Source organism: Oncorhynchus gorbuscha, linkage group LG06, assembly GCF_021184085.1.
Source record: "Oncorhynchus gorbuscha isolate QuinsamMale2020 ecotype Even-year linkage group LG06, OgorEven_v1.0, whole genome shotgun sequence".
NCBI lineage: Eukaryota > Metazoa > Chordata > Actinopteri > Salmoniformes > Salmonidae > Oncorhynchus > Oncorhynchus gorbuscha.
Window position 1 is genome coordinate 2,421,224 of NC_060178.1, and position 60,948 is coordinate 2,482,171.

General features: G+C 45.6%; 2 protein-coding genes across 2 annotated transcripts; one reads left to right on the forward strand and one right to left on the reverse strand.

Moving 5' to 3' along the window:
• Positions 1-8,551: 8,551 nt before the first annotated feature.
• stoml1 (stomatin (EPB72)-like 1) lies at positions 8,552-25,493 on the reverse strand. Its single transcript, XM_046352130.1, has 7 exons — positions 24,641-25,493; positions 24,384-24,490; positions 21,798-21,947; positions 19,161-19,364; positions 14,792-15,023; positions 10,060-10,281; positions 8,552-9,112 (listed from the first exon to the last, which is right to left on the reverse strand). The coding sequence occupies exons 1-7, from the start codon at positions 24,804-24,806 to the stop codon at positions 8,910-8,912; spliced, it is 1,284 nt and encodes a 427-aa protein (XP_046208086.1). The 5' UTR covers positions 24,807-25,493; the 3' UTR covers positions 8,552-8,909.
• Positions 25,494-31,081: 5,588 nt separating this feature from the next.
• Positions 31,082-60,393, forward strand: LOC124037433 (E3 ubiquitin-protein ligase arih1-like). The gene is made up of 14 exons (XM_046352131.1): positions 31,082-31,610; positions 37,166-37,233; positions 39,462-39,606; positions 40,736-40,828; positions 40,909-40,964; positions 43,504-43,570; positions 45,311-45,417; positions 46,232-46,274; positions 47,977-48,048; positions 49,114-49,244; positions 50,415-50,472; positions 57,426-57,686; positions 58,272-58,384; positions 59,538-60,393. Exons 1-14 carry the CDS (start codon positions 31,326-31,328, stop codon positions 59,620-59,622), a joined length of 1,584 nt encoding a protein of 527 aa, XP_046208087.1. The 5' UTR covers positions 31,082-31,325; the 3' UTR covers positions 59,623-60,393.
• Positions 60,394-60,948: the final 555 nt, after the last annotated feature.

Here is a 60,948-nt window from a genome sequence, read left to right on the forward strand (position 1 = left end):
CGGAGAGGAAGAAGGCACTATGGTACCGGCGTCAAGAGACACAGACAAATAATCCTCGAGAGCCTTACGTTCGGGAGCCGACAGAGAGTATAGTCTACCCCGAGGAGGAGTGGTCCCCGGAAGGAGATCAATACTACAATCATACGACCGGTGAGGAGGAAGGGAGTTGGCTCGGGACCGACTGAAGACCGTGCGCAGATCATGATATTCCTCCGGCACTCCTGTCAAATCGCCAGGTTCCTCCTGAGAAGTGGGGACAGAAGAAATGGGAGGGATGGCAGACATTAAACACTTCACATGACAAGAAACGTTCCAGGATAGGATAGAATTACTAGACCAATTAATAGAAGGATTATGACATACTAGCCAGGGATGACCCAAAACAACAGGTGTAAAAGGTGAACGAAAAATCAAAAAAGAAATAGTCTCACTGTGGTTACCAGATACTGTGAGGGTTAAAGGTAGTGTCTCAAATCTGATACAGGGAAGATGACTACCATCTAAGGCGAACATGGGCGTAGGCTTGTCTAACTGTCTGAAAGGAATGTCATGTTTCCGAACCCATGCTTCATCCATGAAACAACCCTCAGCCCCAGAGTCTATCAAGGCACTGCATGTAGCACCCGAACCGGTCCAGCGTAGATGGACCGACATAGTAGTACAGGATCTAGATGGAGAGACCTGAGTAGTAGCGCTCACCAGTAGCCCTCCGCTTACTGATGAGCTCTGGCTTTTACTGGACATGAATTGACAAAATGTCCATCAAATCCGCAATAGAGGCACAGGCGGTTGGTGATCCTCCGTTCCCTCTCCTTAGTCGAGATGCGAATACCTCCCAGCTGCATGGGCTCAGTCTCTGAGCCAGAGGAGGGAGATGGTTGCGATGCGGAGCAGGGAAACACCGTTGACGCGAGCTCTCTTCCACGAGCTTGGTGACGAAGATCTACCCGTCGTTCTATGCGGATGGCGAGAGCAATCAAAGAGTCCACACTGGAAGGAACCTCCCGGGAGAGAATCTCATCTTTAACCACTGCGTGGAGTCCCTCCAGAAAACGAGCGAGCAGCGCCGGCTCGTTCCAGTCACTAGAGGCAGCAAGAGTGCGAAACTCTATAGAGTAATCCGTTATGGATCGATCACCTTGGCATAGGGAAGCCAGGGCCCTAGAAGCCTCCCTACCAAAAACTGAACGGTCAAAAACCCGAATCATCTCCTCTTTAAAGTTCTGGTAATTGTTTGAACAATCAGCCCTTGCCTCCCAGATAGCTGTGCCCCACTCTCGAGCCTGGCCAGTAAGGAGTGAAATGACGTAAGCAACCCGAGCTCTCTCTCTAGAGTATGTGTTGGGTTGGAGAGAGAACACAATATCACACTGGGTGAGAAAGGAGCGGCACTCCTTGGGCTGCCCGGAGTAGCAAGGTGGGTTATTAACCCTAGGTTCCGGAGGCTCGGCAGACCAGGAAGTAACAGGTGGCACGAGACGAAGACTCTGGAACTGTCCAGAGAGGTCGGAAACCTGAGCGGCCAGGTTCTCCATGGCATGACGAGCAGCAGACAATTCCTGCTCGTGTCTGCCGAGCATGGCTCCTTGGATCTCAACGGCAGTGTTACGAGCGTCTGTAGTCGCTGGGTCCATTCTTTGGTCGGATCCTTCTGTTATGCAGGTGAAAGAGGACCCAAAAGCGACTTGGCGAAAACAGAGTCTTTAATCCAGTTAAAGGAAATAGCAATACTCCTAGACAAATCGGAGCGGTAAATAAAGCATAAAAAACAATTCCACTCGTAATCACGAGAACTGACTGGAGACTCGATAATAAACTGCAGGTTGCCTCGGGAAGGCACTTGACCGTAGCAGACTCAGACACCTGCTCACCACGCAGCATCTGAGGGAAACACGACACGACAGGGCGATACAAAGACACAGCACGGTGAACAATATACAAGGATCCGACAGGGCAGAAACGGAAAACAAGGGGAGAAATAGGGACTCTAATCAGGGGAAAAGATAGGGAACAGGTGTGGGAAGACTAAATGATTGATTAGGGGAATAGGAACAGCTGGGAGCAGGAACGGAACGAAAGAGAGAAGAGAGAGAGGGAGGGAGAGAGAACTATATATATATATATATATATATATATGCCATATATATATATATATATATATATATATGCCATTTAGCAGACGCTTTTATCCAAAGCGACTTACAGTCATGTGTGCATACATTCTACGTATGGGTGGTCCCGGGGATCGAACCCACTACCCTGGCGTTACAAGCGCCATGCTCTACCAACTGAGCTACAGAAGGACCACCAGAGAAAAAGGGGAACGAACCTAAAAAGACCAGCAGGGGGAAAACGAACAGAAGGAAAAGCAAAATGACAAGACAATATAAGACAAAACATGACAATTTTAATCCACTGTATTGAAGAAGTGAGAAAGAGGGAAAAGTGTGTGTTGTTCCTTTCACCTCTATAGTGGCATCCAGTTTAAACCAGGCCCAGCTCCAGCTCTAGATCCAGCTAGAAAGACACTTAACAATGCCAATACTTGTTCCACCACACTTTCTCCCTCACCAGTTGTTTTTCGGTTACAGCTCATGAAGAGGCTTCATCACCTTCTCACCCAGGTCTCAGTGCTACCGTTACCTCTCAGTTACTGTTCAGGGGACACGCACGCTGCTGTAACTGACAAACTGCCGTTCCACTCTCCTGCTCTTTCCAGAGCGCACGCTGATGCTGTAACTAGGAAGTTGGTTGTCTCTTCTCTCTTCAGTCGCATGCTGCGTTCTGTTGTTATGTGAATGATTGGCTGAGCCTTGGATATAGGCAGTATTGTGCTGCGTTCTGTTGTTATGTGAATGATTGGCTGAGCCTTGGATATAGGCAGTATTGTGCTGCGTTCTGTTGTTATGTGAATGATTGGCTGAGCCTTGGATATAGGCAGTAATGTGCTGCGTTCTGTTGTTATGTGAATGATTGGCTGAGCCTTGGATACAGCCAGTATTGTGCTTGAGTTCTGTTGTTATGTGAATGATTGGCTGAGCCTTGGATACAGCCAGTATTGTGCTTGAGTTCTGTTGTTATGTGAATGATTGGCTGAGCCTTGGATACAGCCAGTATTGTGCTGCGTTCTGTTGTTGTGCTGCGTTCTGTTGAGAATGCCATCCCATCTGGATGTTGAGGAGTAGGTGGAGGAGAATGCCATCCCATCTGGATGTTGATGAGTAGGTGGAGGAGAATGCCAACCCATCTGGATGTTGAGGAGTAGGTGAAGGAGAATGCCAACCCATCTGGATGTTGAGGAGTAGGTGGAGGAGAATGCCAACCCATCTGGATGTTGAGGAGTAGGTGGAGGAGAATGCCATCCCATCTGGATGTTGATGAGTAGGTGGAGGAGAATGCCAACCCATCTGGATGTTGAGGAGTAGGTGGAGGAGAATGCCAACCCATCTGGATGTTGAGGAGTAGGTGGAGGAGAATGCCAACCCATCTGGATGTTGAGGAGTAGGTGGAGGAGAATGCCAACCCATCTGGATGTTGAGGAGTAGGTGCAGGAGAATTCCAATCCATCTGGATATTGACGAGTAGGTGGAGGAGAATGCCAACCCATCTGGATGAGGAAGAGTATGTAGAGGAGAATGCCAACCCATCTGGATGTTGAGGAGTAGGTGGTGGAGAATGCCAACCCATCTGGATGAGGAGTAGTAGGTGGAGGAGAATGCCGACCCATCTGGATGTTGAGGAGTAGGTGGAGGAGAATGCCAACCCATCTGGATGTTGAGGAGTAGGTGGAGAATGCCAACCCATCTTGATGTTGATGAGAAGGTGGAGGAGAATGCCAACCCATCTGGATGATGAGTAGGTGGAGGAGAATGCCAACCCATCTGGATGTTGAGGAGTAGGTGCAGGAGAATTCCAACCCATCTGGATATTGACGAGTAGGTGGAGGAGAATGCCAACCCATCTGGATGAGGAAGAGTATGTGGAGGAGAATGCCATCCCATCTGGATGTTGAGGAGTAGGTGGTGGAGAATGCCAACCCATCTGGATGAGGAGTAGTAGGTGGAGGAGAATGCCGACCCATCTGAATGTTCATGAGTAGGTGGAGGAGAATGCCAACCCATCTGGATGTTGAGGAGTAGGTGGAGGAGAATGCCAACCCATCTGAATGTTCATGAGTAGGTGGAGGAGAATGCCAACCCATCTGGATGTTGAGGAGTAGGTGGAGGAGAATGCCGACCCATCTGGATGAGGAGCAGTAGGTGGAGGAGAATGCCAACCCATCTTGATGTTGATGAGAAGGTGGAGGAGAATGCCAACCCATCTGGATGATGAGTAGGTGGAGGAGAATGCCAATCCATCTGGATGATGAGTTGGTGGAGGAGAATGCCCACCCATCTGGATGATGAGTTGGTGGAGGAGAATGCCAACCCATCTGGATGAGGAGTAGGTGGAGGAGAATGCCATCCCATCTGGATGTTGAGGAGTCGGTGGAGGAGAATGCCAACCCATCTGGATGTTGAGGAATAGGTGGAGGAGAATGCCAACCCATCTGGATGTTGAGGAGTAGGTGGAGGAGAATGCCAACCCATCTGGATGTTGAGGAGTAGGTGGAGGAGAATGGCAATCCATCTGGATGTTGATGAGTAGGTGGTGGAGAATGCCAACCCATCTGGATGAGGAGTAGTAGGTGGAGGAGAATGCCAACGCATCTCGATGTTGAGCAGTCGGTGGATGGAGAATGCCAACCCCTCTGGATGTTGAGGAGTAGGTGCAGGAGAATTCCAACCCATCTGGATATTGACGAGTAGGTGGAGGAGAATGCCAACCCATCTGGATGTTGAGGAGTAGGTGCAGGAGAATTCCAACCCATCTGGATATTGACGAGTAGGTGGAGGAGAATGCCAACCCATCTGGATGTTGACGAGTAGGTGGAGGAGAATGCTGACCCATCTGGATGTTGATGAGAAGGTGGAGGAGAATGCCAACCCATCTGGATGTTGATGAGTAGGTGGTGGAGAATGCCAACCCATCTGGATGAGGAGTAGGTGGAGGAGAATGCCAACCCATCTGGATGTTCATGAGTAGGTGGAGGAGAATGCCAACCCATCTGGGTGAGGAGGAGTAGGTGGTGGAGAATGCCAACACATCTGGATGTTGACGAGGAGATGGAGGAGAATGGCAACCCATCTGGATGTTGACGAGGAGATGGAGGAGAATGGCAACCAATCTGGATGTTGATGAGTAGGTGGAGGAGAATGCCAACCCATCTGGATGTTGACAAGTAGGTGGAGGAGAATGCCAACCTATCTGGATGATGACGAGTAGGTGGAGGAGAATGCCAACCCATTTGAATGTTGACAAGTAGGTGGAGGAGAATACCGACCCATCTGAATGTTGACAAGTAGGTGGAGGAGAATGCCAACCCATCTGAATGTTGAAAAGTAGGTGGAGAATGCCAACCCATCTTGATGTTGATGAGAAGGTGGAGAATGCCAACCCATCTGGATGATGAGTAGGTGGAGGAGAATGCCATCCCATCTGGATGTTGAGGAGTCGGTGGAGGAGAATGCCAACCCATCTGGATGATGAGGAGTAGGTGGAGGAGAATGCCAACCCATCTGGATGTTGAGGAGTAGGTGGAGGAGAATGCCAACCCATCTGGATGTTGATGAGAAGGTGGAGGAGAATGCCAACCCATCTGGATGTTGATGAGAAGGTGGAGGAGAATGCCAACCCATCTGGATGTTGATGAGAAGGTGGAGGAGAATGCCAACCCATCTGGATGTTGATGAGAAGGTGGAGGAGAATGCCAACCCATCTGGATGAGGAGGAGAATGCCAACCCATCTGGATGTTGATGAGAAGGTGGAGGAGAATGCCAACCCATCTGGATGTTGATGAGAAGGTGGAGGAGAATGCCAACCCATCTGGATGTTGATGAGAAGGTGGAGGAGAATGCCAACCCATCTGGATGAGGAGGAGAATGCCAACCCATCTGGATGAGGAGGAGAATGCCAACCCATCTGGATGAGGAGTAGTGAACTGTATGTAATAACCACAACATCACAGAGATGAGTCTATGTGAACTGAATGTGTTCATTTGTATTTATTATGGATCCCCATTAGTTCCTGCCAAGGCAGCAGCTACTCTTCCTGGGGTTTATTATGGATCTCCATTAGTTCCTGCCAAGGCAGCAGCTACTCTTCCTGGGGTTTATTATGGATCCCCATTAGTTCCTGCCAAGGCAGCAGCTACTCTTCCTGGGGTTTATTATGGATCTCCATTAGTTCCTGCCAAGGCAGCAGCTACTCTTCCTGGGGTTTATTATGGATCCCCATTAGTTCCTGCCAAGTCAGCAGCTACTCTTCCTGGGGTTTATTATGGATCCCCATTAGTTCCTGCCAAGGCAGCAGCTACTCTTTCTGGGGTTTATTATGGATCCCCATTAGTTCCTGCCAAGGCAGCAGCTACTCTTTCTGGGGTTTATTATGGATCCCCATTAGTTCCTGCCAAGGCAGCAGCTACTCTTCCTGGGGTTTATTATGGATCCCCAATAGTTCCTGCCAAGGCAGCAGCTACTCTTTCTGGGGTTTATTATGGATCCCCATTAGTTCCTGCCAAGGCAGCAGCTACTCTTTCTGGGGTTTATTATGGATCCCCATTAGTTCCTGCCAAGGCAGCAGCTACTCTTCCTGGGGTTTATTATGGATCCCCATTAGTTCCTGCCAAGGCAGCAGCTACTCTTCCTGGGGTTTATTATGGATCTCCATTAGTTCCTGCCTAGGCAGCAGCTACACTTCCTGGGGTTTATTATGGATCCCCATTAGTTCCTGCTAAGGCAGCAGCTACCCTTTCTGGGGTTTATTATAGATCCCCATTAGTTCCTGCCAAGTCAGCAGCTACTCTTCCTGGGATTTATTATGGATCCCCATTAGTTCCTGCCAAGGCAGCAGCTACTCTTTCTGGGGTTTATTATGGATCCCCATTAGTTCCTGCCAAGGCAGCAGCTACTCTTTCTGGGGTTTATTATGGATCCCCATTAGTTCCTGCCAAGGCAGCAGCTACTCTTCCTGGGGTTTATTATGGATCCCCATTAGTTCCTGCCAAGGCAGCAGCTACTCTTTCTGGGGTTTATTATGGATCCCCATTAGTTCCTGCCAAGGCAGCAGCTACTCTTTCTGGGGTTTATTATGGATCCCCATTAGTTCCTGCCAAGGCAGCAGCTACTCTTCCTGGGGTTTATTATGGATCCCCATTAGTTCCTGCCAAGGCAGCAGCTACTCTTCCTGGGGTTTATTATGGATCCCCATTAGTTCCTGCCAAGGCAGCAGCTACACTTCCTGGGGTTTATTATGGATCCCCATTAGTTCCTGCTAAGGCAGCAGCTACCCTTCCTGGGGTTTATTATGGATCCCCATTAGTTCCTGCCAAGACAGCAGCTACCCTTCCTGGGGTTTATTATGGATCCCCATTAGTTCCTGCCGAGGCAGCAGCTACTCTTCCTGGGGTTTCCAGCAAGTTTGCCAAGGCAGCACAATTTTCTGGGGTTTATTATATTTAGTTCCAGAATACACAACTTTCTGGGGTTTAAGTGGATCCCCATTAGTTCCTGCCAAGACAGCAGCTACTCTTTCTAGGGTTTATTATGGATCCCCATTAGTTCCTGCCGAGGCAGCAGCTACTCTTCCTGGGGTCCAGCAAAATTAAGGCAGTTACACAATTTTAAAAACATTGCAATATATTTATTACAGAATACACAACACATTAAGTGTGTACCCTCAGACCACTACCACATATCTACAGTGATAAATCCATGTGTTTTATCAGTTTTTATCATGTGTGTCTACTGCATGTGTCTGTGCCTGATGTGGAATAGAGTTGTTAGTCATGGCTCTGTGTGTTACTGTGTGAATGTGCATGTGTCCATGTTGTTGTCTCTTCACAGTACTGTTCCATAGTGTTTTTCCAGTTTTTAAGTCATTCTCTATGCATCAGTTACCCGATGTGGAATAGAGTTCCATGTAGTCATGGCTCTATGTAGTACTGTGGAATAGAGTTCCATGTAGTCATGGCTCTATGTAGTACTGTGGAATAGAGTTCCATGTAGTCATGGCTCTATGTAGTACTGTGGAATAGAGTTCCATGTAGTCATGACTCTATGTAGTACTGTGGAATAGAGTTCCATGTAGTCATGGCTCTATGTAGTACTGTGGAATATAGTTCCATCTAGTCATGGCTCTATGTAGTACTGTGGAATAGAGTTCCATGTAGTCATGGCTCTATGTAGTACTGTGGAATAGAGTTCCATCTAGTCATGGCTCTATGTAGTACTGTGGAATAGAGTTCCATCTAGTCATGGCTCTATGTAGTACTGTGGAATAGAGTTCCATGTAGTCATGGCTCTATGTAGTACTGTGGAATAGAGTTCCATGTAGTCATGGCTCTATGTAGTACTGTGGAATAGAGTTCCATGTAGTCATGGCTCTATGTAGTACTGTGGAATAGAGTTCCATGTAGTCATGGCTCTATGTAGTACTGTACGCCTCCCGTAGTCTGTTCTGGACTTGGGGACTGTGAAGAGACCTCTGGTGGCATGTCTTGTTGGGGTATGCATTTTTATCCGAGCTGTGTGCCAGTACTTTAAACAGACAGCTCGGTACCTTCAGCTTGTCAACACTTCATACAAAAACACGTAATGAGGAAGTCAAATCTCTCTTCCACTTTGAGCCATGAGAGATTGACATGCTTGTCAACATCAAAGAGATGGGTCTATATGAACTGTTATTAGTGACCATGTATTTCTAGGACCTGGTACTTATATAAGGACAGGTCTGAAGCCAGTGGTTAAGGTCAGAACCATGTATTTCTAGGACCTGGTACTTATATAAGGACAGGTCTGAAGTCAGTGCTTAAGGCCGGAGTAGCTTGATAACTTCCTCCAGCTTCATGGCAGTCTTCAGGTCTCCCTGGACCTTGAGTCGCCCAGTGGCGTAGGCTGCGAAGGGTCGTAGGGTTCCCTCGAACACAGCCAGCAGGTCCTGGTCCGTCAGACTGAGGGTGACGTCTGGTACCTGGCCCTCTGGAGGGGACCCTGGTCCGGCTGAGCCACTACCTACACACCGAGGAGGAGGGGAACTCACTGTAAGCCCTAAACTAGAAAGGATGTTCAATCCTATTGAAAGTTATGAATGTGTCTGGGGAAACTGGCCCTAAAAAGGTTTATCTTATCAAACACAGGCCGGAGGGATAGAGACTGTTTAAAAAAAAAAAAAATTATATATATTTTTTAACCTTTATTTAACCAGGCAAGTCAGTTAAGAACAAATTCTTATTTTCAATGACGGCCTAGGAACAGTGGGTTAACTGCCTTGTTCAGGGGCAGAACGACAGATTTGTACCTTGTCAGCTCGGGGGTTTGAACTTGCAACCTTCCGGTTACTAGTCCAACGCTCTAACCACTAGGCTACCCTGCCGCCCCTACACTCTAACCACTAGGCTACCCTGCCACCCTGCCACCCTACACTCTAACCACTAGGCCACCCTGCCGCCCCTACACTCTAACCACTAGGCCACCCTGCCGCCCCTACACTCTAACCACTAGGCTACCCTGCCGCCCCTCCACTCTAACCACTAGGCTACCCTGCCGCCCCTACACTCTAACCACTAGGCTACCCTGCCGCCCCTACACTCTAACCACTAGGCTACCCTGCCGCCCCTCCACTCTAACCACTAGGCCACCCTGCCGCCCCTACACTCTAACCACTAGGCCACCCTGCCACCTCTACACTCTAACCACTAGGCTACCTGCCACCTCTACACTCTAACCACTAGGCCACCCTGCCGCCTCTACACTCTAACCACTAGGCTACCCTGCCGCCCAAACTACAGAGGATAAGTCAATTGCTTCACATGACAAAGGAGGTCCAAAGACCATTGTTTGCAAAACAATGTCACGCCAGTTTCCCAGACCTAGAACAAACCATCCTCGGAGAATGCTTTTTGTCCAGGAAACCCGGCCCAAATAAGACTCTATAGAATGACAGTTTGTCGTCATCTCACCTTGGCTGAGGTCTACGTAATAGCTTGTCTGTTGTCCGTCAGGCGATTGGAGGAGGAACAGGAAGCAGGCTCCCACCTGACTGACCAGAGACTCTGAGAGGAGAAGGCCCTCGTACAGTTCCAGCACTGACATGGGCCTGGTTACAGCTTCATCCCTGGCTCCCGTACGACTTATAGCCAGGGGAGCACTGCTCACCTCGTCTGAGAAGCTGATGCTGTCCTCTGAGGACACAGAGATATAGATAAGCTGATGCTGTCCTCTGAGGACACAGAGATATAGATAAGCTGATGCTGTCCTCTGAGGACACAGAGATATAGATAAGCTGATGCTGTATAGTAAAAAGTGAAGAAAAAAAAATGTCAAACTTGAATGAGTAGGTGTGCCCAAACGTTTGACTGGTACTGACTGTCTGTCTGTCTGCCTGTCTGCATAGTGGGGAGAACAAGTATTTCATACACTGCCGATTTTGCAGGTTTTCCTACTTACAAAGCATGTAGAGGTCTGTAATTTTTATCATAGTTACACTTCAACTGTGAGAGACGGAATCTAAAACAAAAATCCAGAAAATCACATTGTATGATTTTTAAGTCATTCATTTGCATTTACGGGAGTAGGGGAGCTCCATTGTTACTATGTGACTGTATCTGTCCTAACCAGGGGAGCTCCATTGTTACTATGTGACTGTACCTGTCCTAACCAGGGAAGCTCCATTGTTACTATGTGACTACCTGTCCTAACCAGGGGAGGTATATTGTGACTGTACCTGTCCTAACCAAGGGAGGTCCATTGTTACTATGTGACTGTACCTGTCCTAACCAGGGGAGGTATATTGTGACTGTACCTGTCCTAACCAGGGGAGGTCCATTGTTACTACGTGACTGTTCCTGTCCTAACCAGGGGAGGTCCATTGTTACTATGTGACTGTACCTGTCCTAACCAGGGGAGCTCCATTGTTACTATGTGACTGTACCTGTCCTAACCAGGGGAGGTCCATTGTTACTATGTGACTGTACCTGTCCTAACCAGGGGAGCTCCAGTGTTACTATGTGACTGTACCTGTCCTAACCAGGGGAGCTCCATTGTTACTATGTGACTGTACCTGTCCTAACCAGGGGAGCTCCATTGTTATTATGTGACTGAACCTGTCCTAACCAGGGGAGGTCCATTGTTACTATGTGACTGTACCTGTCCTAACCAGGGGAGCTCCATTGTTACTGTACCTGTCCTAACCAGGGGAGCTCCATTGTTACTATGTGACTGAACCTGTCCTAACCAGGGGAGGTCCATTGTTACTATGTGACTGTACCTGTCCTAACCAGGGGAGCTCCATTGTTACTATGTGACTGTACCTGTCCTAACCAGGGGAGGTCCACTCCTAACCAGGGGAGCTCTATTGTTACTATGTGACTGTACCTGTCCTAACCAGGGGAGCTCTATTGTTACTATGTGACTGTACCTGTCCTAACCAGGGGAGCTCCATTGTTACTGTACCTGTCCTAACCAGGGGAGCTCCATTGTTACTGTACCTGTCCTAACCAGGGGAGCTCCATTGTTACTATGTGACTGAACCTGTCCTAACCAGGGAGGTCCATTGTTACTATGTGACTGTACCTGTCCTAACCAGGGGAGCTCCATTGTTACTATGTGACTGTACCTGTCCTAACCAGGGGAGGTCCACTCCTAACCAGGGGAGCTCTATTGTTACTATGTGACTGTACCTGTCCTAACCAGGGGAGCTCTATTGTTACTATGTGACTGTACCTGTCCTAACCAGGGGAGCTCCATTGTTACTGTACCTGTCCTAACCAGGGGAGCTCCATTGTTACTGTACCTGTCCTAACCAGGGGAGCTCCATTGTTACTATGTGACTGAACCTGTCCTAACCAGGGGAGGTCCATTGTTACTATGTGACTGTACCTGTCCTAACCAGGGGAGCTCCATTGTTACTATGTGACTGTACCTGTCCTAACCAGGGAGGTCCACTCCTAACCAGGGGAGCTCTATTGTTACTATGTGACTGTACCTGTCCTAACCAGGGGAGGTCCACTCCTAACCAGGGGAGCTCTATTGTTACTATGTGACTGTACCTGTCCTAACCAGGGGAGCTCCATTGTTACTATGTGACTGTACCTGTCCTAACCAGGGAAGCTCCATTGTTACTATGTGACTACCTGTCCTAACCAGGGGAGGTATATTGTGACTGTACCTGTCCTAACCAAGGGAGGTCCATTGTTACTATGTGACTGTACCTGTCCTAACCAGGGGAGGTATATTGTGACTGTACCTGTCCTAACCAGGGGAGCTCCATTGTTACTATGTGACTGTACCTGTCCTAACCAGGGGAGGTCCACTCCTAACCAGGGGAGCTCTATTGTTACTATGTGACTGTACCTGTCCTAACCAGGGGAGGTCCACTCCTAACCAGGGAGCTCTATTGTTACTATGTGACTGTACCTGTCCTAACCAGGGGAGCTCCATTGTTACTATGTGACTGTACCTGTCCTAACCAGGGAAGCTCCATTGTTACTATGTGACTACCTGTCCTAACCAGGGGAGGTATATTGTGACTGTACCTGTCCTAACCAAGGGAGGTCCATTGTTACTATGTGACTGTACCTGTCCTAACCAGGGGAGGTATATTGTGACTGTACCTGTCCTAACCAGGGGAGGTCCATTGTTACTACGTGACTGTTCCTGTCCTAACCAGGGGAGGTCCATTGTTACTATGTGACTGTACCTGTCCTAACCAGGGGAGCTCCATTGTTACTATGTGACTGTACCTGTCCTAACCAGGGGAGGTCCATTGTTACTATGTGACTGTACCTGTCCTAACCAGGGGAGCTCCATTGTTACTGTACCTGTCCTAACCAGGGGAGCTCCATTGTTACTATGTGACTGAACCTGTCCTAACCAGGGGAGGTCCATTGTTACTATGTGACTGTACCTGTCCTAACCAGGGGAGCTCCATTGTTACTATGTGACTGTACCTGTCCTAACCAGGGGAGGTCCACTCCTAACCAGGGGAGCTCTATTGTTACTATGTGACTGTACCTGTCCTAACCAGGGGAGGTCCACTCCTAACCAGGGGAGCTCTATTGTTACTATGTGACTGTACCTGTCCTAACCAGGGGAGCTCCATTGTTACTATGTGACTGTACCTGTCCTAACCAGGGAAGCTCCATTGTTACTATGTGACTACCTGTCCTAACCAGGGGAGGTATATTGTGACTGTACCTGTCCTAACCAAGGGAGGTCCATTGTTACTATGTGACTGTACCTGTCCTAACCAGGGGAGGTATATTGTGACTGTACCTGTCCTAACCAGGGGAGGTCCATTGTTACTACGTGACTGTTCCTGTCCTAACCAGGGGAGGTCCATTGTTACTATGTGACTGTACCTGTCCTAACCAGGGGAGCTCCATTGTTACTATGTGACTGTACCTGTCCTAACCAGGGGAGCTCCAGTGTTACTATGTGACTGTACCTGTCCTAACCAGGGGAGCTCCATTGTTACTATGTGACTGTACCTGTCCTAACCAGGGGAGCTCCATTGTTATTATGTGACTGAACCTGTCCTAACCAGGGGAGGTCCATTGTTACTATGTGACTGTACCTGTCCTAACCAGGGGAGCTCCATTGTTACTGTACCTGTCCTAACCAGGGGAGCTCCATTGTTACTATGTGACTTAACCTGTCCTAACCAGGGGAGGTCCATTGTTACTATGTGACTGTACCTGTCCTAACCAGGGGAGCTCCATTGTTACTATGTGACTGTACCTGTCCTAACCAGGGGAGGTCCACTCCTAACCAGGGGAGCTCTATTGTTACTATGTGACTGTACCTGTCCTAACCAGGGGAGCTCTATTGTTACTATGTGACTGTACCTGTCCTAACCAGGGGAGCTCCATTGTTACTGTACCTGTCCTAACCAGGGGAGCTCCATTGTTACTGTACCTGTCCTAACCAGGGGAGCTCCATTGTTACTATGTGACTGAACCTGTCCTAACCAGGGAGGTCCATTGTTACTATGTGACTGTACCTGTCCTAACCAGGGAGCTCCATTGTTACTATGTGACTGTACCTGTCCTAACCAGGGGAGGTCCACTCTAACCAGGGAGCTCTATTGTTACTATGTGACTGTACCTGTCCTAACCAGGGAGGTCCACTCCTAACCAGGGAGCTCTATTGTTACTATGTGACTGTACCTGTCCTAACCAGGGGAGCTCCATTGTTCTATGTGACACCTGTCCTAACCAGGGGAGCTCTATTGTTACTATGTGACTGTACCTGTCCTAACCAGGGGAGCTCCATTGTTACTATGTGACTGTACCTGTCCTAACCAGGGGAGCTCTATTGTTACTATGTGACTGTACCTGTCCTAACCAGGGAGCTCCATTGTTACTACCTGTCCTAACCAGGGGAGGTCCATTGACTGTACCTGTCCTAACCAGGGGAGCTCTATTGTTACTATGTGACTGTACCTGTCCTAACCAGGGGAGCTCCATTGTTACTATGTGACTGTACCTGTCCTAACCAGGGGAGCTCCATTGTTACTATGTGACTGAACCTGTCCTAACCAGGGGAGGTCCATTGTTACTATGTGACTGTACCTGTCCTAACCAGGGGAGCTCTATTGTTACTATGTGACTGTACCTGTCCTAACCAGGGGAGGTCCATTGTTACTATGTGACTGTACCTGTCCTAACCAGGGGAGCTCCATTGTTACTGTACCTGTCCTAACCAGGGGAGCTCCATTGTTAGCGCCAGCCATATTGCCCAGGAAGTGCATAGCCAGTTGTTGTATGGGTCCGGCCAGGCCCTCGAGACCAGGAATAGAGGGGGGTAGGATAACCGAGCCAGGCCCAGATGAATGGTCCTCTGGGGGCTTCAGGACAGCACCTACAGTCAGCTCCACCCTGTCTACCTCCAGACCCCAGGGCTTGGTCATCTCATTGATGTCCATCTGGGAAAGAAAGGTAAAGAAACCATGGTGATTTCACATCCTCTCTCTCCTTCTATAAAACACTTTGTAGGAGAGGACCTAAACGGAGGAACTGCAATGGGTTTTCAGAAGGAGGCGAGGAGAGAGGAAGTGAGGGAAGATGGAGAGAGGGAACATCCACACAACGGTACAAGAGATGTTATTTTTTTATTTTACCTTTATTTAACCAGGCAAGTCAGTTAAGAACATATTCTTATTTTCAATGACGGCCTAGGAACAGTGGGTTAACTGCCTGTTCAGGGGCAGAACGACAGATGCCTCCCTGGCATTGTACCTTGTCAGCTCGGGGGTTTGAACTCGCAACCTTCCGGTTGCTAGTTACTAGTCCAACGCTCTAACCACTAGGCTACGCTGCCGCCCCATGAGTACTAACTTACCAAGATACAGTGACCCTAACAGATTAGATGATAACTGTGACCTGATGCATATTAGGGCCGGGCGATAAGACTGTATTTTCACTTTGGGTTTTCACCTTACCTTATATAACGGTATTTCAATGTTTGGTTTTGTTAAATATGATATTGCTACATCAAAGATTATGGATATACTGACAAGATACATGTCTCTCAACCCTGACAATGGGAATCGTTGTCCACAAAGCGGCACAGAGGACTGTCTAGCTCCCGCCTCTCCTTTCTTTGGATTGGTGGATACATCTCAATATTATAAAAAATATATATATATATTTGATGAGGGTTGTTGAGGTCAACCGTCTGTTTTCAATGGAGAGAGACGCTATGATTACTAACCTCATACTATTTCTCTGGCTACGTGAAGTAGCTAAGAGAATACATTTAATGTAGCCAAAGATTATAGGGTCCCCTAGAAAACGCTGACCATCACTTTGGTTCCTACCCTGTCACAATAACTCCACCCTGGCATTTTCATTTGTTGTCATGTCAAACACTGTATTCAAAGTGCCCACTATTATATTCTAACTATAGAATATATAACTACTGGAATAAATCATTATATTTCCAAGATTCCAACAGTTCATCCAAGAGTTTTGATCTAAATCGAATGTGCCATATTAGGTTAAAAATAAAACCTAGATTTATTTGCCCATATCTTGCAGGCCTGTGTTAAAATTTGATTTGATTTGCAGTGTGGAAATGATCTTAAATGAGGAAATACAGAAATGGATGATAATGCTGAAATCTTTTTGGGGTTGAAGTTTAATTGAACAAGATGGGTAAATGGTAAGTTAATCTAGCAACCAGCTATTTAAACCTGTAGTGTGGATGGATGTAGATCCGCAGACCCACGAGCCACTGCAGACCCACGAGCCACTGCAGACCCACGAGCCACTGCAGCCCCACGAGCCACTGCAGCCCCACGAGCCACTGCAGCCCCACGAGCCACTGCAGCCCCACGAGCCACTGCAGCCCCACGAGCCACTGCAGCCCCACGAGCCACTGCAGCCCCACGAGCCACTGCAGCCCCACGAGCCACTGCAGCCCCACGAGCCACTGCAGCCCCACGAGCCACTGCAGCCCCACGAGCCACTGCAGCCCCACGAGCCACTGCAGCCCCACGAGCCACTGCAGCCCCACGAGCCACTGCAGCCCCACGAGCCACTGCAGCCCCACGAGCCACTGCAGCCCCACGAGCCACTGCAGCCCCACGAGCCACTCAGGTTTTTATGGTCTCACCCCCAATCAAAGTTGCCCATCCCTGCTATAAACCAATCAGAATGGAGAAAGACCCATTGAAATCACTTAGAATGTTGTGTTGTCATCCTAAGGTGACAACACTACTAACATAAAACTGTCATAAATTTGAAAAATAATGTGAAATTATATTTTTGCCATATCGCCCAGCACTAATGCATATTAAGTGTTATATTTAAATACACGGAACAAAAATATAAATGCAACATGTAAAGTGTTGGTCCCATATTTCATGAGCTGAAATAACAGATCCCTGAAATATTCTGTAAACACAAAAAGCTTCTTTCTCTAACATTTTGGCCCCAATGTGTTTACATCTCTGTTAGTGGGCATTTTCTCCTTTGCCAAGATAATCCATCCACCTGACAGGTGTGGCATATCAAGAAGCTGATTAAACAGCATGATCATTACACAGGTGCACCTTGTGCTGGGGACAATTAAAGGCATATCAAGAAGCTGATTAAACAGCATGGTCATTACACAGGTGCACCTTGTGCTGGGGACAATAAAAGGCATATCAAGAAGCTGATTAAACAGCATGGTCATTACACAGGTGCACCTTGTGCTGGGGACAATAAAAGGCATATCAAGAAGCTGATTAAACAGCATGGTCATTACACAGGTGCACCTTGTGCTGGGGACAATGGTCATTACACAGGTGCACCTTGTGCTGGGGACATATCAAGAAGCTGATTAAACAGCATGGTCATTACACAGGTGCACCTTGTGCTGGGGACAATAAAAGGCATATCAAGAAGCTGATTAAACAGCATGGTCATTACACAGGTGCACCTTGTGCTGGGGACAATAAAAGGCCACTCTAAATTGTGCCGTTGTGTCACACAAAACAATGCCACAGTTGTCTCAAGTTTTGAGGGAGCCGGCATTTGGCAGTACATCCAACCGGCCTCACAACCACAAACCACGTGTATGGCGTCATGTGGGCGAGCGGTTTGCTGGTGTCAGCGTTGTGAACAGAGTGCCCCATAGTGGTGGTGGGGTTATGGTATGGGCAGGCGGAAGCTGCCGACAACGAACACAACTGCATTTTAATCGATGGCAAATTGAACGCACAGAGAAACCGTGACGAGATCCTGGAGGCCCGTTGTCGGGCCATTCATCTGCCGCCATCACATCCTGTTTCAGCACGATAATGCACGGCCACATGTCGCAAGGATCTGTACACAATTCCTGGAAGCTGAAAATGTCCCAGTTCTTCCATGGCATGCATTCTCACCAGACATTTCACCCATTGAGCATGTTTGGGATGCTCTGGATTGACGTGTACAACAGTATGTTCCAGTTCCCGCCAATATCCAGCCACTTCACACAGCCATTGAAGAGGAGTGGGACAACATTCCACAGCCATTGAAGAGGAGTGGAACAACATTCCACAGCCATTGAAGAGGAGTGGGACAACATTCCACAGCCATTGAAGAGGAGTGGAACAACATTCCACAGCCATTGAAGAGGAGTGGGACAACATTCCACAGCCATTGAAGAGGAGTGGGACAACATTCCACAGCCATTGAAGAGGAGTGGAACAACATTCCACAGCCATTGAAGAGGAGTGGGACAACATTCCACAGCCATTGAAGAGGAGTGGAACAACATTCCACAGCCATTGAAGAGGAGTGGGACAACATTCCACAGCCATTGAAGAGGAGTGGAACAACATTCCACAGGCCACAATCAACATCCTGATAAACTCTATGTGAAGGAGATGTGTGGTGCTGCATGAGGCAAATGGTGATCATACCAGATACTGACTGGTTTTCTGATCCACACCAGATACTGACTGGTTTTCTGATCCACACCAGATACTGACTGGTTTTCTGATCCACACCAGATACTGACTGGTTTTCTGATCCACACCAGATACTGACTGGTTTTCTGATCAACACCAGATACTGACTGGTTTTCTGATCAACACCAGATACTGACTGGTTTTCTGATCCACACCAGATACTGACTGGTTTTCTGATCCCCACCAGATACTGACTGGTTTTCTGATCCACACCAGATACTGACTGGTTTTCTGATCCACACCAGATACTGACTGGTTTTCTGATCCACACCAGATACTGACTGGTGTTCTGATTCACACCAGATACTGACTGGTTTTCTGATCCACACCAGATACTGACTGGTTTTCTGATCCACACCAGATACTGACTGGTTTTCTGATCCACACCAGATACTGACTGGTTCTCTGATCCACTCCCCTACCTTTTAGTCTTAAAGGTGTCTGTGACCAACAGATGCATATCTGTATTCCCAGTCATGTGAAATCAATAGATTTGGGCCTAATTAAAGTATTTAAATTGACTGATTTCCTTATCTGAACTGTAACTCAGTAAAATCTCTGAAATTGTTGCATGTTGAGTTGATATTTTTGTTCAGTGTGTGATGTGTACTGCTGCCTCACCCCAAGGTATTCTCCCAGTTTGATTCTCTCAGTCTGAATCTCCCTGACGCTCTTCCTGCCCAGGCTGGTTGTCATGGCGTTGTGGGCAGTGAGGCGTGTGGAGGCGTTAAGATCCTGAACCGACAGCACTGACATCACCGGGCTCCAGATACGGAACTGGATATCTGCCCCGACAGACACCACACCTCCGTCCCTGGTAGTAACCTGTTATAACGGTTATAGAGGGTTATAACTGTTATAGAGAGGGTTATATAACTGGATATCTGCCCTGACAGACACCACACCTCCGTCCCTGGTAGTAACCTGTTATAACGCAGCAGAGAGGGTTATAACGGTTATAGAGAGGGTTATATAACTGGATATCTGCCCCGACAGACACCACACCTCCGTCCCTGGTAGTAACCTGTTATAACGCAGCAGAGAGGGTTAGAACTGTTATAGAGGGTTATAACTGTTATAGAGAGGGTTATAACGGTTATAGAGGGTTATAACTGTTATAGAGAGGGTTAGAACTGTTATAGAGAGGGTTAGAACTGTTATAGAGAGGGTTAGAACTGTTATAGAGAGGGTTAGAACTGTTATAGAGAGGGTTAGAACTGTTATAGAGAGGGTTAAAACTGTTATAGAGAGGGTTAGAACTGTTATAGAGAGGGTTAGAACTGTTATAGAGAGGATTATAACTGTTATAGAGAGGGTTATAACTGTTATAGAGAGGGTTATAACTGTTATAGAGAGGGTTATAACTGTTATAGAGAGGGTTAGAACTGTTATAGAGAGGGTTAGAACTGTTATAGAGAGGGTTAAAACTGTTATAGAGAGGGTTAGAACTGTTATAGAGAGGGTTAGAACTGTTATAGAGAGGGTTAGAACTGTTATAGAGAGGGTTAGAACTGTTATAGAGAGGATTATAACTGTTATAGAGAGGGTTATAACTGTTATAGAGAGGGTTATAACTGTTATAGAGAGGGTTAAAACTGTTATAGAGAGGGTTAAAACTGTTATAGAGAGGGTTATATAACTGAATATCTGCCCCGACAGACACCACACCTCCGTCCCTGGTAGTAACCTGTTATATCACAGCAGAGAGAGGGTTATAACGGTTATAGAGAGGGTTATAACTGTTATAGAGAGGGTTATAACTGTTATAGAGAGGGTTATATCTGTTATAGAGAGGGTTATAACTGTTATAGAGAGGGTTATATAACTGTTATAGAGAGGGTTATATAACTGTTATAGAGAGGGTTATAACTGTTATAGAGAGGGTTATAACTGTTATAGAGAGGGTTATAACGGTTATAGAGAGGGTTATAACGGTTATAGAGAGGGTTATAACTGTTATAGAGAGGGTTATAACTGTTATAAAGAGGGTTATAACTGTTATAGAGAGGGTTATAACTGTTATAGAGAGGGTTATAACTGTTATAGAGAGGGTTATAACGGTTATAGAGGGTTATAACTGTTATAGAGAGGGTTAGAACTGTTATAGAGAGGGTTATAACGGTTATAGAGAGGGTTAGAACTGTTATAGAGAGGGTTATAACTGTTATAGAGAGGGTTAAAACTGTTATCGAGAGGGTTAGAACTGTTATAGAGAGGGTTAGAACTGTTATAGAGAGGATTATAACTGTTATAGAGAGGGTTATAACTGTTATAGAGAGGGTTAAAACTGTTATAGAGAGGGTTAAAACTGTTATAGAGAGGGTTATATAACTGAATATCTGCCCCGACAGACACCACACCTCCGTCCCTGGTAGTAACCTGTTATATCACAGCAGAGAGAGGGTTATAACGGTTATAGAGAGGGTTATAACTGTTATAGAGAGGGTTATAACTGTTATAGAGAGGGTTATAACTGTTATAGAGAGGGTTATATCTGTTATAGAGAGGGTTATAACTGTTATAGAGAGGGTTATATAACTGTTATAGAGAGGGTTATAACTGTTATAGAGAGGGTTATAACTGTTATAGAGAGGGTTATAACTGTTATAGAGAGGGTTAAAACTGTTATAGAGAGGGTTATATAACTGAATATCTGCCCCGACAGACACCACACCTCCGTCCCTGGTAGTAACCTGTTATATCACAGCAGAGAGAGGGTTATAACGGTTATAGAGAGGGTTATAACTGTTATAGAGAGGGTTATAACTGTTATCGAGAGGGTTATAACTGTTATAGAGAGGGTTATATCTGTTATAGAGAGGGTTATATCTGTTATAGAGAGGGTTATAACTGTTATAGAGAGGGTTATATAACTGTTATAGAGAGGGTTATAACTGTTATAGAGAGGGTTATAACTGTTATAGAGAGGGTTATAACGGTTATAGAGAGGGTTATAACTGTTATAGAGAGGGTTATAACTGTTATAAAGAGGGTTATAACTGTTATAGAGAGGGTTATAACGGTTATAGAGAGGGTTATATAACTAGATATCTGCTCCTACAGACACCACACCGCCGTCCCTGGCAGGGACCTGTGGCGGTGACCTGTAGATGTGTTTGTGTGGTGTAGTGGTTATTTAGGACACTATAATTTACATTTGAGTCCTTTAGCAGACAGTCAGAACTAAAAACAGCAGTTTGATTTGTACCCTGCACATCGTTAATGTTTGAGCTAGCTTGCGTGCGTGCGTGCGTGTACCTGGCATGGAGGGATGTTGAAGGCCCGGGTTCGTAGGTCAACTCTCTGCCATTGGTCAATAAGAGGCAGAAGCAACACCACTCCTGGCCCTTTAGGAGGACGTACTCTGCCCAGACGAAACACTACGATGCGCTGGTAGTTAGGGACAACCTGTAGGACAGATATTCCTGTTAATAAATCAACAGAGATAGCGTGTTACCTTCAGTACGAACCAGCCTGATATGAGGGAAGGTTAGTGTGTTACCTTCAGTACGAACCAGACTGATATGGGGGAAGGTTAGTGTGTTACCTTCAGTACGAACCAGCCTGATATGAGGGAAGGTTAGTGTGTTACCTTCAGTACGAACCATCCTGATATGGGGAAGGTTAGTGTGTTACCTTCAGTACGAACCAGCCTGATATGAGGGAAGGTTAGTGTGTTACCTTCAGTACGAACCAGCCTGATATGGGGAAGGTTAGTGTGTTACCTTCAGTACGAACCAGCCTGATATGAGGGAAGGTTAGTGTGTTACCTTCAGTACGAACCAGCCTGATATGGGGAAGGTTAGTGTGTTACCTTCAGTACGAACCAGCCTGATATGAGGGAAGGTTAGTGTGTTACCTTCAGTACGAACCAGCCTGATATGAGGGAAGGTTAGTGTGTTACCTTCAGTACGAACCAGCCTGATATGGGGAAGGTTAGTGTGTTACCTTCAGTACGAACCAGCCTGATATGAGGGAAGGTTAGTGTGTTACCTTCAGTACGAACCAGCCTGATATGAGGGAAGGTTAGTGTGTTACCTTCAGTGAACCAGCCTGATATGGGGAAGGTTAGTGTGTTACCTTCAGTACGAACCAGCCTGATATGGGGAAGGTTAGTGTGTTACCTTCAGTACGAACCAGCCTGATATGAGGGAAGGTTAGTGTGTTACCTTCAGTACGAACCAGCCTGATATGGGGAAGGTTAGTGTGTTACCTTCAACGAACCAGCCTGATATGAGGAAGGTTAGTGTGTTACCTTCAGTACGAACCAGCCTGATATGAGGGAAGGTTAGTGTGTTACCTTCAGTACGAACCAGCCTGATATGGGGAAGGTTAGTGTGTTACCTTCAGTACGAACCAGCCTGATATGAGGGAAGGTTAGTGTGTTACCTTCAGTACGAACCAGCCTGATATGAGGGAAGGTTAGTGTGTTACCTTCAGTACGAACCAGCCTGATATGGGAAGGTTAGTGTGTTACCTTCAGTACAACCAGCCTGATATGAGGGAAGGTTAGTGTGTTACCTTCAGGCGAACCAGCCTGATATGAGGGAAGGTTAGTGTGTTACCTTCAGTACGAACCAGCCTGATATGGGGGAAGGTTAGTGTGTTACCGTGTTACCTTCAGTACGAACCAGCCTGATATGGGGGAAGGTTAGTGTGTTACCTTCAGTACGAACCAGCCTGATATGGGGGAAGGTTAGTGTGTTACCTTCAGTACGAACCAGCCTGATATGGGGGAAGGTTAGTGTGTTACCGTGTTACCTTCAGTACGAACCAGCCTGATATGAGGGAAGGTTAGTGTGTTACCTTCAGTACGAACCAGCCTGATATGAGGGAAGGTTAGTGTGTTACCTTCAGTACGAACCAGCCTGATATGAGGGAAGGTTAGTGTGTTACCTTCAGTACGAACCAGCCTGATATGAGGGAAGGTTAGTGTGTTACCTTCAGTACGAACCAGCCTGATATGAGGGAAGGTTAGTGTGTTACCTTCAGTACGAACCAGCCTGATATGAGGGAAGGTTAGTGTGTTACCTTCAGTACGAACCAGCCTGATATGAGGGAAGGTTAGTGTGTTACCTTCAGTACGAACCAGCCTGATATGGGGAAGGTTAGTGTGTTACCTTCAGTACGAACCAGCCTGATATGAGGGAAGGTTAGTGTGTTACCTTCAGTACGAACCAGCCTGATATGGGGAAGGTTAGTGTGTTACCTTCAGTACGAACCAGCCTGATATGAGGGAAGGTTAGTGTGTTACCTTCAGTACGAACCAGCCTGATATGAGGGAAGGTTAGTGTGTTACCTTCAGTACGAACCAGCCTGATATGGGGAAGGTTAGTGTGTTACCTTCAGTACGAACCAGCCTGATATGAGGGAAGGTTAGTGTGTTACCTTCAGTACGAACCAGCCTGATATGAGGGAAGGTTAGTGTGTTACCTTCAGTACGAACCAGCCTGATATGGGGAAGGTTAGTGTGTTACCTTCAGTACGAACCAGCCTGATATGAGGGAAGGTTAGTGTGTTACCTTCAGTACGAACCAGCCTGATATGAGGGAAGGTTAGTGTGTTACCTTCAGTACGAACCAGCCTGATATGGGGGAAGGTTAGTGTGTTACCGTGTTACCTTCAGTACGAACCAGCCTGATATGGGGGAAGGTTAGTGTGTTACCTTCAGTACGAACCAGCCTGATATGGGGGAAGGTTAGTGTGTTACCTTCAGTACGAACCAGCCTGATATGGGGAAGGTTAGTGTGTTACCTTCAGTACGAACCAGCCTGATATGAGGGAAGGTTAGTGTGTTACCTTCAGTACGAACCAGCCTGATATGAGGGAAGGTTAGTGTGTTACCTTCAGTACGAACCAGCCTGATATGGGGAAGGTTATGAAGGTGCAGACATAGACCATGAAGCAGACAATAACATTGCAGATCCAGGACAGCCATCCCTGAGTGGAGTCTGGAGAATAGAGAAGAGATGTTAGGTTTGATCTAGGAGCTAATCAAATACATTTGAGAGAATAAGAACCAGTCTACCTAATCATAATTATAAATACAGTAGAGGACGGATGGAGCTAACGAGTCGTGCATTCATTTAGCCAATACTTACCACTGTAGTCGTTGTCTCTAACATTGGGGATGTAGTCAAACGAATGTCCTTTATGATGGTGGAATGGAGATTGGACGAAGCTTTCTGTCGCCACGAACAACCCCGGTTTGGCAGTGAGCAAATCTCGTTGCGGTAGAGACTGATATCCAGACGCTTTATTATACATTGTCCTGTAAACTTTAACGCTCAATAACGACCTCACTAAAATAAGTTAAATATGTGTGTATTTTATGGACAAAATCATGGCATTAAATAGATGTTTTAACGGTCAAATTGTTGATTTTTTTTTCTTTTATGTATTTTGTTGGCAAGTAAGTGCGTTACTTCCGGGTTTAGCTGTTGCTCGGCTGCAGGGCAAAGTGCAGCTTGAGGAGAGAGTTAGGAATACACCGCCATCTAGCGGACGGCTGCTCTGTGTTCCGGTCTACCGTGTACACTCCTCTCTGTGATCCACCAAACATGCCACTGCACTTACATAACTTAAGTTTACTTTTAGTAACTTCATTTTTTTTAGGACAAAATCAATAAATCCTTCACTGATACCCACGGCCCCGCACCCTCCTTTCGTTTGTCCTGTACTTATTTTTCTATTTTTTTTTCTATCCTATTGGCCCGTTCAAGAAGATATGTGCATATTTCCGTTAGGGAACGCCTACTCTGTGTGCAATAACTCAATTCACATTTACACTCCTTTTAAACAACTTGAGCAAAGATTAAAGTCTACAAAATGTAGTCCACTCTGTTCGTATCAGATTCTAGTTTTGGGAACAGAAAACTGTATTGTGATAAAAAAAAACATGTTTCATCGATGAGAAAATGTGCAGAATTTCAGCCCCAAAATCGATCTCCTTCCATTTTGTCCCACTGCCGGACACTGGGCTTCCTCTCACTGCCAGAATGATGGTGATTGGAAACGCCAAGCGGATGCTTCACAGTTATACATCCGGTGAAATATCTGTCTCATCGTTCTATCTGTGGCTGAACGTTTTCACCGCCTCTCACGCCATATTCGCGCTGCCCAACGGCCCCTCGCCATTTGTCACCGCTTTCCTTCCATTGAAAATGAACGGGAAGCGGTGTTTCACCGTGTCGGTACACGCTTCACCTCTTCCTCTCTGCGGAAACTAGCGAGCGAACCAGCGTCCCTCAGTCTTACTATATGTAGAACGTGTATCTGATGCAGATATCGGTCAAATAAATGAGAAATAAATACATTATCTGGATGTGCAAGGACGTAAAATAGGGCGGACCAGGACTCCTAGGCCCCGTCCATAAATCCGGCCATGTACTGGTATAGCCAGATGCATGATGAGATTATTATGGACAAAAGTGCAATATTAATTTTATTTGTCTAATGGCGGCTAAGCATCAAAATCATGTCACCAGAATAAGACCCTTGATATTTATTGAAAGGAGCATCAACCTCATCTCTGTGCACTTCCACCACCCTGTGAAGTTAATCATAATTTATTTCATTTGTAGCCGAAAAAAACTGCATACTTTCCTAAAATGTGATGGCTTTTTTATTTTATCAGAAAAGTACTTTCCTGATTAAAAAACTTTTCTTACATAAAAAGGTTGGATGGAAACCTGGTTGATGTCAAGCCATTCTGAGGATGCTGGAATTATACACTATATTCCAAAATCATGTGCATTAATATGGCTTTCCACTAGATGTAGGAACATTGCTGCTATAACAGCCTCCACTCTTCTGGGAAGGCTTTCCACTAGATGTAGGAACATTGCTGCTATAACAGCCTCCACTCTTCTGGGAAGGCTTTCCACTAGATGTTGGAACATTGCTGCTATAACAGCCTCCACTCTTCTGGGAAGGCTTTCCACTAGATGTAGGAACATTGCTGCTATAACAGCCTCCGCTCTTCTGGGAAGGCTTTCCACTAGATGTAGGAACATTGCTGCTATAACAGCCTCCACTCTTCTGGGAAGGCTTTCCACTAGATGTTGGAACATTGCTGCTATAACAGCCTCCACTCTTCTGGGAAGGCTTTCCACTAGATATTGGAACATTGCTGCTATAACAGCCTCCACTCTTCTGGGAAGGCTTTTCACTAGATGTTGGAACATTGCTGCTATAACAGCCTCCACTCTTCTGGGAAGGCTTTCCACTAGATGTTGGAACATTGCTGCTATAATAGCCTCCACTCTTCTGGGAAGGCTTTCCACTAGATGTTGGAACATTGCTGCTATAACAGCCTCCACTCTTCTGGGAAGGCTTTCCACTAGATGTTGAAACATTGCTGCTATAACAGCCTCCACTCTTCTGGGAAGGCTTTCCACTAGATGTTGGAACATTGCTGCTATAACAGCCTCCACTCTTCTGGGAAGGCTTTCCACTAGATGTTGGAACATTGCTGCTATAACAGCCTCCACTCTTCTGGGAAGGCTTTCCACTAGATGTTGTTTTCGAATCTCAGTTTTCTGAAAAACTGGAAAATGCATCTTCTTTTAGGAGTCATATTTATATCCTGTCGACTAATGATCATTAATCCATACTGTGTGTGTGTCCCATCATTGCAGGTAATTTATGACAAATGTATAAAGTATTTGTTTAATAAACCCAGCCAGCGTACTAGCCTGGTTTTGTTCGTTTAGGAAAATATGTTGTATATTCCAGATGTATTGTATTTCTTCGCCACAAGATGGGGACATTGAGTCATTTTCAGGTTCATTTTATACATCTTGAATACTAAAATGGATGATGGTTTATTATGATGTTGTGAATGTGAGATTACACATGGAAACAATGTATTTTTATTATAGTAAATTAGGATCGATTAGAAATGGTTAAATCCACAATCTGATCACAATGATCTTGATAGACATTTCGATAGTTTTTTTGTTTGTTAGTATATTATACGGCAGATTGATGGAGAATTGCTGTGGGAGTGCTATTTATATCCCGTCGACTAATGCTGTGTGTGTCCCGTCATTGCAGCGTTGGAAATAAATGAACTAGTTAAATAAAGGTTCAATTTAAAAATAAAATAAAAATCCATCCATTGCTCCTTCCTGTGTTGACTCACTGACTTGAGGAAAGGGACCAGGCTTTGTGCGATAGGGAATTGTAATGCTGAAACAGGAAAGGGAGAGGGCATTGTAATGCTGAAACAGGAAAGGGAGAGGGAATTGTAATGCTGAAACAGGAAAGGGAGAGGGCATTGTAATAATGAAACAGGAAAGGGAGAGGGAATTGTAATGCTGAAACAGGAAAGGGAGAGGGCATTGTAATGCCAAAACAGGAAAGGGAGAGGGAATTGTAATGCTGAAACAGGAAAGGGAGAGGGAATTGTAATGCCGAAACAGGAAAGGGAGAGGGAATTGTAATGCTGAAACAGGAAAGGGAGAGGGCATTGTAATAATGAAACAGAAAGGGCCTTTTCAAACCTGTTCCCACAAGGTTGAAAGCACAGAATCGTCTAGAATGTCATTGTTTGCTATAGCGTTAAGATTTCACCCTTCATTGGAACTAAGTGGCCTTGACCATTATTCCTCCTCCACCAAACTTTACAGTTTACACTATGCATTGGGGCAGATAGCGCTCTCATGGCATCTGCCAAACCCAGAAACTGCTAGATGGTGAAACATGATTAATCACCCCAGAGAACGCGTTTCCAATGGCGACGAGCTTTACACCACTCCAGCCGACGCTTGGCATTACGCATGGTGATCTTAGGCTTGTGTGCGGCTGCTCAGCCGTGGAAACCCATTTCATTAAACTCCTGACGAACAGTTCTTGTGCTGACGTTGCTTCCAGAGGAAGTTTGAAACTCGGTAGTGAGTGTTGCATCCGAGGACAGATTCATTTTACACGGTCCTGTTTTGTGAGATGGCCTACCACTTCTTGGCTGAGTCATTGTTTTGTGAGATGGCGTGGTCTACCACTTCTTGGCTGAGTCATTGTTTTGTGAGATGGCGTGGTCTACCACTTCTTGGCTGAGTCATTGTTTTGTGAGATGGCGTGGTCTACCACTTCTTGGCTGAGTCATTGTTTTGTGAGATGGCCTACCACTTCTTGGCTGAGTCATTGTTTTGTGAGATGGCGTGGCCTACCACTTCTTGGCTGAGTCATTGTTGCTCCTAGACATTTCCACTTCACAATAACAGCACTGACAGTTGACCGGCGCAGCTCTAGCAGGACAAACTGACTTGTTGGAAAGATGGCATCCTATGACGGTGTCACGTTGAAAGTCACTGAGCTCTTCAATAAGGCCCTTCTACTGACAATGTTTGTCTATGGAGATTGCATGGCGGTGTGCTTGATTTTTTTTACACCCGTCAGCAACGGATGTGGCTGAAATTGCCGAATCCACTAATTTGAAGGGGTGTCCACATACTTATGTATATATAGTGTATTTTGGATGAACATGTTCTTACCTACAGGAGACTTTTAAAGTAGCCTAATCAGATTAAATCATTGCGACTGGTTGTGTTACTGCCACACATAAAAGGGAATACATTTCAAATGTACAATAATACATATTTAGGCAATATTTAATTTTAGCGTTATAGGTTCTAGGTGCTTGAGGAATAGTCGCTCTGATTGGAGAGGAGACTGAACACGTGTTTCCTGAATAACAGGGCCTGCTGGGAGCCTAATGTGACCACGTTATTATAGGACGACTTGGGAGAATGATGATCTGCAACAGACAGCGCATTCAGTGGAATACTTGTATTGTCCCTAAACAAGATCAATAGGGGAGATGTTTCAAATTAAATCAAATCAAACTTTATTTGTCACATGCGCCGAACACAACAAGTGTAGACGTTAGTGTGAAATGCTGAATACAACAAGTGTAGACGTTAGTGTGAAATGCTGAATACAACAAGTGTAGACGTTAGAGGTAATCTGTACATGTAGGTAGGGGTGAAGTGACTATGCGTAGATAATAAACAGCAGGTAGAAAGTACATAGTGCATAAGGGATAAAAACACAGGGAGGCAGCATAGAAAGTACATAGTGCATAAGGGGAATACCAAAACACCTTGATAGGGGAGGAGCATGCAGAAAGTACATAGTACCAAAACACCTTGATAGGGGAGGGGAAGTACATAGTGCATAAGGGAAGTACCAAAACACCTTGATAGGGGAGGAGCATGCAGAAAGTACATAGTGCATAAGGGAAGTACCAAAACACCTTGATAGGGGAGGAGCATGCAGAAAGTACATAGTGCATAAGGGAAGTACCAAAACACCTTGATAGGGGAGGAGCATGCAAGCAGATGAGGACATGTGACTATATGGAAGAAATTGTATAGTTAAAACCTGAAAAAGAGTGAATTTAAACCAGGAAGCAAACACACTGCTCTCCCCAAACCACCACAGAAAATTGCATCTGTCGCTAAATGTAACAACAACAAAAAAATATGTGTTAATCACTTCCAGCTATAACATGTTGAAATCAATAGCACAGGGGCCAAACGTTCGGTGTGTATGCACTGTTTAAGCAAACACTATTTAACATCACTGGTTAGAAGACCATTGGTTGAAGACAGTTATCTAAATTCTAGAATGTTAAATGGAGATTCTGCTTTTTTCAAATTTTAATTTCACTGAAATGAATCATCACCTCACAGGTCGTTCTACAAAGTGACAAAGAGGTTGGCTTTCATTTTAGTGATAGCATGACTGTCAAATCCGTGAATTTGTTTGCCATCGACTTTTAATGCAGAGACGTTTATGTCCTGAGACGGACAGGCGCCTGTAGTACCAAGCCAAATATATGAATCTGTTTAAAGCAATCAATTTACTGTATTCGTGATGACTGTAAACTTTTATATGAACGTCACCAATCTGAAGCAAAAAGGATGCGTAATTCTGCGGTGAAAATGCAGTACCACAAATTGTCCACATTGAGGAAATTGGCATAATATAAAATAAATGTGACAAAATAATTCAATATTTTAATGTAGGATGATAGTAAATGAAGCACACTCAGTTTTTTTACAACAATAACATCTATGTCTTACTACTTCAACCCATGGAGTTTTAAAATGCTTTTAAGCCAAATGTAACTGCGCTCTACAACTTCCGTAGTGACTTACAAATAAATAAATAAACATTGCGCTGCACTCAATATAACACAAAATATTATTTTAATTTACTTCATTTAAAATACGGATAATAAAATACACAACATTGTCAGCATCTTTTTAGATCATAGCTTAGAAGGTTTTCATCTTTTGTCAAATTAACGTCAGATTTGTATTTATATTAATGAATGGATTTGTATTAATTATGGTTCACTATTAGTATATTTTACGTTTCGTAGCAGGTTTGGAGAATTAAGTTAAGGTTAGGAAAAGAGTTAGGGTTAGTTAAAAAAATAAAATAAAATAAAAAGGCAAAGAATTTGCACTTTTTTTCACGTTAATTCGACAAAAAGTTAGATCCCTTCTAGCCACGACCCTGTTGTTATTCGCCCCGAGTCATCCAACTGACGTGCGTCACGACGCCGCGTCTCTTTGTGCGCACGGTTTCATCTAGCGGCGACATTTGTTGTTATTTCCACTACAACTGAAAAAACAAACAATAATACAAGACCGACCCGACCGTGTGTGTTTTGTTGTTGTTGTTGTTGTTGTTGTTTGGATCCATTCCATAACAAGCAAACTGCCCCATTCCAAGCATCTACATCGGGTTTTGTCTCGATTATTAACCGAGTAAATGGACTCAGACGAAGGTTATAACTATGACTTCGACGAGGACGAATGTAGCGAAGACAGCGGCGCAGAGGAACCGGGGGGAGACACCCTGGAGTTAGGCGAGGACGAGGTGGAACTGGTCGATCCCGCGGAGGCCGGAGGGGAACGGGACGAAGGTTTGGAGACCGGGGGAAGTGGTCATGGGACCGGGCAAGAGGAAGAGGACTACCGCTTCGAAGTGCTGACTGCCGAGCAGATACTCCAGCATATGGTGGAGTGTATCAGGGAGGTCAACGAGGTCATCCAGGTGAGGTATTTCCGAGGCGTGTCGGTGCAGGAAACACCGGGGACGGTGGACAGGCCACCTACCCTGCTGTTAGCTCGACTAACCGTACAAATTAAACGGCTCGTTTTAGATTAGCTGACTAGTTAACTGAAGAAAACATGTGTTTTGTTAGTATCTTACATGTTATCGACTAAAGTTGTTTCGCCATCTGGTTTGTAGCTAAGGCCGGGTAGCTAAGGCCGGGTAGCTAAGGCCGGGTAGCTAAGGCCGGGTAGCTAAGGGCCGGGTAGCTAAGGGCCGGGTAGCTAAGGCCGGGTAGCTAAGGGCCGGGTAGCTAAGGGCCGGGTAGCTAAGGGCCGGGTAGCTAAGGGCCGGGTAGCTAAGGGCCGGGTAGCTAAGGGCGGGTAGCTAAGGGCGGGTAGCTAAAGGCCGGGTAGCTAAGGGCCGGGTAGCTAAGGGCCGGGTAGCTAAGGGCCGGGTAGCTAAGGGCCGGGTAGCTAAGGGCCGGGTAGCTAAGGGCCGGGTAGCTAAGGGCCGGGTAGCAAGGGCCGGGTAGCTAAGGGCCGGGTAGCTAAGGGCTAGTAGCTAAGGTCGGGTAGTCTAACTCGCAACCGGAAGCTAATTAACGTCAACTCGGCAAGGTGATTAGCTAGATGTCTCTTTCAAATATCCTTACTAGTTAAAGTTAGCTAGTTTATCAATTAACCATGAAACATGGCTGTATACGTCAGCTAGCTAGTTATGTGCCTCCCACAGCCCTTCTGTGATCAAAGTATCGGCCAGGTAGCCTATTCCCCCCCACCAGCATTACTATCATTTTGTAAAACTGCCCATTGGGATGTGCTCAGCTGACCGTGCCCCACGGCCCCTGTCAATGTCTTAATAACCTCAGCAATAACAACAACACATTTTAAACCATGGTCCAGTGCCTCTGGTCTGAAGAGACACCCTAAACTAGCGCTTTATATGTATCGGCACAGCCTGGTGTAGCTAAGAATTTACCTCTTCATTTTGACAATGTAATATCTTTAAATGGTCAACATTGGTGTTAAATTCTAAGCTAAGCCTGGGCATGAATCCTTTTGGCCAGGTCGCAGTTGTAAATGAGAACTTGTTCTCAACTAGCCTACCTGGTTAAATAAAGGTGAAATAAAAATAAATACATACAAATCCTAGAGGAGGGAACTCAACTGTATAGTATTGTAGGTCTAGTCTCAAATCAAATGTTATTTTGTCACATGCTTGGTGAACAACGGGTGTTGACTAACAGTGAAATGCTTAGTGAGGGGCCTTCCCAACAATGCAAAGAGAAAGGAAATGGACAAATAAAACACGCAATGAGAAACGATAACTTGGCTTTATACACAGGGTACCAGTACTGAGTCCATGTGCAGGGGTACGAGATAGATATAGATATATACAGTACCAGTCCAACGTTTGGACACCTACTCATTCAAGGGTTTTTCTTTATTTTTACTATTTTCTACATTGTAGAATAATAGTGAGGACATTTTGGAGTAACCAAAGTGTTTAACAAATATATTTGAGATTCTTCAAAGTAGCCACCCTTTGCCTTGATGACAGCTTTGCACACTCTTAGAATTCTCTCAACCGGCAGTCACGAGGTAGTCACCTGGAATGCATTTCAATTAACAGGTGTGCCTTGTTAATTTGTGAAATGTTGAGTTTCAAAGCAAAGGGTCTGAATACTTATGTAAATAAGGTAATTCTGTTTTTATTTTCTAATACATTTGCAAAAAAATCTAAAAACCTGTTTTCGTATTGTGTTCATACAGGGCATTCAGGAAGTATTCAGACCCCTTCACTTTTTCAACATTTTGTTACGTTACAGACTTATTCAAAAAAAAAAAAAAATTATTGGTGTGGAAAATAAATAATGTACTACTTTTTTAGAACAAGGCTGTAATGTAGCGAAATGTGGAAAAGGTGAAGGGGTCTGAATGCTTCCTGAATGCACTGTATGAATACAATACCCCATAAAGATTCAGCAAAAACAGGTTGTTTTTTTGGAAAAATGATCTATTTTTCTCTCTGTGTTGTTGGGAAGTAAGGTTTGTAAGTAAGCATTTCACTGTTATGCTTGGTAAACAGCAGGTTGTAGACTATGATAAATCAAATTTGATTTCACAAGCGGAGTTGCTATTCCCCATGCTCCAACTGCTGCCTGCCTACATACCTTCCTGTACATGATCTCTTCCTATGAGGTGTTTCCATACACATAGCCTGTACAGCAAGCAATGATCCACAGTTAGCCAACCAGTTGACCACCTGCCCCCATTGTTCTTTTTTAAACACCATGACATGTTAGAAGCTAACTTCCTTATCAGGGTAATGCACTACAATCAAACCTCTTGTATTCTCTTGACTTCATCTGAAATGCAAAACCTCCATATCAGTTGCTGGCTGCTGATTACATTCAAAAATCCAATTTGTATTTTTTTTATGAATGTTGTTTTTGGTTGGCACGGTGTTGAGACACCAGCGTGACAGTGGTTGTGTCCCAAATGGGACTTAATTCCCTTTTATAGTGGCTCTGGTCAAAAGTAGTGCACTACATAGGGAATAGGGTGCCATTTTGGAAGTTGGGACACAGCGCTCCCCTAAATATAGCAGGCAGTTCATCGCCAGACCAGGTCAGAAAATTACAATATAGCCGCCTCCCGTAGCCGCCTCCCGTAGCCGCCTCCCGGGCTCCCGTAGCCGCCTCGGGTTCTCCCTCCTCCCGTAGCCGCCTCCCGCGGCTCCCGTAGCCGCCTCCCGTCCGGGCTCCCGTAGCCGCCTCCCCCGTCCCCGTCCGGCTCCCGTAGCCGGCTCCAGTAGCCGCCTCCCCCGTCCGGGCTCCGCCGCCTCCCGTCGGGCTCCCGTCGGCCTCCGTAGCCGCCTCCCGTCGGGCTCCCGTAGCCGCCGTAGCCGCCTCCCGTCGGGCTCCCGTAGCCGCCTCCCCGTCGGGCTCCCCCGCCTAGCCGCCTCCCCCGTTTTCATCAAACTTGACTTTTTTTTCTTTTTACGCCCAAAGTTCAACTCAAATTTGATTTGTCACATGCGCCGAAATACAACAGTGAAATGCTTCCTTACAAAGCCCTTCACTAACAATGCTTTAAGTGTTAAATAAAAAAGTAACATAATTAAACAGCACCAGTAAAATAACAGTGAGGCTATATACAGGGTGTTACGGTACAATGTGGAGGCTATATACAGGGTGTTATGGTACAATGTGGAGGCTATATACAGGGTGTTACGGTACAATGTGGAGGCTATATACAGGGTGTTACGGTACAATGTGGAGGCTATATACAGGGTGTTACGGTACAATGTGGAGGCTATATACAGGGTGTTACGGTACAATGTGGAGGCTATATACAGGGTGTTTACAATGTGGAGGCTATATACAGGGTGTTACGGTACAATGTGGAGGCTATATACAGGGTGTTACGGTACAATGTGGAGGCTATATACAGGGTGTTACGGTACAATGTGGAGGCTATATACAGGATGTTACGGTACAATGTGGAGGCTATATACAGGGTGTTACGGTACAATGTGGAGGCTATATACAGGGTGTTACGGTACAATGTGGAGGCTATATACAGGATGTTACGGTACAATGTGGAGGCTATATACAGGGTGTTACGGTACAATGTGGAGGCTATATACAGGGTGTTACGGTACAATGTGGAGGCTATATGCAGGGTGTTACGGTACAATGTGGAGGCTATATGCAGGGTGTTACGGTACAATGTGGAGGCTATATGCAGGGTGTTACGGTACAATGTGGAGGCTATATACAGGATGTTACGGTACAATGTGGAGGCTATATACAGGGTGTTACGGTACAATGTGGAGGCTATATACAGGGTGTTACGGTACAATGTGGAGGCTATATACAGGTACAATGTGGAGGCTATATACAGGGTGTTACGGTACAATGTGGAGGCTATATACAGGGTGTTACGGTACAATGTGGAGGCTATATAGGGTGTTATACAATGTGGAGGCTATATAGGGTGTTACGGTACAATGTGGAGGCTATATGCAGGGTGTTACGGTACAATGTGGAGGCTATATACAGGGTGTTACGGTACAATGTGGAGGCTGTATACAGGGTGTTACGGTACAATGTGGAGGCTGTATACAGGGTGTTATGGTACAGAGTCAACATGGAGGCTATATACAGGGTATTACGGTACAGAGTCAATGTGGAGGCTATATACAGGGTATTACGGTACAGAGTCAATGTGGAGGCTATATACAGGGGGTACCAGTACAGAGTCAATGTGGAGGCTGTATACAGGGTGTTATGGTACAGAGTCAATGTGGAGGCTATATACAGGGGGTACCGGTACAGAGTCAATGTGCGGGGGTACCGGTTAGTCAAGGTAATTGAGGTCATTTGTACATGTAGGTAGAGTTAAAGTAACTATGCATAGATAATAAACAGAGTAGCAGCAGCATAAAAGAGGGGTCTGGGTAGCCCTTTGATTATTTGTTCAGGAGTCTTATGGACCTAGATTCCGGTACCGGTACCGCTTGCCGTGTGGTAGCAGAGAGGTCAGTCTATGACTAGGGTGGCTGGAGTCTTAGAATTTTTTTAGGGCTTTCCTCTGAGACCGCCTGGTATAGAGGTCCTGGATGTCAGGAAGCTTGGCCCCCAGTGATGTACTGGGCCGTACGCACTACCCTCTGTAGTGCCTTGTGGTCGAAGGCCGAGCAGTTGCCATACCAGGCAGTGGCGCAACCAGTCAGGATACTCTCGATGGTGCAGCTGTAGAATGAGAATCTGAAGACCCCATACCAAATCTTTACAGCTGTCAGAACCTCATGAGTAGAATCTGAGAATCTGAGGACCCCATACCAAATCTTTACAGTTTCCTGAGGGGGAATAGGTCCACCATCCATTTAAGCTTTCTCGTTTCTGGATAACTCTTAAAATACAGGATAATCTCTTGCTATATCACATAACTGCGTAAAACACAATGCCGTAGTTATGATCAGTGATGAGGTTTGACTGGCACTCACACATATCGTCTATGTTATAATAATCACTAGTGTTTTTGTTACTGGTGACAACATTATAAACCTGTCCTGGGCTACAGCTTAGCGACCGCTTTCCATGTCTAATGTTGGACTGTATACGGTGCTAACTTATTGCGTGTATAACACAGCCAGTATAACAGTATAACACATAATACAGCCAGTATAACACAGCCAGTATAGTATAACACAGCCAGTATAACACAGCCAGTATAACACAGCCAGTATAACACAGCCAGTATAACACAGCCAGTATAACACAGTATAACACAGCCAGTATAACACAGCCAGTATAACACAGCCAGTATAACACAGCCAGTATAACACAGCCAGTATAGCCAGTATACAGCCAGTATAACACAGCCAGTATAACACAGCCAGTATAACACAGCCAGTATAACACAGCCAGTATAACACAGCCAGTATAACAGTATAACACAGCCAGTATAACAGTATAACACAGCCAGTATAACAGTATAACACAGCCAGTATAACACAGCCATTTCTCTTCTGTTTCCTGTTAGAATCCTGCAACAATCACCAGGATCCTTCTGAGTCACTTCAACTGGGACAGAGAGAAGCTCATGGAAAGGTATACCGACCCGGTTAGGTTTTTTTTTTTTTCTCCAGTTTTATGACCTCGTTTCATTCTGCTGGTTTCAAACAACGCCGATGATGTGTTTGTCAAAGCTTGTTTCTGTCTCTCCTTAAATTCCTTAAATTCTATTTCAGTTATCTTTATTGGCATGACGTGTTGATCCATATTGCCAAACACAACGTTACAATAGAAATGAACAGTGTGTGTGTGGTGTGTGTATTCAGTTGAAGGGGCTTTATTGGCATGGGAAACATATATGTTAACATTGCCAAAGCAAGTGAAGTAGATAATATACAAGAGTGAAATAAACAAACATAAATTAACAGTAAACATTACTCACTACGGTTCTAAAGTTAGCCATTATATATTTACAGTGTTGTAACAATGTACAGATAGTTGGAAAGGAAAATTAATGAACATAAAAATGGGTTGTATTTACAGGGCATTCGGAAAAGTATTCAGACCCCTTGACTTTTTACACATTGTTTCGTTACAGCCTTATTCTAAAATTGATTACATTGTTTTTTTTTCACCTCATCAATCTACACACAATACCCCATAATGACATCACAATACCCCATAATGACATCACAATACCCCATAATGACATCACAATAGCCCATAATGACATCACAATAGCCCATAATGACATCACAATAGCCCATAATGACATCACAATAGCCCATAATGACATCACAATAGCCCATAATGACATCACAATAGCCCATAATGACAAAGCAAAAAAGTTTTTTTTAATGAGTGTTTGCACTTTTCATCCATTCTAAGATGAAGCTGTAACGTAACAATGTGGGAAAGGTTACAATGGTGTTTGTTCTTCACTGGTTGCCCTTTTCTTGTGGCAACAGGTCACACATAAACCTTGCTGCTGTGATGTCACACTGTGGTATTTCACCCAGTAGATATGGGAGTTTATCAAAATTGGATCTGTTTTTAAATTCTTTGTGGATCTGTGTAATCTGAGAGAAATATGTCTCTCTAATATGGTCATACGTTGGACAGGAGGTTAGGAAGTGCAGCTCTGTTTCTACCTCATTTTGTGGGCAGTGAGCACATTTCTTGAGAGCCAGGTCTGTTACGGCGGCCTTTCTCAATAGCAAGGCTATGCTCACTGAGTCTGTACATAGTCAAAGCTTTCCTTAATTTTGGGTCAGTCACAGTGGTCAGGTATTCTGCCGCTGTGTACTCTCTGTTTAGGGCCAAATAGCATTCTAGTTTGCTCAGTTCTTTTGTTAATTCTTTCCAATGTGTCAAGTAATATTATTTTTGTTTTCTCATGATTTGATTGGGTGTAATTGTGCTGTTGTCCTGGGGCTCTGTTTGTTTGTGTTTGTGAACAGAGCCCCAGGACCAGCTTGCTTAGGGGACTCTTCTCCAGGTTCATCTCTCTGTAGGTGATGCTTTGTTATGGAAGGTTTGGGAATCGCTTCCTTTTAGGTGGTTGTAGAATTTAACGGCTCTTTTCTAGATAATTAGCGGGTATAATTAGTGGGTATCGGCCTAGATCTGCTCTGTATGCATTATTTTATTTTTTACGTTTTACACAGATGATATATTTGCAGAATTCTGCGTGCAGAGTCTCAATTTGGTGTTTGTCCCATTTTGTGAAGTCTTGGTTGGTGAGCGGACACCAGACCTCACAACCATAAAGGGCAATGGGCTCTATGACTGATTCAAGTATTTTTAGCCAGATCCTAATTGGTATGTTGAATTTTATATTCCTTTTGATGGCATAGAAGGCCCTTCTAGCCTTGTCTCTCAGATCATTCACAGCTTTGTGGAAGTTACCTGTGGCGCTGATGTTTAGGCCGAGGTATGTATAGTTTTTTTTGTGTGCTCTAGGGCAACAGTGTCTAGATGGAATTTGTATTTGTGGTCCTGGCAACTGGATTTTTTTTTTTTTTGGAAAACCAGTCGTTTTGTCTGACTGAGATTTACTCTCAGGGCCCAGGTCTGACCGGATCTGTGCAGAATATCTAGGTGTTGCTGTAGGCCCTCCTTGGCTGGGTAACAGAAGGTGAGGCCGAGTGCTGGAGACTGTTCTAGTGCCCTCTTCAATTCTCTCTCCCCCCTCCTGCTCCTCCTCTTCTCTCTGTAGGCCCTCCTTGGCTGGGTAACAGAGGGTGAGGCAGAGTGCTGGAGACTGTTCTAGTGCCCTCTTCAATTCTCTCTCCCCCCTCCTGCTCCTCCTCTTCTCTCTGCAGGTATTTCGACGGTAATGTGGATAAGCTGTTCTCAGAGTGCCACGTCATCAACCCCTGTAAGAAGTCGAGGACCAGACTGATGAGCACAAGATCAGCTGCTCAGGACCTGCCGTGTCAGATCTGCTATCTAAACTACCCAAACTCAGTCAGTCCCTTCATTTATTATATTACCTGCCGTGTCATTATCTGTTATCTAAACTAACTGTCATAAGGTTATTACCTACTCAATATTTGACTTTTTTCATCTGTCCCCCCCATTTCAAGCTCTGACTTTGTTCTGACTATAGATACTTTATTGAGGAAAAATGTACTGACTGTGATATGAGGTTGTCCCACCTAGCTATCTAAAGATGAATGTTCTGACTATGACTGGTCCACCTAGCTATCTGAAGATTAATGTATTGACTATGACTGGTCCACCTAGCTATCTAAAGATGAATGTTCTGACTATGACTGGTCCACCTAGCTATCTGAAGATTAATGTATTGACTATGACTGGTCCACCTAGCTATCTGAAGATGAATGTACTGACTATATAATCGCTCTGGATACGAGTCTGGTAAAGGTAAACCTGTTTTGGGCTCGCTGTGCAACGATTCCATACCATTTTATCAAAAACATTATGCCTCCGTCTAACCCAGTTAGGTTGTAGGTTCAGTTCCTTCAGGGTAAACTATCTGGGCTAATTCCACTATCTGGGCTAGTGTTTAAAAGGTTGCAAGAACGGATCCCCGAGCTGACCAGGTAGAAATGTGTTTTTCAGTCCCCTGAACAAGGCAGTTAACCCACTGTTCCCCTGAACAACAGTTAACCCACTGTTCCCTGGTAGACCGTCATTATAAATAAGAATTTGTTCTTAACTGACTTGCCGAGTTAAATAAAGATTTTTTAAAATTATACTTAAGCAAGAGACTGGCTTTTCAATGAAATTCCACTGTGATTTGTTGCTAGGCAATGCAGATCTCACCCTGATAGGGTAAATGACAGCGGTCTATCCAGGAAACGGCTCTTTAGGCAGCCAGACGATACACATTGTGAAAACAACGGAACACTCTGTCACGTCTGTCCAGTGGTATCCATGGCTACGGTTCCCGTAGGGACTCACTGGAGCGTTGGCCCATTGTGGAACCCTATACTGCGCACTATGAACCCGAGCCCTATTGATGCAGATGAAGCTGTGACAAACATTGTGCTCTGGAAGGAGACCTGAGACTCGGCTGTTTGGCGGCGGTGTCTGAAAATACTAAAATAATGTTTTCTTGTTTTCCCCGCAGTATTTCACTGGCTTAGAGTGTGGACACAAGTTCTGTCTGCAGTGCTGGGGAGATTACCTGACAACCAAAATCATCGAGGAGGGGATGGGACAGGTAGTGCTGCGTCCTAAATGATCGTATGTAAAGGGACTGGTTACACCGACTGTTGAACTCATTGTCTCGTTTGTTTTCAGACCATCTCCTGCCCTGCCCATAGTTGTGACATCTTAGTGGACGACAACACAGTCATGTGAGTATTGTTATGGTCTGAGTGCACCGAACATTAGGAACACCTTCCTAATATCGAGTTGAACCACCTTTTGTCCCCCCTCTCAATTCATTAGGGCATGGACTCTACAAAGCGTCTCACAGGGATGCTGGGGACATGTTGACCCATAGTTGTCAAGTTGGCTGGATGTCCTTTGGGTGGTGGACCATTCTTGATACACAAGGAACTGTTGAGCGTGAAAAACCCAGCAGTTCTTGACACAAACCGGTGCGCCTCGCACCTACTACCATACCCCCGTTCAAAGGCACTTCAATATTTTGTCTTGCCCGTTCACCCTCTGAATAGCAGACATTCACAATCCATGTCTCAAGGCTTAAAAATCCTTCTTTAACCTGTTTCCTCCCCTTTAACCAGGTCTCCTCCCCTTTAACCAGGTCTCCTCCCCTTTAACCAGGTCTCCTCCCCTTTAACCAGGTCTCCTCCCCTTTAACCAGGTCTCCTCCCCTTTAACCTGTTTCCTCCCCTTCATCTACTCTGATTTGAAGTGGATTTAACAGGTGACATCCAATAAGGGACCCTAATGCCTGTAGACTGTATTGAGGACATGATTGTTAATCTGTAGCTTCCTGTCTTGACCCAGTAGGCAGCTCTAAAGCTAATTTACAGCCCAAGTCTCGCCCTGATCTCACTACGGCCGTATAGTCTCGCCCTGATCTCATAGTCTCGCCCTGATCTCACTACGGCCGTATAGTCTCGCCCTGATCTCACTACGGCCCTATAGTCTCGCCCTGATCTCACTGCGGCCGTATAGTCTCGCCCTGATCTCACTACGGCCCTATAGTCTCGCCCTGATCTCACTGCGGCCGTATAGTCTCGCCCTGATCTCACTACGGCCGTATAGTCTCGCCCTGATCTCACTACGGCCGTATAGTCTCGCCCTGATCTCACTACGGCCGTATAGTCTCGCCCTGATCTCACTACGGCCGTAGTCTCGAGTCTCGCCCTGATCTCACTACGGCCGTATAGTCTCGCCCTGATCTCACTACGGCCGTATAGTCTCGCCCTGATCTCACTACGGCCGTATCGCCTGTCTCGCCGTGTAGTCCCTGATCTCACTACGGCCGTATAGTCTCGCCCTGATCTCACTACGGCCGTATAGTCTCGCCCTGATCTCACTACGGCCGTATAGTCTCGCCCTGATCTCACTACGGCCGTAGAGTCGCCCTGATCTCACTGATCTCACTACGGCCGTGTAGTCTCACTGCAGTACGCTGTTGACTAAATGTTGACAGTCAGGTTACAGCAGGCCTCAACACCATACAACATTCATGTAGCCATTTACTTAACATCCTAGATGTGGTTTCTCCTCCGTTAGTGAGGCAGACTCAACCCATAATTCTGCAGAATTATAGCAAACGCACCATATTGGTAGTAGCTACAGTGCCTTCTGAAAGTTTTCAGACCCCTTGAAATTTTTTCCACATTTTGTAACCTTAGTTGGTAGAGCATGGCACTTGTAAGCCTTATTCTAAAATTGGTTAAATAAATGATGATGAGGGGGACAATCTACGCACAATACCCCATAATGAAGAAGCAAAAACATTTTTTTTGAAATTCTGGCTAATTTATAAATAATAATAAGAATCACATTTACATTAATAGAATGTTGTTTCTCATGGTCAGCGTCCTTTTCGGTTCCTTTTGGCAAACTCAAAGCGGGTTGTCGTGTCTTACTGAGGAGTGGCTTCCATCTGGCCACTCGACCATAAAGACCTGATTGGTGGAGTGCTGCAAATGTGGTTGTCCTTCTGGAAGGTTCTCCAATCACCACAGAGGAACTCTGGAGTTCTGTCAGAGTTACCATTGGGTTCTTGGTCACCTCCCTGAACAAGGCCCTTCTCCCCCAATTGCTCAGTTTGGCTAGGCGGCCAGCTCTAGGAAGAGTCTTGGTGGTTCCAAACTTCTTCCATTTAAGAATGATGGAGGCCACAGTGTTCTTGGGGACCTTCAATGCTGCAGAAATGTTTTGGTACCCTTCCCCAGATCTGTGCCTCGACACAATCCTGTCTCGGAGCTCTACGGACAATTCCTTCGTCCTCATGGCTTGGTTTTTGCTCTGACATGCACTGTCAACTGTGGGGCCTTATATAGACAGGTGTGTGCCTTTCCAAATCATGTCCAATCAATTGAATTTACCACAGGTGGACTCCAATCAAGTTGTAGAAACATCTCAAGGACGATCAATGGAAACAGGATGCACCTGAGCTCAATTTCGGGTCTCATAGCAAAGGGTCTGAATACTTATGCAAATAAGGGTTTTTCAGTTAATTTTTAAAAATAAAATAGCAACAACTTCAAAAAAAACCTGTTTTTGCTTTGTCATTATGGGGTGTTGTGTGTAGATTTATTTAAATGTTTAATTAATCCATTATAGAACAAGGCTGTAATGTAGCAAAATGTGGGGAGAAGGTGAAGGGTCTGAACACTTTCAGAAAGCACTTACCCAGGGAAAGCCAGCTTATTTTGTCACGACAATAACAGTCTGTTATTCCTCCTCCAGGCGCCTCATAACAGACTCTAAAGTGAAGCTGAAGTACCAACATTTAATTACCAATAGTTTTGTAGAGGTAAGCTTGTTTTACCTTCTATGTTATTTATGAGTTCCGAGTGGAACAATAAGAAAATTCAATGTGCATTAGACTAGACCGCTGTTACATTCACTGTGCATTAGACTAGACCGCTGTTACATTCACTGTGCATTAGACTAGACCGCTGTTACATTCACTGTGCATTAGACTAGACCGCTGTTACATTCACTGTGCATTAGACTAGACCGCTGTTACATTCACTGTGCATTAGACTAGACTAGACCGCTGTTACATTCACTGTGCATTAGACTAGACTAGACCGCTGTTACATTCACTGTGCATTAGACTAGACTAGACCGCTGTTACATTCACTGTGCATTAGACTAGACCGCTGTTACATTCACTGTGCATTAGACTAGACCGCTGTTACATTCACTGTGCATTAGACTAGACCGCTGTTACATTCACTGTGCATTAGACTAGACTAGACCGCTGTTACATTCACTGTGCATTTAGTTACATTCACTGTGCATTAGACTAGACCGCTGTTACATTCACTGTGCATTAGACTAGACTAGACCGCTGTTACATTCATTCAATGTGCATTCAGATTAGACTAGACCGCTGTTACATTCACTGTGCATAGACTAGACCGCTGTTACATTCACTGTGCATTAGACTAGACTAGACCGCTGTTACATTCACTGTGCATTAGACTAGAGTTACATTCACATTAGACTAGACCGCTGTTACATTCACTGTGCATTAGACTAGACTGTTACATTCACTGTGCATTAGACTAGACCGCTGTTACATTCACTGTGCATTAGACTAGACTAGACCGCTGTTACATTCACTGTGCATTAGACTAGACCGCTGTTACATTCACTGTGCATTAGACTAGACCGCTGACCACTGTGCATTAGACTTACATTCACTGTGCATTAGACTAGACTGTGCATTAGACTAGACCGCTGTTACATTCACTGTGCATTAGACTAGACCGCTGTTACATTCACTGTGCATTAGACTAGACCGCTGTTACATTCACTGTGCATTAGACTAGACCGCTGTTACATTCACTGTGCATTAGACTAGACCGCTGTTACATTCACTGTGCATTAGACTAGACCGCTGTTACATTCACTGTGCATTAGACTAGACCGCTGTTACATTCACTGTGCATTAGACTAGACCGCTGTTACATTCACTGTGCATTAGACTAGACCGCTGTTACATTCACTGTGCATTAGACTAGACCGCTGTTACATTCACTGTGCATTAGACTGCTGTTACATTCACTGTGCATTAGACTAGACCGCTGTTACATTCACTGTGCATTAGACTAGACCGCTGTTACATTCACTGTGCACTAGACTAGACCGCTGTTACATTCACTGTGCATTAGACTAGACTAGACCGCTGTTACATTCACTGTGCATTAGACTAGACCGCTGTTACATTCACTGTGCATTTAGACTAGACCGCTGTTACATTCACTGTGCATTAGACTAGACCGCTGTTACATTCACTGTGCATTAGACTAGACCGCTGTTACATTCAATGTGCATTAGACTAGACCGCTGTTACATTCAATGTGCATTAGAATAGACCACTGTTACATTCAATGTGCAGTAGACTGAATGTAACAGCGGTCTAATGTGCAGTAGACTAGACCACTGTTACATTCAATGTGCATTGAATTTATTGCGTTTATTTTTTGAAAGATTTAATAAGATTGGATAACTGAATGGGTCTTCCTGTCCAAATCTCCCACAGTGTAATAGACTGTTAAAGTGGTGTCCCGCACCAGACTGCCATCACGTCGTTAAAGTCCAGTACCCCGACGCCAAGCCGGTCAGGTGCAAGTGTGGTCGACAGTTCTGGTAAGACTACTAAATGATCTGCCTTGTCCTCTTTTTACTATGAAATGACAGTACAGTCTACTCCGTAAGAAGTCTTAAAGCACATCTTTAGAACAACAATGTCTCAAGACTCAGGAGATGGCTGGGTTAGTCAAGACTCGGGCGGTGGCTGGGTTAGTCGAGACTCTGGCGGTGGCTGGGTTAGTCGAGACTCGGGCGGTGGCTGGGTTAGTCGAGACTCGGGCGGTGGCTGGGTTAGTCGAGACTCGGGCGGTGGCTGGGTTAGTCGAGACTCGGGCGGTGGCTGGGTTAGTCGAGACTCGGGCGGTGGCTGGGTTAGTCGAGACTCGGGCGGTGGCTGGGTTAGTCGAGACTCGGGCGGTGGCTGGGTTAGTCGAGACTCGGGCGGTGGCTGGGTTAGTCGAGACTCGGGCGGTGGCTGGGTTAGTCGAGACTCGGGCGGTGGCTGGGTTAGTCGAGACTCGGGCGGTGGCTGGGTTAGTCGAGACTCGGGCGGTGGCTGGGTTAGTCGAGACTCGGGCGGTGGCTGGGTTAGTCGAGACTCGGGCGGTGGCTGGGTTAGTCGAGACTCGGGCGGTGGCTGGGTTAGTCGAGACTCGGGCGGTGGCTGGGTTAGTCGAGATCCAAAAGGAGTTGGTATGAGATCCCGGCAGCCTTGAGTTTTCCTCCCCTCCCCACGTAGCTGCCACCAGTCACAACAGGCTCCTCTGGGAGCATAGCTTCCTGTTGGCAACCTTTTACCTAATCCCTGCAACTACAACATGGGGGAGAATAGAAACAATTGATACTAATGGGATGTATTTTATCATTCCAGCTTCAACTGTGGGGAGAACTGGCACGATCCTGTCAAGTGTAAGGTATGTGCAGAAGACATGATTTAGGGCTAGCTTCTACCCTCTGACACGACATGATATAGGGCTAGCTTCTACCCTCTGACATGACATGATATAGGGCTAGCTTCTACCCTCTGACATGACATGATATAGGGCTGGGTTCTACCCTCTGACATGATATAGGGCTAGCTTCTACCCTCTGACATGACATGATATAGGGCTAGCTTCTACCCTATGACATGATTTAGGGCTAGCTTCTACCCTATGACATGATATAGGGCTAGCTTCTACCCTCTGACATGATATAGGGCTAGCTTCTACCCTCTGACATGATATAGGGCTAGCTTCTACCCTCTGACATGATATAGGGCTAGCTTCTACCCTATGACATGATATAGGGCTAGGTTCTACCCTCTGACACGACATGATATGATATAGGGCTAGGTTCTACCCTCTGACACGACATGATATGATATAGGGCTAGCTTCTACCCTCTGACGACATGATATAGGGCTAGGTTCTACCCTATGACATGATATAGGGCTAGGTTCTACCCTCTGACACGACATAGGGCTAGGTTCTACCCTCGGACACGACATAGGGCTAGGTTCTACCCTCTGACATAGGGCACGGACCGACATAGGGCGGACACGACATAGGGCTAGGTTCTACCCTCGGACATGACATAGGGCTAGGTTCTACCCTCTGACATGAGGTTCTATCGGACACGACATAGGGCTAGGTTCTACCCTCGGACACGACATAGGGAGGTTCATGACACGACATAGGGCTAGGTTCTACCCTCGGACGACATAGGACATAGGGCTAGGTTCTACCCTCGGACACGACATAGGGCTAGGTTCTACCCTCGGACACGACATAGGGCTAGGTTCTACCCTCGGACACGACATAGGGCTAGGTTCTACCCTCGGACACGACATAGGGCTAGGTTCTACCCTCGGACACGACATAGGGCTAGGTTCTACCCTCGGACACGACATAGGGCTAGGTTCTACCCTCGGACACGACATAGGGCTAGGTTCTACCCTCGGACACGACATAGGGCTAGGTTCTACCCTCGGACACGACATAGGGCTAGGTTCTACCCTCGGACACGACATAGGGCTAGGTTCTACCCTCGGACACGACATAGGGCTAGGTTCTACCCTCGGACACGACATAGGGCTAGGTTCTACCCTCGGACACGACATAGGGCTAGGTTCTACCCTCGGACACGACATAGGGCTAGGTTCTACCCTCGGACACGACATAGGGCTAGGTTCTACCCTCGGACACAACATGATATCGTGTAATAATATCATGTACACTGAGTGTACATAACAGTAGGAACAGCTTCCTAATATGGAGGTGCACCACTCCCCTTTTGCCCTTAGAACAGCCTCAATTCGTCGTGTCATGGACTCCACGGTGTCAAAAGCATTTCGCATGGATGCTGTTGTCAAGTTGTCTGGATGTCCGTTGGGTGATGGACCGGTGCGCCTGGCACCTACTACCATACTCTGTTCAAAGGCACTTTGAGTGGCACACATACAAAATCCATGTCTTAACAGGTGACATCCCCATAAGGGATCATGGCTTTCACCTGGTCAGGTTATGTCATGGGAAGTACAGGTGTTCCTAATGTTTTGTACACTCAGTGTTTGTCTGTCTTGCTGGATGAATATGCAACAATTAGTTGACCTCTTGTTGCTCTGCTGTCCTACAGTGGCTGAGAAAGTGGATTAAAAAGTGTGACGATGACAGTGAAACATCCAACTGGATTGCAGCTAATACCAAGGTATGGTTATAATGCTACATAACAGAATACCAAGGTATGGTTATAACGCTACGTAACAGAATACCAAGGTATGGTTATAACGCTACGTAACAGAATACCAAGGTATGGTTATAACGCTACATAACAGAATACCAAGGTATGGTTATAACGCTACGTAACATAATACCAAGGTATGGTTATAACGCTACGTAACATAATACCAATGTATGGTTATAACGCTACGTAACATAATACCAAGGTATGGTTATAACGCTACGTAACATAATACCTAATACTAAGGTATAGTTATAATGCTACCTAACACCTAATACTAAGGTATAGTTATAATGCTACCTAACACCTAATACTAAGGTATAGTTATAATGCTACATAACACCTAATACTAAGGTATAGTTATAATGCTACATAACACCTAATACTAAGGTATAGTTATAATGCTACATAACACCTAATACTAAGGTATAGTTATAATGCTACCTAACACCTAATACTAAGGTATAGTTATAATGCTACATAACACCTAATACTAAGGTATAGTTATAATGCTACATAACACCTAATACTAAGGTATAGTTATAATGCTACCTAATACTAAGGTATAGTTATAATGCTACCTAATACTAAGGTATAGTTATAATGCTACCTAACACCTAATACTAAGGTATAGTTATAATGCTACCTAACACCTAATACTAAGGTATAGTTATAATGCTACATAACACCTAATACTAAGGCATGGTCATAATGCTACATAATATAACAATACATAATACCAAGGTATAGTTATAATGCTACGTAACATAATACCAAGATATGATTATAACACGACATAACACCAAGGTATGTTACCAGTCCAGATCTACAGAACTGTACAGAGAGAACATCGTGGTCTGTATTTTATAAAGCGTTTCAGACTAGGAATACTGATGTAAGAGAGGCCTACTCTTGAGACTCTGTGTGAATATGGGCCCAGGTTAATGTGATCTAGATAGACGTTTTTCATACCTTGGTGTTGGCTGCGCTCCACTAGGGGGGTTTCACTGTCCTCGGCACACTTTTTCACAGGAGTGTCCAAAGTGTCACGTGACCATTGAGAAGGACGGCGGCTGCAATCACATGGTGTGTCGGAATCAGAGCTGTAAAGCTGAGTTCTGTTGGGTCTGTCTGGGTCCCTGGGAGCCACACGGCTCAGCATGGTGAGTAGTAAGAATCACACACGTTTGGTGAGTCTGGAGAAGCTGAAACAGGTGACCGTGTACTCACTTCACGGCCCTCTGTAGCTCAGTTGGTAGAGCATGGCTCTTGTAACTGCCAGGATAGTGGGATCGATTCCCGAGGCCACCCACGCATAAAAAAATAAAATTTAAAAAAGGCACGCATGACTGGAAGTTTGGATTCAATTGTCTGCTAAATGGTATACTATGTATATATAGTCACCCAACAGTTTATAAGGTACACCCATCTAGTCCCGGGGTCATTCCTCCTTTTGCCTCCAGAACAGCCTGAATTCTCCGGGGGCATTCTACAAAGTGTCGGACACGTTCCACAGGGATGTTGGTCCACAGTGACGCGATGGCATCGCGCAGTTGCTGCAGATTGGACGGCGATACATTCATGCTGCCGACAGCCCGTTCCATCTCATCCCATTATGGTCTGGGGGGCGCGACTGACCAGGCCTCTCAAGTAAACCGAACGCGCTGTCATGTTCCAGGCTCCTCAACGGTGTTGGGGATGGCATGCCCACTGGAGTCTCTTCTTGTTTTTCTTCTTTTTTTTTTTTAGCAGATAAGAGTGGAACCTGGTGTGGTCGTCTGCAGGTAACCATCCGTGACGAGGGTCAACGAGTTGTGCGTTTCCGAGATGCCGCTCTGCGTATTTATGGACCTGTTTGTGGCCCGCCCGTTAGCTTGCATGACCCCCCTTCTCCTTGGACCTCTCGTCAACGAGCTGTGTTCACCCCAAAAGGGAACTGCCACTGACTGGATGTTTTGTGTTTGTCGCACCATTCTCGATAATCCCTAGACAATGTCGTGTCTGTGAAAAGCCCAGGAGGGCGGATGTTTCTGAGATACTGGATCCGGCGCGTCTTGGCACCGACGATCACACCACGAACAAAGTCGCTTAGGTCGTTGTTGTTTTTTTGCCCATTCCAACGTGAAGTCGAACAGTAACTGAATGCCTTGATGCCTGTCTGCCTGCTTTTATATATAGCGAGACATGTGACTCACTGTCTGTAGGAGCTAATGTGTTGGTGTACCTAATAATAAACTCTCCTGTAAGTGTATATATTATTCGCGTTCACATTTAACACCTCACAATGTACCTACCTCATATCTAAAGTAGCCGTAATGATAATGATCCTGTAGGTACAACTGCAACCGCTACAATGAAGACGATGCCAAGGCAGCCAGAGATGCACAGGAGGTAAGTCTGCACGGTTACAAAACACTTTCAACTATTATATCTTCCATTCGATTACCGTTGTAAAAAATGGAAGGTTATATAGTCACTGTTGTAGTGGGCGGTAGGTAGGTTATATAGTCACTGTTGTAGTGGGCGGTAGGTAGGTAGGTTATAGTCACTGTTGTAGTGGGCGGTAGGTAGGTAGGTTATAGTCACTGTTGTAGTGGGCGGTAGGTAGGTAGGTTATATAGTCACTGTTGTAGTGGGCGGTAGGTAGGTAGGTTATAGTCACTGTTGTAGTGGGCGGTAGGTAGGTAGGTTATATAGTCACTGTTGTAGTGGGCGGTAGGTAGGTAGGTTATATAGTCACTGTTGTAGTGGGCGGTAGGTAGGTAGGTTATATAGTCACTGTTGTAGTGGGCGGTAGGTAGGTAGGTTATATAGTCACTGTTGTAGTGGGCGGTAGGTAGGTAGGTTATATAGTCACTGTTGTAGTGGGCGGTAGGTAGGTAGGTAGGTTATATAGTCACTGTTGTAGTGGGCGGTAGGTAGGTAGGTAGGTTATATAGTCACTGTTGTAGTGGGCGGTAGGTAGGTAGGTAGGTTATATAGTCACTGTTGTAGTGGGCGGTAGGTAGGTAGGTAGGTTATATAGTCACTGTTGTAGTGGGCGGTAGGTAGGTAGGTTATATAGTCACTGTTGTAGTGGGCGGTAGGTAGGTAGGTTATATAGTCACTGTTGTAGTGGGCGGTAGGTAGGTAGGTTATATAGTCACTGTTGTAGTGGGCGGTAGGTAGGTAGGTTATATAGTCACTGTTGTAGTGGGCGGTAGGTAGGTAGGTTATATAGTCACTGTTGTAGTGGGCGGTAGGTAGGTAGGTTATATAGTCACTGTTGTAGTGGGCGGTAGGTAGGTAGGTTATATAGTCACTGTTGTAGTGGGCGGTAGGTAGGTAGGTTATATAGTCACTGTTGTAGTGGGCGGTAGGTAGGTAGGTTATATAGTCACTGTTGTAGTGGGCGGTAGGTAGGTAGGTTATATAGTCACTGTTGTAGTGGGCGGTAGGTAGGTAGGTTATATAGTCACTGTTGTAGTGGGCGGTAGGTAGGTAGGTTATATAGTCACTGTTGTAGTGGGCGGTAGGTAGGTAGGTTATATAGTCACTGTTGTAGTGGGCGGTAGGTAGGTAGGTTATATAGTCACTGTTGTAGTGGGCGGTAGGTAGGTAGGTTATATAGTCACTGTTGTAGTGGGCGGTAGGTAGGTAGGTTATATAGTCACTGTTGTAGTGGGCGGTAGGTAGGTAGGTTATATAGTCACTGTTGTAGTGGGCGGTAGGTAGGTAGGTTATATAGTCACTGTTGTAGTGGGCGGTAGGTAGGTAGGTTATATAGTCACTGTTGTAGTGGGCGGTAGGTAGGTAGGTTATATAGTCACTGTTGTAGTGGGCGGTAGGTCAGGTAGGTTATATAGTCACTGTTGTAGTGGGCGGTAGGTAGGTAGGTTATAGTCACTGTTGTAGTGGGCGGTAGGTAGGTAGGTAGGTTTATAGTCACTGTTGTAGTGGGCGGTAGGTAGGTAGGTAGGTTTATAGTCACTGTTGTAGTGGGCGGTAGGTAGGTAGGTAGGTTATATAGTCACTGTTGTAGTGGGCGGTAGGTAGGTAGGTAGGTTATATAGTCACTGTTGTAGTGGGCGGTAGGTAGGTAGGTAGGTTATATAGTCACTGTTGTAGTGGGCGGTAGGTAGGTAGGTAGGTTATATAGTCACTGTTGTAGTGGGCGGTAGGTAGGTAGGTAGGTAGGTTATATAGTCACTGTTGTAGTGGGCGGTAGGTAGGTAGGTAGGTAGGTTATATAGTCACTGTTGTAGTGGGCGGTAGGTAGGTAGGTTGGTTATATAGTCACTGTTGTAGTGGGCGGTAGGTAGGTAGGTTGGTTATATAGTCACTGTTGTAGTGGGCGGTAGGTAGGTAGGTTGGTTATATAGTCACTGTTGTAGTGGGCGGTAGGTAGGTAGGTTGGTTATATAGTCACTGTTGTAGTGGGCGGTAGGTAGGTAGGTTATATAGTCACTGTTGTAGTGGGCGGTAGGTAGGTAGGTTATATAGTCACTGTTGTAGTGGGCGGTAGGTAGGTAGGTTATATAGTCACTGTTGTAGTGGGCGGTAGGTAGGTAGGTTATATAGTCACTGTTGTAGTGGGCGGTAGGTAGGTAGGTTATATAGTCACTGTTGTAGTGGGCGGTAGGTAGGTAGGTTATATAGTCACTGTTGTAGTGGGCGGTAGGTAGGTAGGTTATATAGTCACTGTTGTAGTGGGCGGTAGGTAGGTAGGTTATATAGTCACTGTTGTAGTGGGCGGTAGGTAGGTAGGTTATATAGTCACTGTTGTAGTGGGCGGTAGGTAGGTAGGTTATATAGTCACTGTTGTAGTGGGCGGTAGGTAGGTAGGTAGGTTATATAGTCACTGTTGTAGTGGGCGGTAGGTAGGTAGGTAGGTATATAGTCACTGTTGTAGTGGGCGGTAGGTAGGTAGGTAGGTTATATAGTCACTGTTGTAGTGGGCGGTAGGTAGGTAGGTAGGTTATATAGTCACTGTTGTAGTGGGCGGTAGGTAGGTAGGTAGGTTATATAGTCACTGTTGTAGTGGGCGGTAGGTAGGTAGGTAGGTTATATAGTCACTGTTGTAGTGGGCGGTAGGTAGGTAGGTTATATAGTCACTGTTGTAGTGGGCGGTAGGTAGGTAGGTTATATAGTCACTGTTGTAGTGGGCGGTAGGTAGGTAGGTTATATAGTCACTGTTGTAGTGGGCGGTAGGTAGGTAGGTTATATAGTCACTGTTGTAGTGGGCGGTAGGTAGGTAGGTTATATAGTCACTGTTGTAGTGGGCGGTAGGTAGGTAGGTTATATAGTCACTGTTGTAGTGGGCGGTAGGTAGGTAGGTTATATAGTCACTGTTGTAGTGGGCGGTAGGTAGGTAGGTTATATAGTCACTGTTGTAGTGGGCGGTAGGTAGGTAGGTTATATAGTCACTGTTGTAGTGGGCGGTAGGTAGGTAGGTTATATAGTCACTGTTGTAGTGGGCGGTAGGTAGGTAGGTTATATAGTCACTGTTGTAGTGGGCGGTAGGTAGGTAGGTTATATAGTCACTGTTGTAGTGGGCGGTAGGTAGGTAGGTAGGTTATATAGTCACTGTTGTAGTGGGCGGTAGGTAGGTAGGTAGGTTATATAGTCACTGTTGTAGTGGGCGGTAGGTAGGTAGGTAGGTTATATAGTCACTGTTGTAGTGGGCGGTAGGTAGGTAGGTAGGTTATATAGTCACTGGGCGGTAGGTAGGTAGGTAGGTTATATAGTCACTGTTGTAGTGGGCGGTAGGTAGGTAGGTAGGTTATATAGTCACTGTTGTAGTGGGCGGTAGGTAGGTAGGTAGGTTATATAGTCACTGTTGTAGTGGGCGGTAGGTAGGTAGGTAGGTTATATAGTCACTGTTGTAGTGGGCGGTAGGTAGGTAGGTAGGTTATATAGTCACTGTTGTAGTGGGCGGTAGGTAGGTAGGTAGGTTATATAGTCACTGTTGTAGTGGGCGGTAGGTAGGTAGGTAGGTTATATAGTCACTGTTGTAGTGGGCGGTAGGTAGGTAGGTAGGTTATATAGTCACTGTTGTAGTGGGCGGTAGGTAGGTAGGTAGGTTATATAGTCACTGTTGTAGTGGGCGGTAGGTAGGTAGGTAGGTTATATAGTCACTGTTGTAGTGGGCGGTAGGTAGGTAGGTAGGTTATATAGTCACTGTTGTAGTGGGCGGTAGGTAGGTAGGTTATATAGTCACTGTTGTTAGGTAGGTAGTCATATAGTCACTGTTGTAGTGGGCGTAGGTAGGTAGGTAGGTTATATAGTCACTGTTGTAGTGGGCGGTAGGTAGGTAGGTTATATAGTCACTGTTGTAGTGGGCGGTAGGTAGGTAGGTAGGTTATATAGTCACTGTTGTAGTGGGCGGTAGGTAGGTAGGTAGGTTATATAGTCACTGTTGTGTTAGGTAGGTTGGTTATATAGTCACTGTTGTAGTGGGCGGTAGGTAGGTAGGTTATATAGTCACTGTTGTAGTTGTAGTAGGTTATATAGTCACTGTTGTAGTGGGCGGTAGGTAGGTAGGTTATATAGTCACTGTTGTAGTGGGCGGTAGGTAGGTAGGTTATATAGTCACTGTTGTAGTGGGCGGTAGGTAGGTAGGTTATATAGTCACACTAGGTTATATAGTCACTGTTGTAGTGGGCGGTAGGTAGGTAGGTTATATAGTCACTGTTGTAGTGGGCGGTAGGTAGGTAGGTTATATAGTCACTGTTGTAGTGGGCGGTAGGTAGGTAGGTTATATAGTCACTGTTGTAGTGGGCGGTAGGTAGGTAGGTTATATAGTCACTGTTGTAGTGGGCGGTAGGTAGGTAGGTTATATAGTCACTGTTGTAGTGGGCGGTAGGTAGGTAGGTTATATAGTCACTGTTGTAGTGGGCGGTAGGTAGGTAGGTTATATAGTCACTGTTGTAGTGGGCGGTAGGTAGGTAGGTTATATAGTCACTGTTGTAGTGGGCGGTAGGTAGGTAGGTTATATAGTCACTGTTGTAGTGGGCGGTAGGTAGGTAGGTTATATAGTCACTGTTGTAGTGGGCGGTAGGTAGGTAGGTTATATAGTCACTGTTGTAGTGGGCGGTAGGTAGGTAGGTTATAGTCACTGTTGTAGTGGGCGGTAGGTAGGTAGGTAGGTTATAGTCACTGTTGTAGTGGGCGGTAGGTAGGTAGGTAGGTTATAGTCACTGTTGTAGTGGGCGGTAGGTAGGTAGGTAGGTTATATAGTCACTGTTGTAGTGGGCGGTAGGTAGGTAGGTAGGTTATATAGTCACTGTTGTAGTGGGCGGTAGGTAGGTAGGTAGGTTATATAGTCACTGTTGTAGTGGGCGGTAGGTAGGTAGGTTATATAGTCACTGTTGTAGTGGGCGGTAGGTAGGTAGGTTATATAGTCACTGTTGTAGTGGGCGGTAGGTAGGTAGGTTATATAGTCACTGTTGTAGTGGGCGGTAGGTAGGTAGGTTATATAGTCACTGTTGTAGTGGGCGGTAGGTAGGTAGGTTATATAGTCACTGTTGTAGTGGGCGGTAGGTAGGTAGGTTATATAGTCACTGTTGTAGTGGGCGGTAGGTAGGTAGGTTATATAGTCACTGTTGTAGTGGGCGGTAGGTAGGTTATATAGTCACTGTTGTAGTGGGCGGTAGGTAGGTTATATAGTCACTGTTGTAGTGGGCGGTAGGTAGGTTATATAGTCACTGTTGTAGTGGGCGGTAGGTAGGTAGGTAGGTTATATAGTCACTGTTGTAGTGGGCGGTAGGTAGGTAGGTAGGTTATATAGTCACTGTTGTAGTGGGCGGTAGGTAGGTAGGTTATATAGTCACTGTTGTAGTGGGCGGTAGGTAGGTAGGTTATATAGTCACTTTTGTAGTGGGCGGTAGGTAGGTTATATAGTCACTGTTGTAGTGGGCGGTAGGTAGGTTATATAGTCACTGTTGTAGTGGGCGGTAGGTAGGTAGGTTATAGTCAAATCAAATCAAATCAAATCAAATTTATTTATATAGCCCTTCGTACATCAGCTGATATCTCAAAGTCAGAAACCCAGCCTAAAACCCCAAACAGCAAACAATGCAGGTGTAAAAGCACTGTTGTAGGAAAAACTCCCTAGAAAGGCCAAAACCTAGGAAGAAACCTAGAGAGGAACCGGGCTATGTGGGGTGGCCAGTCCTCTTCTGGCTGTGCCAGGTAGAGATTATAACATAGATGTTCAAAGTTCATAAATGACCACTGGTCAAATAATAATAAGGCAGAACAGTTGAAACTGGAGCAGCAGCACAGTCAGGTGGACTGGGGACAGCAAGGAGCCATCATGTCAGGTAGTCCTGGGGCACGGTCCTAGGGCTTCCGAGAGAGAGAAAGAAAGAGAGAATTAGAGAGTCATGTTGTAGTCCTCTTCTGGCTGTGCCGGGTGGAGATTATAACAGAACGTGGCCAAGATGTTCAAATGTTCATAAATGACCAGCATGGTTGAATAATAGTAAGGCAGAACAGTTGAAACTGGAGCAGGAGCATGGCCAGGTGGACTGGGGACAGCAAGGAGTCCTCATGTCAGGTAGTCCTGGGACATGGTCCTAGGGCCCAGGCCAGTTGAAACTGGAGCAGCAGCATAGGTGGACTATATAGTCACATGTCAGGTAGTCCTGGGGCATGGTTCTAGGGCTCAGGTCCTCCGAGAGAGAGAAAGAAGGAGAGAATTAGAGAACGCACACTTAGATTTACACAGGACACCGAATAGGACAGGAGAAGTACTCCAGATAAACAAACTGACCCTAGCCCCCCGACACATAAACTACTGCAGCATAAATACTGGAGGCTGAGACAGTCACTGTTGTAGTGGGCGGTAGGTAGGTTATATAGTCACTGTTGTAGTGGGCGGTAGGTAGGTAGGTTATATAGTCACTGTTGTAGTGGGCGGTAGGTAGGTAGGTAGGTTATATAGTCACTGCTGTAGTGGGCGGTAGGTAGGTTATAGTCACTGTAATTAATTGAAGGTGTTACAGCACTTCCTGTTCTACTGTAATTAAATGATGGAGTTACAGCACTTCCTGTTCTACTGTAATTAAGTGATGGCGTTACAGCACTTCCTGTTCTACTGTAATTAATTGAAGGCGTTACAGCACTTCCTGTTCTACTGTAATTAATTGAAGGCGTTACAGCACTTCCTGTTCTACTGTAATTAAGTGATGGCGTTACAGCACTTCCTGTTCTACTGTAATTAAGTGATGGCGTTACAGCACTTCCTGTTCTACTGTAATTAAGTGATGGCGTTACAGCACTTTCTGTTCTACTGTAATTAAGTGATGGCGTTACAGCACTTTCTGTTCTACTGTAATTAAGTTAAGGCGTGTGCGTTACAGCGCTCCAGAGCAATGTTACAGCGGTACCTGTTCTACTGCAACCGTTACATGAACCACATGCAGTCGCTGCGCTTCGAGCACAAGCTGTACGCCGGGGTCAAGGCCAAGATGGAGGAGATGCAGCAGCACAACATGTCCTGGATCGAGGTGCAGTTCCTGAAGAAGGCAGTGGACGTGCTGTGTCAGTGTCGCTCCACTCTCATGTTCACCTACGTCTTCGCCTTCTACCTGAAGAAGAACAACCAGTCCATCATCTTTGAGGTACGGTGTGACCTTAACCCCAGGGTTTCTTTTTTTTTTTGTCCTAACAATACACAGCTGATTTAAAATAACTAATCATGAAGCTTTGATAATTTGTATCAGCTGTGTAGTGTATGGGATAAAAACAAAATGGTCACCCACCTCTTGGGGCCTAGAGGACTGAGTTTGAGAAACCCTGCCCAAACCCTTCTACCTCAAGAACAGCCAGTCCATCTTTCATGTAAGGGGAGGGGGTGGAATCTAGCCCCAGCTCCGACCCTGGTAGCTAGCCGGCCCCAGCTCCGACCCTGGTAGCTAGCCGGCCCCAGCTCCGACCCTGGTAGCTAGCCGGCCCCAGCTCCGACCCTGGTAGCTAGCCGGCCCCAGCTCCGACCCTGGTAGCTAGCCGGCCCCAGCTCCGATCCTAAACTCTTCTGTATAAACAGCTAACTCAAACCCTTCAAGAACAACAGCCTGTCGTCATACTTTTCTCTGGTCTGGTGCGGGTTAGGGTTAGGGTTAACCCTTATGACCCCGGTGTGGTGGTATATGGGTGACTGGGCTGAACGCTCACTGACTGAGACGGACTTGTTGTTATGTCATCAGAACAACCAGGCGGACCTGGAGAACTGCACAGAGACGTTGTCAGGATATCTGGAGAGGGACATCTCCCAGGATTCCTTGCAGGACATCAAGCAAAAAGTACAAGATAAATACAGGTGGGTTGGAAGCTTTTACGTCGCTACATGAACCAATTTACAACCTGAAAATGGCATAGCGTGATACATTTACCCTCTATGGTAAGGCCCTGAAACATTTGGGGCAGCAGCAGTGGTTAGAGTGTTGGACTAGTAACCGGAAGGTTGCAAGTTCAAACCCCGAGCTGACAAGGTACAAATCTGTCGTTCTGCCCCTGAACAGGCAGTTAACCCACTGTTCCCCGGTAGGCCGTCATTGAAAATAATAATTGGTTCTTAACTGACTTGAATGGTTAAATAAAGGTAAAATAAATAAATCGGTGTCTAGAGATATTGTCCAAAATATACCTGAGTTGTCAAAACGTTAGGAACATCTTCCTGATACTGAGATGCCCCTCCCCTTCAGAACAGCCTCAATTCATTGGGGCATAGACTCTACGAGGTGTTGAAAATGTTGACTCCAATGTTTCCCACAGTCCCCCCCTCCCCCTTCAGAACAGCCTCAATTCATTGGGGCATGGACTCTACGAGGTGTTGAAAATGTTGACTCCAATGTTCCCCCCTTCAGAACAGCCTCAATTCATTGGGGCATGGAATCTACGAGGTGTTGAAAATGTTGACTCCAATGTTTCCCACAGTTGTCTGGATGTCCTTTGGGTGGTGGACCATCCTTGATACACACTGGAAACTGTTGACCCGCTACCCCGTTCAAAGGCACTTCAATATTTTGTCTTGCCCGTTCACTCTCTGACTAGCAGACATTCACAATCCATGTCTCAATTGTCTTGAGGCTTAAAAACCCTTTAACCAGGTCTCCTCCCCTTTAACCAGGTCTCCTCCCCTTTAACCAGGTCTCCTCCCCTTTAACCAGGTCTCCTCCCCTTTAACCAGGTCTCCTCCCCTTTAACCAGGTCTCCTCCCCTTTAACCAGGTCTCCTCCCCTTTAACCAGGTCTCCTCCCCTTTAACCAGGTCTCCTCCCCTTTAACCAGGTCTCCTCCCCTTCATCTACTCTGATTTTGAAGTGGATTTAACAGGTGACATCCAATAAGGGCCCCTGGTTTCACCTAGTCTGTCATGGAAAGAGGTGTTCTTGATGTTTGGTGTACTCCTGTGTATATTCTCTCCCATGTGTGTGGATGCTGTACATCATCTCTCTCCTGTGTCCTGTGTAGATATTGTGAGAGCCGGCGGAGGGTGCTGCTACAACACGTTCACGAAGGCTATGAAAAGGACCAATGGGAGTACATAGAGGATTAAGAAGGACCAATGGGAGTACATTGGCCTCTCCTCATGGACCATCTCTAGAGAGAATATATTTTCTTTGCCCCCCCCTCTCGGACCATCTCTAGAGAATATTTGTTCTTAGTCCTTGAGGAGAGGATATCTGTGTTCTGTAAGTGTCTCTCTAATATCTCTACCCTCTCCACACCATCTCTGAGTATCTCTTCTCTAGAGAATAGAATCTCTCTTTCCTCTACCTTCTGCACATCACCATGGGCTATCTCCTAGTTTAGAGGATATCTCCTGGGACACCACCCACCATTACATCCTACTCACCTGCCTGGTTTAATGGAAACGTTCAAAGGAAATCGTCAATAAGAGGGTAGAATATTATCACAGTGTTGTTAACAACAGTGTGAGAAGACTGACCATTCAAGAGTGGATCGATTTCTGGTCCCAGTCCATCCCTCCTGGCCGGGTGTTACTGAACTGCATCGGATTTCATACGACTGCCAAAAAAAGGGGCATAGATCACATGGAAAACAGCTGCTGCACATAGAGCTGTGACATCTAGAACAGCTGCTTCACGTAGACCTGTGACATCTAGAACAGCTGCTGCAGTTAAGTCTGAAGGTGACACCAAAGTGACCATCGTTCAAAACCAATCCTTTTTTTTTTTGCCCCAGTCGTTTTGGCAAATTTAGGACTCGTTCTTGCCCCCCAAAATGCTTGTGTTGACACCATTATTCAAGAAAGTATAATTATATTAAATGATATGTTTGATTTTAATAAATGTCATTACTGGGAGTATTGTGTGAGTCAGTAGAATAGAACTCTCAACTGAAATGGTTTTATATGAATTACTTGAATATATACAGCAGGAGTGTCTCGGTGTGTATTTGCACTGTAGTATTCAAAATTCTGTTCACAGGTTCTTCAGAAATCCTGGTTGGAAGATTCCCACTATCAGGAGCGAATAAGCAGAAATCTGGGATCCCTCCAACCAGGATTTCGCGACCTTAATTTGCAGTGTGTACAATCAGTCTAGAATGAGATCTCTAAAGCCTCGTTCACACTGCAGGCCTTAATGCTCAAATCAGTTTTTTTTTTCTCAAATCCGTTATAAAATACCTTTTTGTCCAAACAGCAAGTTGCAACTGACCAAATCAGGTGTGTGTGTTCAGACGGAAGTCGTTTGCTCGTATGGCTATGCTAGTTGTCATAGTAACGACGGGTGTGTGTGTGTTCAGACGGAAGTCGTTTGCTCGTATGGCTATGCTAGTTGTCATAGTAACGACGGGTGTGTGTGTGTTCAGGTGTTTAGGCTGATTAGTGGTGGTGCTTGTGCTTCCTATCACACAG

Excerpts from the sequence above, each read along its gene's own strand:
- LOC124037433 (XM_046352131.1), top strand. The coding sequence starts at position 31,326 with ATGGACTCAGACGAAGGTTATAACTATGACTTCGACGAGGACGAATGT. Across the intron at positions 31,611-37,165 it reads AGGTCAACGAGGTCATCCAG|AATCCTGCAACAATCACCAG; the intron begins GTGAGGTATTTC and ends GTTTCCTGTTAG. Across the intron at positions 43,571-45,310 it reads TTACCAATAGTTTTGTAGAG|TGTAATAGACTGTTAAAGTG; the intron begins GTAAGCTTGTTT and ends AATCTCCCACAG.
- stoml1 (XM_046352130.1), bottom strand. The coding sequence starts at position 24,806 with ATGTATAATAAAGCGTCTGGATATCAGTCTCTACCGCAACGAGATTTG. Across the intron at positions 24,491-24,640 it reads TAGAGACAACGACTACAGTG|ACTCCACTCAGGGATGGCTG; the intron begins GTAAGTATTGGC and ends TCTATTCTCCAG. Across the intron at positions 21,948-24,383 it reads CAGGCTGGTTCGTACTGAAG|GTTGTCCCTAACTACCAGCG; the intron begins GTAACACACTAA and ends TCTGTCCTACAG.